The sequence below is a fragment of the Nyctereutes procyonoides genome, unplaced genomic scaffold (assembly GCF_905146905.1).
Source record: "Nyctereutes procyonoides isolate TBG_1078 unplaced genomic scaffold, NYPRO_anot_genome, whole genome shotgun sequence".
Lineage (NCBI taxonomy): Eukaryota > Metazoa > Chordata > Mammalia > Carnivora > Canidae > Nyctereutes > Nyctereutes procyonoides.
In genome coordinates this window covers 36,646,301-36,718,389 of record NW_026575126.1, presented here as the reverse complement: position 1 = coordinate 36,718,389, position 72,089 = coordinate 36,646,301, and the positions used below count along the sequence as shown (strand labels likewise).

Here is a 72,089-nt window from a genome sequence, read left to right as displayed (position 1 = left end):
CTCAGTGAAATGTGTTTTTCACTCTGCATCCAAAGCACCATATTCTTGTTTTCCTACTACCTTACTGGATGCTCCTGTCTCTTTGGCTGATTCCTTACTTTCTCCATAATTTCTTATTGTTGGAGTTACTTATATGGCTTAGTGCTTGTATGTCTTTTATGTCTATACTTGTATTGATCTCATCTAATTCTTATGCATCAGTACTTCTGCATAGTATCTTCAGGAACTCTCCTTTGAACTTCAACACTATATATCCAATTGTCTTCTTGCATTACCACTTAGAAGTTGGGCATCTCAAAATTAACTAATGGATCAGACCCAGCTTTTGATTATCATCCACACCCAAAATTTGCCTCAACCAAGATTTTCTCTAAGTTAATGAATCACCATTGCAAATGCCCCAATAACTATTGCAGACAAAATTCACCAATGGATGCTAAAATGAGTGGGTAAAAGTTTGAGAAGAAACAGGATTTGGAGTCTCTCTCCAAAGATGTTTATTATTAACTGTAAATTTAAGATAGTAACTATTCATGGTGAAACCTAGAAGACCCCAACCCATGCAAATGATCAAGGTAAATATCACCAGTAATAAGACATACTGATACCACAAATCCATTGCATGATGCATAAAGTGTGTGTGGTAGTCTTTCCAAAAATATAAGACCTTTCTGCTAAGAGTGTTTGTTTCCCCCTAAAATTCATACATATGAAGCCCTCACCCTCAGTTTGGCTGTATTGGATATGGGGGCTTTAAGGAGGTAATTAAGGTTATGTGAGATAAGGATAGGGCCCTAATCCAATAGAATTAGTGCCTTTTTTTTTTTTTTTTTTAGAGATTTTATTTACTTATTCGAGAGAGGCAGAGACACAGGCAGAGGGAGAAGCAGGCTCCATGTAAGGGGCCTGATGTGGGACTCGATCCCTGGACTCCAGGATCACACTCTGGGCTGAAGGCAGACATTCAACTGCTGAGCCACCCAGGCGTCCCAGGATGAGTGTCCTTATAAGAGGAGACATCAGAGTGCAACCCTCCTCTTGATACGCTCACCCCAGCACAAATGCACTAAGCCAGTATGCTGAAACTGAGGAAATGTTATATGAGGACACTGAGAATGCTGCCATCCACAAACCAGGAAGAGGACTCTTACCAGAAACTGAATTGGCTGGAACATTGATCTTGGACTTCTTGAACTGTGAGAAATATTTTTGTTGCCTAAACCACCTAGTCTGTGGTATTTTGTTATGGTAGCCTTAGCAGACTAATACACTTCAAGGACGAGAAATTGTCAGATAAACTCATTTTCTGGGGCATTCTTCAAAATTACTGATTAGTATTCTTCCAAAGTGTCAAGATCCAAAGACAAAAGAGTGAAGAACTGTGACAGACTGGAAGAGACTAAGGATGGGGGGGGGGGGGGACAACTACATGCAATATGGGACCTAGGATAGGATTGTGGAACAGAAAGTTGACATAAGTGGAAAAAGTATGTGAAATTTGATTAAGGCCTGTAGTTTAGCTAATAATATTGCACCAATGTTAATTTCTTGTTCTTGTTGCAAGGTGTTAAATTGAGAAGTGGGGTAAGGGATATAAGGGAAATTTTTGTACTAGCTTTGCATTTTTTTCTATAAGTCTAAAAACAAAAAGTTTAAAAACAAAATCTTTTAAAAATGTAAATCAGAACATTTCCTGCCCTGTTCAAAATCCTCTAGTGGCTTTCTATCTCACTCAAAATTAGATGCCAAATTCTACACAATGGCCTAATAACTTTGTCTCTCTGTTTTCTCTATGACCTCATATCCTGCTAGTACCCCTATCCCTATGGAACTTTGGCCAAACCAGCTTCTTGCTGTTCCTTAAATATAGCAGGCACCTTTCTGGCTCAAGTCCTTGCATTGGTTTTTCCCAACCCCATTGGCTGTTTCTCCTCTAGCTAACTGCATGACCTGCACCCTCACTTTTTTTGACTTTACTCAAGTATCAACTCATCAGTGAGGCATTCTTCATCACCCTGTTTAATGTTGCACCAACCGCCTCCTGCGAATCCAAACTCTGATATTTTTTCCCATAACCCTTATCAGTATTCTGCATATTTCATTTATTTAATTCTATTATATGTTGATATACTGCACCTAAGTTTAGGGAAGAGGCTTTTGACTGTTTTGTTCACTGATGTGTTGCCAGTAAACCTGAATGAAGAATGGTTACATGGAAGCTGCTTTATTTCCAATGTCTCATTCCAGTTTCAAGAGCAGGAAGAAAGAAGCAATAAGGAAGAGATATATGAAGAAAATAAAACCCTCCTTCATGTGTTATTAGATCACTGGCCAAATTGTGTTACATGGCCTCCTTTAACTACCATGAAGGTTGAGAATATTACTGTTCAAAACAAAATTCACCTTCTGTTGATAAAGAAGACAGAGAATGACTGCTGGGTAGATTGCTGATAATGCCTGCCGCAAGAACCGTATCTACCACATTTCCACCAAAAGTTTGGGTGATAAGAAAAAAAAAGTTTAGGTGATAAGGACAATAAAAACTGTAACTCTTAAGACAAAAGAATTATCCCAAAACTTTCATAATTTCTACTTTCGTTTCAGAGATACTAAGGGTTAAAAAACAGCCTTTAGGGATCCCTTGGTGGCGCAGCGGTTTGGTGCCTGCCTTTGGCCCAGGGCGCGATCCTGGAGACCCGGGATCGAATCCCACATCGGGCTCCCAGTGCATGGAGCCTGCTTCTCCCTCTGCCTGTGTCTCTGCCTCTCTCTCTCTCTCTCTCTCTCTCTCTCTCTCTGTGACTATCATAAATAAATAAATAAAAAACAGCCTTTAGAGTTCTGAGGAGAAAAGAAATGTAAATCAAGATTTTTCTACATATCCAAGTTAAAAAAAGAAAATATTTATTAGAGAAAGAGCTGAGTGGGAGGAGCAGAGGGAGAGGAGAGAGAATCTCAAACAGACTGCACTGAGTGTGGAGCCCAACGCAAGCTTGATCTCATGACCTGTGTAGAAACCAAGCCTCCAGAGCTTAACTGACTACACCACACAGACACCCATGCACATCTAAGTTTTGAATGATGTATGATATCAACAAAAATGTATTCTCATATATTCGAGAGCCCAGAATATATACACTTCATCTTTTCTTCTTGAATAAAATTACTTAAACATGTACTATTACAACTGCTCATTGTGTCATCTTTAAGAAAAATATTCCTACTTTTGGTAGCTTTGCAGTATGTCAATTTGGCTAGGCTGAACTACATTTCCCAGAATTTCTTTTGGTGTCCATTTCCAGTTAGGGTTACAAAGAGACTCTTTTTTTTTAATAAATTAATTTTTATTGGTGTTCAATTTACCAACATACAGAATAACACCCAGTGCTCATCCCGACAAGTGTCCCCCTCAGTGCCCGTCACCCATTCACCCCCACCCCCCACCCTCCGCCCCCTCTACCACCCCTAGTTCGTTTCCCAGAGTTAGGAGTCTTTATGTTCTGTCTCCCTTTCTGATATTTCCCACACATTTCTTCTCCCTTCCCTTATATTCCCCTTCACTATTATTCATATTCCCCAAATGAATGAGAACATACACTGTTTGTCTTTCTCCGATTGACTTACTTCACTCAGCATAATACCCTCCAGTTCCATCCACGTTGAAGCAAATGGTGGGTATTTGTCGTTTCTAATGGCTGAGTAATATTCCATTGTATACATAAACCACATCTTCTTTATCCATTCATCTTTCGATGGACACCGAGGCTCCTTCCACAGTTTGGCTATTGTGGACATGGCTGCTAGAAACATCGGGGTGCAGGTGTCCCGGCGTTTCATTGCATCTGAATCTTTGGGGTAAATCCCTAACAGTGCAATTGCTGGGTCATAGGGCAGGTCTATTTTTAACTCTTTGAGGAACCTCCACACAGTTTTCCAGAGTGGCTGCACCAGTTCACATTCCCACCAACAGTGTAAGAGGGTTCCCTTTTCTCCGCATCCTCTCCAACATTTGTTGTTTCCTGCTTTGTTAATTTTCCCCATTCTCACTGGTGTGAGGTGGTATCTCATTGTGGTTTTGATGTGTATTTCCCTGATGGCAAGTGATGCAGAGCTTTTTCTCATGTGCATGTTGGCCATGTCTATGTCTTCCTCTGTGAGATTTCTCTTCATGTCCTTTGCCCATTTCATGATTGGATTGTTTGTTTCTTTGCTGTTGAGTTTAATAAGTTCTTTATAGATTTTGGAAACTAGCCCTTTATCTGATATGTTATTTGCAAATATCTTCTCCCATTCTGTAGGTTGTCTTTTAGTTCTGTTGACTGTATCCTTTGCTGTGCAAAAGCTTCTTATCTTGATGAAGTCCCAATAGTTCATTTTTGCTTTTGTTTCTTTTGCTTTCGTGGATGTATCTTGCAAGAAGTTACTGTGGCCAAGTTCAAAAAGGGTGTTGCCTGTGTTCTCCTCTAGGATTTTGATGGAATCTTGTCTCACATTTAGATCTTTCATCCATTTTGAGTTTATCTTTGTGTATGGTGTAAGAGAGTGGTCTAGTTTCATTCTTCTGCATGTGGATGTCCAATTTTCCCAGCACCATTTATTGAAGAGACTGTCTTTCTTCCAGTGGATAGTCTTTCCTCCTTTATCGAATATTAGTTGACCATAAAGTTGAGGGTCCACTTCTGGATTCTCTATTCTGTTCCATTGATCTATGTGTCTGTTTTTTTTTTAATTTTATAAATTAATTTTTATTGGTGTTCAATTTACCAACATACAGAATAACACCCAGTGCTCATCCCGTCAAGTGTCCCCCTCAGTGCCCGTCACCCATTCACCCCCACCCCCCGCCCTCCTCCCCCTCCACCACCCCTAGTTCATTTCCCAGAGTTAGAAGTCTTTATGTTCTGTCTCCCTTTCTGATATTTCCCATACATTTCTTCTCCCTTCCCTTATATTCCCTTTCACTATTATTCATATTCCCCAAATGAATGAGAACATACACTGTCCTTCTCCGGTTACTGTGGCCAAGTTCAAAAAGGGTGTTGCCTGAGTTCTCCTCTGGGATTTTGATGGAATCTTGTCTCACATTTAGATCTTTCATCCATTTTGAGTTTATCTTTGTGTATGGTGCAAGAGAGTGGTCCAGTTTCATTCTTCTGCATGTGGATGTCCAATTTTCCCAGCACCATTTATTGAAGAGACTGTCTTTCTTCCAGTGGATCGTCTTTCCTCCTTTATCGTATATTAGTTGACCATAAAGTTCAGGGTCCACTTCTGGGTTCTCTGTTCTGTTCCATTGATCCATATGTCTGTTTTTGTGCCAGTACCACACTGTCTTGATGAACACAGCTTTGTAGTACAACCTGAAATCTGGCATTGTGATGCCCCCAGATATGGTTTTCTTTTTTAAAATTCCCCTGGCTGTTTGGGGTCTTTTCTGATTCCACACAAATCTTAAAATAATTTGTTCTAAGTCTCTGAAGAAAGTCCATGGTATTTTGATAGGGATTGCATTATACGTGTAAATTGCCCTGGGTAACATTGACATTTTCACAATATTAATTCTGCCAATCCATGAGCATGGAATATTTTTCCATCTCTTTGTGTCTTCCTCAATTTCTTTCAGAAGTGTTCTATAGTTTTTAGGGTATAGATCCTTTACCTCTTTGGTTAGGTTTATTCCTAGGTATCTTATGCTTTTGGGTGCAATTGTAAATGGGATTGACTCCTTAATTTCTCTTTCTTCAGTCTCATTGTTAGTGTATAGAAATGCCATTGATTTCTGGGCATTGATTTTGTATCCTGCCACGCTACCAAATTGCTGTATGAGTTCTAGCAATCTTGGGGTGGAGGCTTTTGGGTTTTCTATGTAGAGTATCATGTCATCGGCGAAGAGGGAGAGTTTGACTTCTTCTTTGCCAATTTGAATGCCTTTGATGTCTTTTTGTTGTCTGATTGCTGAGGCTAGGATTTCCAATACTATGTTGAATAGCAGTGGTGAGAGTGGACATCCCTGTCTTGTTCCTGATCTTAGGGGAAAGGCTCCCAGTGCTTCCCCATTGAGAATGATATTTGCTGTGGGCCTTTCGTAGATGGCTTTTAAGATGTCGAGGAAAGTTCCCTCTATCCCTACACTCTGAAGAGTTTTGATCAGGAATGGATGCTGTATTTTGTCAAATGCTTTCTCTGCATCTAATGAGAGGATCATATGGTTCTTGGTTTTTCTCTTGCTGATATGATGAATCACATTGATTGTTTTACGAGTGTTGAACCAGCCTTGCGTCCCGGGGATAAATCCTACTTGGTCGTGGTGAATAATTTTCTGAATGTGTTGTTGGATCCTATTGGCTAGTATCTTGTTGAGAATTTTTGCATCCATGTTCATCAGGGATATTGGTCTGTAATTCTCCTTTTTGGTGGGGTCTTTGTCTGGTTTTGGAATTAAGGTGATGCTGGCCTCATAGAATGAATTTGGAAGTACTCCATCTCTTTCTATCTTTCCAAACAGCTTTAGTAGAATAGGTATGATTTCTTCTTTAAACATTTGATAGAATTCCCCTGGAAGCCATCTGGCCCTGGACTCTTGTGTCTTGGGAGATTTTTGATGACTTCTTCAATTTCCTCCCTGGTTATTGGCCTGTTCAGGTTTTCTGTTTCTTCCTGTTCCAGTTTTGGTAGTTTGTGGCTTTCCAGGAATGCGTCCATTTCTTCTAGATTGCCTAATTTATTGGCGTAGAGCTGTTCATAATATGTTTTTAAAATCGTTTGTATTTCCTTGGTGTTGGTAGTGATCTCTCCTTTCTCATTCATGATTTTATTAATTTGAGTCTTCTCTCTCTTCTTTTTAATAAGGTTGGCTAATGGTTTATCTATCTTATTAATTCTTTCAAAGAACCAACTCCTGGTTCTATTGATCTGTTCCACAGTTCTTCTGGTCTCAATTTTGTTGAGTTCTGCTTGAATTTTAATTAACTCTCTTCTTCTGCTGGGGGTCGGGTCGATTTGCTGTTTTTTCTCTAGCTCCTTTATGTGTAAGGTTAGCTTTTGTGTTTGAGTTCTTTCCCGTTTTTGAATGGATGCTTGTATTGCAATGTATTTCCCCCTCAGGACTGCTTTTGCTGCATCCCAAAGATTTTGAACGGTTGTATCTTCATTCTCATTAGTTTCCATGAATCTTTTTAATTCTTCCTTAATTTCCTGGTTGACCCTTTTATCTTTTAGCAGGATGGTCCTTAACCTCCACGTGTTTGATGTCCTTCCAAACTTCTTCTTGTGATTGAGTTCTAATTTCAAGGCGTTATGGTCTGAGAATATGCAGGGGACGATCCCAATCTTTTGGTATCGGTTCAGACCCGATTTGTGACCCAGTATGTGGTCTATTCTGGAGAAAGTTCCATGTGCACTTGAGAAGAATGTGTATTCAGTTGAGTTGAGTTGACCTTGATAGAAGCGCTAACTCTTCTCACTGTAGCATTCCAGCTGTTCTCTCTTTAAATCTCAGGCCGAATTCGTAGATTTTCAGGATGATTTGATGGTTATCTAGTTAATTTGTTGGGGACAGGTGATTTGGGGACCCTACTCTTCCGCCATCTTGCCCCTCCTCTCCCACAAAGAGATTCTTGTGGGAGAATTGCTTCTTTGAGCTCTGACTGATACACTACTCTGAAGTTTATAAAGAAATTCTCCAATAATTTCTTCTAACGGTTTTAGAATTTTATTATTTTTTTAATAAATTAATTTTTATTGGTGTTCAATTTACCAACATACAGAATAACACCCAGTGCTCATCCCGTCATGCCCCCTCAGTGCCCGTCACCATTCACCCCCACCCCCGCCCTCCTCCCCTTCCACTACCCCTAGTTCATTTCCCAGAGTTAGGAGTCTTTATGTTCTGTCTCCCTTTCTGATATTTCCCACACATTTCTTCTCCCTTCCCTTATATTTCCTTTCACTATTATTTATATTCCCCAAATGAATGAGAACATACACTGTTTGTCCTTCTCCGATTGACTTACTTCACTCAGCATAATACCCTCCAGTTCTACCCACGTTGAAGCAAATGGTGGGTATTTGTCGTTTCTAATGGCTGAGTAATATTCCAGTGTATACATAGACCACATCTTCTTTATCCATTCATCTTTCGATGGACACCGAGGCTCCTTCCACAGTTTGGCTATTGTGGACATGGCTGCTATAAACATCCGGGTGCAGGTGTCCCGGCGTTTCATTGCATCTGTATCTTTGGGGTAAATCCCCAACAGTGTAATTGCTGGGTCTTCGGGCAGGTCTATTTTTAACTCTTTGAGGAACCTCCACACAGTTTTCCAGAGTGGCTGCACCAGTTCACATTCTTACCAACAGTGTAGGAGGGTTCCCTTTTCTCCGCATCCTCTCCAACATTTGTGGCTTCCTGCCTTGTTAATTTTCCCCATTCTCACTGTTGTGAGGTGGTATATCATTGTTCCAAATTCGTTCTATGAGGCCAGTGCTTTTTCACTCAGTATTATATTTTAAAGATTCAACCATTAGTTCATTCTTTTTCATTGCCATGTGATATTTCATTGTATCATTGCATGTATATACTACAACTTATCCATTCTTTTGTTGGTATGTGTATATATATTATATATATATAATATACCCTCTAGTTCCATCCATGTTGTTGCAAATGACAAAATATCATTCTTTTTTATGGCTGAATAACATTTCATTATATATACATATATATATATGTATATATATATTATTTCTTGGATTCCTAATGAGTTTGAGTAATTTATCATATGTTTAATGGTCATTTGAATTTCCTTTTTTGTGAAGTGCCATTTCAAGTCTTTTGCCTATTTTCTGTAGATAGATTTTATCAATTATATAGATTTTCTGTAGATTGTATTTTTTTAAAGATTTTTAAATTTATTTTATTCGTGAGAGACACAAAAAGAGGCAGAGACATAGGTAGAGGGAGTAGCACACTTCCTGTGAGGAGCCCAATATGGGACTCAATTCCAGGACCCTAGGACCATGCCCCAAGCCAAAGGCAGACATTCAACCACTGAGCCACACAGGTGTCTCAGATTGTAGTTTTGTATTTTTATTATCTATTTGTAGGAATTCTTTTTATACTCTGAATATGAGATTTTTGTTCACTGTGATGCAAATATTTTCTCTTCCTCTGTGGTTTGTGTATTCAATATCTGGAGACTTTTTTGATAGGTGGAATGTAATAAAATTAATCAGTCTTTTCCTTTTTCACTTATCAAGTCATATTTTTGAAAAGCCCTATTTCCTCCAAGATCATGAAAAAAATTTTCTATTATTTCTTTAAAAACCTTGTTGTTTTTCCTTTCATACTTAGGTATTTATTTAACCTTATCATGAAGTGATCTTCATAAGAGAACATATTTTCATATTGATACTAAAATGTCACAGCATTAGTAAGAAATAATTAGTAAGATAGTAAGAAATCCATCACTTCTCCAGTGTTCTCTAGTACCACATCGGTTATATATTAAGTTTCCATGTATGCATGAGTATTTCTGTATTTTGTGTTCTGTTCCATTAGTCTATTTAGCCCTATGCCAACATTGTGTTGTCTTCATTACCCTAACATTAGCCTTTTTTTCATATTTTATTTTTTTAAGTTCAATTAGCCAATATAAAGTACATACTTAGTTTCAGATGTAGTGTGCAATGATTTATCAGATGAATATAACACCCAGGGCTCATCACATCCACAATGTCTTTTTTTTACGGAAATACAGTTGGCCCATAATATACAGCATAGTGATCCAACAACTTAATATGTGATGCTACAATTACCAAAATGTAGTTACCATCTGTAATCATACAATGCTATTACAATGCCTTGACTATATCCACTATGCTGTATCCTTCATCCTCATAACTTATTTATTCCATAATTGGAAGCCTGTACCTCCCACTCTCCTTTGTTCATCTTGCCCATCCTCCCTCCAGCAAACACTAGACTGTTCTCTGTATTTATGGGTCTGTTTCTGCCTTTTTAATTTTTTGTTTTTTTTTTTGTTTTTTTTTTAGATTCCACATATGAGTGAAATCATATGGTATTTGTCTTTCTCTGACTTATTTCACTTAGTATAATACCCTCTGGTTCCATCCATGTTGTTGCAAGTGACAAAATCTCATTCTTTTTTATGACTGAATAACATTTCATTATATTTATATGTATGTTGAATGTGTGTGTGTATATATATATGAAAATTTCTTCATCTGATTTTTTTAAATTTTATTTATTTATGATAGTCACACGCAGAGAGAGAGAGAGAGAGAGAGAGAGGCAGAGACACAGGCAGAGGGAGAAGCAGGCTCCATGCACCGGGAGCCCGATGTGGGATTCGATCCCGGGTCTGCAGGATCGCGCCCTGGGCCAAAGGCAGGCGCCAAACCGCTGCACCACCCAGGGATCCCCATTCATCTGATTTTATGTTTTATTTAAATTTCAGTTAGCATGCAGTGTAATATTAGTTTCAGGTGTGCAATATAGTGACTCAACACTTCCATACAATACCTGGTGCTCATCAAAAGTGTACTCCTTAATCCTCATCTCCTATTTACTCATCCTCCATTCTGGTAACTATCAATTTGTTCTCTATAATTGAAACTGTTTCTTGGTTTGTCCTCTCTCCTTTCCCACCCTTAGCTCATTTGTTTTGTTTCTTAAATTCCACATATGAGTGAAACCATATGGTGTCTTTCTCTAACTGACTTATTTCACTTAGCATAATACTCTTTAGCTGCATTCATGTCATTGCAAATGGCAAGACTTCATTCTTTTTAAGGCTGAGTAATATTCATTTATTACTGTATATATATATATATATTACATGTATATATCACATTTTCTTTAGTCATTCATCTATTGGTATAGACACGTTGCTTTCATATCTTGGCTACTGTAAACAATGCTGCAATAAACATAAGCATGCCTATATATTTTCAAATTAGTGTTTTTGTTTTCTTTGGGTAAATACCTAGTAATAAAATTATTCGACCTTATGGTATTTCTATATCTAAATTCTTAAGGAACCTCCATACTGTTTTCCAGAGTGGCTGTACCAATTTGCATTTCCACCAACAGTGCATAAAGGTTCCTTTTTCTCCACATCCTCACCAACACTTGCAATTTTTAATCTTTTTGATTCTAGCTATTCTGAAGATATAAGGTGATGTCTCATTATGGTTTTGATTTGCATTTCCCTGATATTGACTGATGTCGAGCATCTTTTCATGTGCCTGTTGGTCATCTGTATGTCTTTGGAAAAATGACTATTCAGTTCTTTTGCTCATTTTTAATCAGATTATTTGGGTGGGGTTTTTTTGGTATTGGATTGTATAAGTTCTTTATATATTTTGGATATTAACCCATTATCAGATATATCATTTGCAAATATTTTCTCCCGTTCAATAGTTGCCTTTTTGTTTTATTGATGGTTTCCTTTACTGTGTAAAAGCTTTTTATTTTGATGAAGTCCAAATAGTTCATTTTTGGTTTTGTTTTCCTTACCTGAGGAGACATATCTAAAAAAATGTTGCTAAGGCCAATGTCCAAGAGATTACTGCCTATGTTTCCTTTAAGGAGCTTTATTGTTTCCAGTCTCACCTTTAGGTCTTTAATCCATTTTTAGTTTACTTTTGTGTATGATGTGAGAAAGTGTTCCAATTTCATTCTCTTGCATGGAGCCCTGCAGGTTTCTCAACACCATTTATTGAAGACACTGTCTTTTCTGCATTGTATATTCTTTCCTCCTTTGTCATATATTAATTGACCACATAAGTTTGGATTTATTTCTTTATTCTGTTATATTGATCTCTGTGTCTATCTTTGTGCCAGTACCATACTGTTTTTATTACAATACTTTTGTAGTTTGTCTTGAAAACTGGGATTCTCATACCTCCAGCTTTGTTCTTTCTCAAGGCTTCTTTGGCCATTTGAAGTCTTTTATATTTTCATACAAATTTTAGCATTATTTGTTCTAGCTCTGTAAAAATGGTATTTGGGGATTTTGATAAAGATTTCATTGAATCTGTAGATTGCTTTGAGTCATATGAACATTTTAGCACTAGTAATTCTTCCAATCCATGAGCATAGTATATCTTTCCATTTGTTTATGTCATCTTCAATTTCTTTCATTAATGTTTTATGGTTTTCAGACTATAGGTCTTTCATCTCCTTGTTTAAATTTATTCCTAGTCTTAGGTATTTTATTCTTGTTATATATGTATATGTATATGTATGTATATATATAATAGTATATATACTATATATTCTTGTTATTTATATATAATAGTATATATTATATATATATAATAGTATATGTATAGTAATAGTAATAGTACTTGCAATAGTAAATGGGATAGTTTTTACAATTTTTTTCTGCTACTTCACTATTATTGTGTAATAGCAATACACCAATAGATTTCTGTATATTTATTTTGTATCTTGCAACTTTACTGAATTCATTTATTACTTAAAATACTTATAATGTCTTTATATTTCATAAGTCAAAAAAAACAAAAAAAAATAAGTCAAGTCTTCTACAAGAATATCTTGGCTATTTCTGCTTTTTTGAATTTCTATATACATTTTGGAATAATTGTTAGCTGTTGACCTACACATACACAATATTGTGCTTTTGATTGTGATATTATTTAAACTATAAATCAATTTTGGGGAGAATTTACATTTTTATTAGTGTTTTTAATACATGAAATGGGTTATCAGTTTATTTAGGTCTACCTTAATTTCTCTAAATAAGGTTTTATAGTTTTCTCCAAATAGTTTCTCCCATTCACCGGTGTGTTTTTGTTTTGTTGATGGTTTCTTTTGCCATGCAAAAGCTTTTCATTTTGGGGTAATCCCAATAGTTTATTTTTGCTTTTATTTCCCTTGCCTGAGTATATATACTCAGAAGAATGTTGCTAAGGACAGTGTCCAAAGGATTACTGCATCAACACGTTCTATTTTCCATGCCTACTTTTCATGTATGGTTGTTTTCATTCACCTTTATTCTTTCTAGTGATTTTCATTACATGTATTAATTAGAATTCTTAATACTTAGAATCCATAATTCCTAGTGAAAACTAAGAAGTAAGCAATTGTGGACTGACAAATTTGTAAATACTTAGCATAATTTCTAGAATTATATGTTTCCTCATAGCAAATTTTTCAGGGTAGCACAAAACATGTTTATTAATAGACCCAAATATTTTTGTCTTTCCAAAAAATTAAAAGCCAAAACTAGACTTATGTTTAGCATTTGATATTTATCTTGTTTTGAAATGATTTAGATATTCAATGAATAATCATTGTTTAGTTTAACTTAGTATAAACTTTTATCTTATTTAAATTTCTTTAAATTACATGCTTCAAATCAAACTCCAACAAAAAATATGCAAAAAAAACAATTATGCTTGTATTAGACATTAAACAACTAATCATCATCTAAGTTATTTTTCTTGTTGACAAATTTTGAAGACATGACTGCTTTTATTAAACAAACTTTTATTTGTCAAAGATTACCCCAGGCCCATGAACATGAAACATATTTGAGTTAGTGTATATTTCTGATATTATACTTGATTTATAAAAATACTTAACTATTTTTAAGACAAATAGAGCTCTTTACAGATGAATTTTGGTAATACCATCTGGAAGTAGAAAAATATCACATGTCTATAACATACATGTGTAAATACACATAAATATACACACAGACACAGATATCTTTCCAAAAAATATATTTTTTTATTGGAGTTCAATTTGCCAACATATAGCATAACGCCTAGTGCTCATCCCACCAAGTGCCCCCCTCAGTGCCCGTCACCCAGTCACCCCAACCCCCGCCCACCTCCCTTTCCACTACCCCTTGTTCGCTTCCCAGAGTTAGGTGTCTCTCATGTTTTGTCACCCTCACTGATATTTTCACTCATTTTCTCTCCTTTCCCCTTTATTCCCTTTCACTATTTTTTATATTCCCCAAATGAATGAGACCATACAATGTTTGTCCTTCTCTGATTGACTTATTTCACTCAGCATAATACCCTCCAATTCCACCCACGTCGAAGCAAATGGTGGGTATTCGTCGTTTCTAATGGCTAATATTCCATTGTATACATAAACCACATTTTCTTTATCCATGCATCTGTCGATGGACACCGAGACTCCTTCCACAGTTTGGCTGTTGTGAACATTGCTGCTATAAACATCCGGGTGCAGGTGTCCCGGCATTTCACTGCATCTGTATCTTTGGGGTAAATCCCCAACAGTGCAATTGCTGGGTCATAGGGCAGGTCTATTTTTAACTCTTTGAGGTACCTCCACACAGTTTTCCAGAGTGGCTGGACCAGTTCACATTCCCACCAAGAGTGCAAGAGAGTTCCCCTTTCTCCACATCCTCTCCCACATGTATTGTTTCGGTCTTGTTAATTTTCACCATTCTCACTGGTGTGGTGGTATCTCATTGTGGTTTTGATGTGTTTTTCCCTGATGGCAAGTGATGTGGAACATTTTCTCATGTGCTTGTTGGCCATGTCTATGTCTTCCTCTGTGACATTTCTGTTCATGTCTTTTGCCCATTTCATGATTGGATTGTTTGTTTCTTTGCTGTTGAGTTTAATAAGTTCTTTATAGATCTTGGAAACTAGCCCTTTATCTGATACATCATTTGCAAACATCTTCTCCCATTCTGTAGGTTGTCTTTTAGTTTTGTTGACTGTTTATTTTGCTGTGCAGAAGTTTTATATTTTGATGAAGTCCAAATAATTCATTTTTGCTTTTGTTTCCCTTGCCTTCATCGATGTATCTTGCAAGAACACAAACAGATATCTTATAGCTGTTGCCTTAACAAACCACATCTCAGGTACAAAACTCAAAAGAACAGTTGCATCTGAATTGTATTTCAGATAGGTAGATTAAGTTAAGTTAACCAGCTCAGATGGCCAAAGTTTTTTACTAAAGATTATGTATTTGTGTGCTGTAGGAATCCTTTTAGAGCTGTTTTTTTTTTGTAGTTATTTTGTCCTTTATAAGTTTCTACAGAATACCCAAAGAAAGCATTCCATTGCTTCTGAAAGGTTTAAAATCCTGTTTTAAGTGTGCCCCTTTGGAGGATTTATATAAGTTAAAATTCCCCAAAATGGACATTACAATTCCAAAAGTTCACCCATTTTCCAAAAAAAAAAAAACCAAAAAAACAAAAAACAAAATCTTTGTCCATCAACCATGTGGAACCAATCTTTACATTTCCTAAGACATCTTAACTATGAAAGCCTCTGTTTTCCATCAGCTATCCAAGACACAACGAATCTACATGATGCCTCCTCCACCCCAACAGAATAGGGTGACCTACCAAAAAATCTTTAACAAACAAAATACAGATATCCACAATAAAATTGGAGAGCTCAAAATGCAGAGAGCAGAGCTCAGAACCTAATGCACATCAAAACCACAATGATATCACCTTACATTTGTCACAATGGATAGTATCAAAGAAGGATCATAGCACCTAGATGAAGGCTGATTAGTAGCTGAGCCCTCAGGTAACAGCAGGCAAAGTATGTTTTAAGCCTATTCAAGTGTTACTAAGGTTTACCCCATCCCACTGAGCAGAAGCTAGCTCTATCTCTTTTCTTCTCCTCAGTTACAGACAAAACAAGAACCAGCCATAACCAGTTGGATCCAAGATGGTGGCAGGAAACTGCAAAGGACCAACCATGGCAAGTTACATCCAAGATGATGACCGATTCAACTGAATAAATAACCCCAAACCTAATTATATGCTGTTATAATACATTATATGCTAGATGACACATCTACCAGTGCTATGGCAGTTCTGATCAAAACTATATAAAGAGAAAAAAGAGGTGGAATAGAGATTCTGAGAAAAGCCTGCCTCTTTCCAGGAATGCTTTTGCATACATAATCTTCCCCTGTTATCCAGACCACATAAAACTCTACCTCAATTGCACCCTTGTTGAGAAGCTGATTTGTGAACTTACTTTCCATTTCTTTATTCTTGGCCATTGAGTAAAGCTTGTGCTGTCAAAAGCTCAGCTTCTGTTTCATATTTTACCTGAGATACCATATGGTGAAGACTCTCAAGGAGAGGCAGTGGGCTTCTCCAGGGATCCCAAGCCCTTTTTGGGGAAAGGGAAATCAGATGGTAACACAAAAACAAACTGGGAGAGGGCAGGTGGCCATTTTGCCTACTCCCCTTCTGCTGATCCAATGTGCATAGCCATGAAGAAGGGGGTGCTCCTGTGCTTACCTCGTGTTTCTTTGTTTGCTATGATATTGTGGGACTCATGAATGCAACTCCTATTGGCTATCAGAGCCTGGGGATCCAGTGACTTGTCCCTCAGGTGGAAGCCACAAAAACTGGGACATCTGATATGTATGTAACTCCTTCCAGTGAGATATTGTTGATTTAGTTTTATGATTGGAGCAGGCTGGAGGGAGAACATGGAAGAGGGATCCACTGGCTTTCTCAGTCTCTGGGGAAGACTGCAGCCAGCCCCTACTGCCTGCTGAATTAGAAAGGTGGCCCTCAGGCAGTAGTTTTTAAAGTATACAGATGAACCCTTTCCGGGCAAAGACTGGGAGATGGGCAATTTTGCCGGCTCCCTCTGCTGTAAACCCTGTGGAATAGCTTCTTTAAATTTTTTTTTGTTTGTTTGCTAGTCACGTGGGACTCGGGAATGATGGCCCTTGGCTATCAGAGCCAGGCTATTTGAGGACACATTCTTTGGGCAGAAGCTGTAAAAACCAGAGAGTACCGTGTGTGCAAGCTCCTTGCAGTCAGATACTGGTAAGTTGCAATGATCTGGAGTGAGGAGAGATAGGTGACTGCCACCTTCCCTGGGCTTTGGGAATGAGTGCAGCCAGACCTTAGTACCCACTAAATTGGAATCCTGGCCCTCAGACAGTAGCTATTAAAGCATGAAGACAACCTTCCTTCTGGGAAAGATGGAGAGATGGGCAATTTCACCTGCTCCTTTTGTGCTCAGCTCCGGGGTGAGTGTTTGCATACCTGTTAAGAATTGCTTTTTGTTTGCTATAGTCTTATGGGTTCCCTGGACACAAGACTCGTCGTCGGGTTTCAGAGCTAAAATTTTGGGAGTCTGTCCTTCTGGTGGGAGTACTAAAGGTTGGGACCTAAACTTTTGCAGGGTCTAAATCCTTTGCTTTTTAAGAACAAGCTGAAAGTTGAGGGTTCCCTTCCAATTGTAAGACACTGTGCCAGGGGTGGGGCTTATGATGAGAGTGTGTCTCAGCCTTTCCCATCCATTATGATGTGGGTATTTTCTTGTTGTAGATGTATAGGAATCACTCATCTTGCTTCTGTATCCTTTTCTCAGGGAACTTTTCTGTGTGTAGTTGTGCATTTAGTGTATCTGTGGGGAGAGGGAAACTCAGGAGCCTCTTATGTCACCATTAGTGGTGGACTCCCAATCTAGAATTTCTTTTAATGAGGTTTTTTTAAAAAAGATTTTATTTATTTATTCATGAGAAACATAGAGAGAGACAGAGAGAGAGGCAGAGACACAGGCAGAGGGAGAAGCAGGCTCCATGCAGGGAGCCCAATGTGGGACTCGATCCTGGGTCTCCAGGATCACGCCCTGGGCTGAAGGTGGCAACTAAACCACTGAACCACTGGGGCTGGTGATAAGTGCTCCTCTTATCTTTGTCTCAAACTGCCTTTATTTCACTTATTTTTTAAAATTACAAACATTATTGTTTTGGATTTTAGATTCATAGCAAAATTGAGAAGAAGGTACAGAGAGTTCCCATATACCCTGTGTCCCCATCCACACATATCCTCTCTTGCTATTGAGATTTTTCACTACAGTGATATTTGATGAACCTACACTGACAACATCATAATTACCCAAAGTCCATAGCTGACAAGAGTTCACTTGGTGTTGTGCATTTTATGCGTTTTGACAAATGTATAATTTACCATCACAATATCATACAGAATAGTTTTACTGTCCTAAAACTAGCCTGTGCTCTATTTATTCCTTCTTCCTTCCTAACTCCCAGAAATCACTGATCTTTTTACCATGCCCATAGTTTTACTTTTTCCAGAATGTCATAACATTATATAGCTGGAATCATACAGTATATATCCTTTTTTGGATTGGCTACTTTTACTTAGTCATATGCATTTAAGTTTTGTCCATGTCTTTTCATGGTTTAATGGCTCACTTCTTTTTAGAACTGAATAATATTCTATTGTCTGAATATATGGTAGTTTGTTCACTCACCTATTGAGTGACATCTTGGTTGCTTCCAACTTTTGGCAATTCTGAGTAAAGTTACTATAAACATTTATGTGCAGATTTTTAAGTGAACATTGTAAGTTTCAACTCCTCTGGATCAATACTAAAGAGAATGATTGCTGGATCATATAGTAAGAGTATGTTTAGTTTTACAAGAAATTGCCAGTTGTCTTCCAAAATTGTTATAATATTTTGCACTCCTATCAGTAATAAATGAGACTCCTTATTGTCCCACATTTTAAAAAAGATTTTATTTATTTATTCATGAGAGACAGAGAGGCAGAAACATAGGCAGAGGGAGAAGCAGGCTCCCTGTAGAGAGCCTGATGCAGATCACACCCTGAGCCAAAGGCAGACGCTCAACCTCTGAGTCACCCAGGTGCCCCTTGTTCCACTTTTTCATCAGCATTTGGTATTAGCAGGTATTTTGGATTTTGACCATTCTATAGATGTGTGGTAGTATCTTGTTGTTGGGTGTTTTTTAAAAGATATATTTATTTATTTACTTGAGGGGGGAGGCAGAGAGAGGGAAAGAAAGCGAATCCTCAAGCAGACTCCTTGCTGAGCTCAGAGCCTGAAGATGTGAGGCTCAATCCCAGGACCCTGAGATCATGACCTGAGCTGAAATCAGGAGTTGGCCAATTAACAACTTAACCAACTGAGCCACCCGTGTGCCCTTTATTGTTGTTTTAATTTGCAATTTCCTGATGTTGAAAATCTTTTCATATGCTTATTTGCCATCTGTATGCATTCTCCTCCTCCCTCCTTTTTCCCATCCCTCCCCCTCCTCCTCCTCCTCCTCCTTCTTCTTCCTCTTCTTCTTCTTCTTTGCCACCTGTGTGTCTTCTTTAGTGAGATGTCTGCTCAGATCTTTTGCCCATTTTTAGATCAGGTTCTCATTTTCATATTGCTGAGTTTTAAGAGATTTTAAAAATATTTTGTATAATAATCCTTTGTCAGATGTATCTTTGCAAATATTTTCTTCCAGTCTGTGGCTTGTTATTCTTTTGGTCACTTTCAACTGGGTGACAGGCCTTAAGGAGGGTATATGATGTGATGAGCACTGGTTATTATGTGATGAATTATTGAAAACTACATCTGAAACTAATAATGTACTATACAAATGTACTACAAATTGAATTTAAATAAAAAGATAAAAGAACATTTTTCATTTGACATAGAATTTTGTCTAGGAGTTCTCTTCAGATTTTTTTTTTAAGGTTTCATTATTTATTCATGAGAGACACAGAGTGAAAGGCAGAGACACAGGCAGAGGGAGAAGCAGGTTCCCTGTGGGAAGCCTGATATGGGACTCGATCCCAGGACCTTGAGATCACCACCTGAACTGAAGGCAGATGCTCAACCACTGAGTGCCTAGGCATCCCATTTTCTTTACTATTACTTTTACTATTTTTGCTGTTATCTCCTACAATTTTGATTAAACATTTGCTAAATCTTTTTTTGCTGAATCCTTCATATTAAAAATATCTTTTATATGTCTAGCTTTGATAGAGACTACAATGCAATTTCTGAATAATAAATCCTATTCTATTTTCTAGTTCACCTGTTTTCCAGTCTATTGTATCCAGTCTGCTATAATCAATCTGCTTCAAAGTAAATCCACTGAGATTTACACTTTATTTATTGTATTTTTAACTTAAAAAGTTATACTCCTCCTGTTTCATATATTCTGTTATATTTTCCCATATTCTGTAGGCATTTTATTTTATTTTTTTTCTGTAGGCATTTTAAAGTTTATAATTTATGTTTTGAATGTGGTAAGCAGTTATTTTAAAATCTGTAACTGGCAACTTCAATATCTGAAATTTGTGCTATTTATTGTTTTTGCTGTTTCTCACTCATATTGCCATGTTTATTGTGTGTCTTTTTATCTTTGGCTAATAACTGGTAAATAACCTTGAAAAAATTAGCTTTGAGATATACTTAAGATCTGAGATATAAGTTCCGTCCACTTTGCTTTATTACTTACTATCTCCTGGTCCTTGTAGTTATCACTAGTCAGGAACCACCCCAAAGTAGCTCTACAGCCTGGATCTAAGCTATGGTTCACTCAGGTGTAAACTTGAGTGAGGCCCAACTGTGGGCCCTACTTCTTATGCCCAATTTTGTTTACCTAATTCTTATACTCTGCTTTTGCCATAGAAAAAGTTTAATAAATTACCTTTCTGTTGTAGTTTTGTTAGAAGTTTTTATTAGAAGTGTGTTTTGTTCTTTGGTGTTTTTTTTTTTATGTGAGATGATGGATGTGTCAATTTTTTTATCTTAGTAACTATTCCATAATGTATATGTATATCAAATTATAATGTACACCTCAAATATATACAATTATATCTGCCAACTATTCTCCAATAAAAGGTATCAGTAGGAATTTTACCAGTAGCAATTTAGATAATTTCACTGCTTAATTTTTATTAGGAGTATTTTTTAATTTTTTCAAACACTTTTTTACTTTGAAATAACTATATATTTTCTTTTTAATATTTCTTTTTTAAATATGAAGTAAATTATATTTATTGATTTTTTAAATGACATGCATTTATTTAATTCCTGAGATAAAATTATTTGAGCACAAAATATCTTTTCTATATGTTGCTGGATTGTTAGTATTTTGTTTAGGATTTTTGCATCTATGTTCATGAATAAGATTGAGCTCTAATTTTTCTCTCTCATATTGTTCCTGTCAAGTATATGTATCAAAGTAATTCTACTCTCTTATTTTCATTGCCCCTTAGCCAATCTAATTTTTTTCACAGCACATGTCACTTCATAATATGCTATGGAGCTTAATTGTATACTACATCTATTTTTAATGTTAACCTCTTTCCAGAAAAATGTAAGCTATTTGAATGCAGGGATTTTTTAAGGATTTTATTTATTTATTCATGAGACACACACAGAGAGAGGTAGAGACATAGGCAGAGAGAGAAGCAGGCTTGCAGGAAGCCTAATGTGGGATTTGATCCTGGAGTCCCGAGATCATGCCCTGGGCTGGAAGCAGGCACTCAACCGCTGAGCTACCCAAGTGTCCCTGAATGCAGGAATTTTTGTTACATGCATATATCTCAAGCACCCAAGTTCCTAGCATATCATATGCTTTCAATAATATTTTATGTGGTGATCTTTTCACAATATATACATATATCAAACCAGTACTTTGTATACCTTAAACTTATATAATATCATATGTCAATATAGCTCAATAAAATTGGAAAAATATCTTAAATAAATGATATTATTTGGTCAATTTTCACAAGTGTCCCATGACCACTTGAAATGTGTGTGTATGTATGTATCAATTTGTTACAGGGATTTCACTTTCACAATCTGGTTAAACAATCTCTGAAAGGATGTTTCCTTCTCATCTGATGTTAGAGCTTGAAGTCTGCAGGGCAGACAGTTGGGAAGGAAAGATGGAAGTAAAGTGGGAGGTAGCAGGGACAAGCTAAACATGAGCTGGAACTTACATGGACAGACTGGAACCCATGTCAGTTCTCACTACTCCAGGCATAATACTGTAGTGTCCTGTAGGAAAAACTAGTGCCGTTTGTCCTGAAGCTTAACATTTACCTGGCTCAAGAGTTGAAGAAGCTGAAGGAGGATCCAGTGGAAGGTGAGAGCTGCTGGACTGGCTGCTGTCAATACCAATAATGAGGTGAACTAGCAAATGTGTAACATTTAGTGAGTCTGCTCTGAACTTTTCAGTGTAAAAACAATATGACTGCTGCTTCTCCATCATCTTCCAAACCTCATGCAAAAATGTCTCTTGTGGGGACATCTGGGTGGCTTAGTGGTTGAGCATCTGCCTTTGGCTCAGGTCATGATTCAGGGGTCCTGGGATCCAGTCCTGCACTGGGCTCCCCACAGGGAGCCTGCTTCTCTCTCTGCCTATGTCTCTGCCTCTCTCTTTGTGTGTCTCATGAATAAATAAATAAATCTTTAAAAAAAATTTCTCTTGTGTCCCACTCTAACCAGAAACACACAGGACCAGAACTGTAGGATGTAGTTTAGCTTAGACTGTTTTGAACACAATTTTAGCAGGATTATACAAATTCAAAGTTTTATATTTTCATGTGTTGAAAGTTTTATCATTATAAAGTAACTGTCTTCATTTCTATAAATGGCTGTTTGCCTTGAGGTATATTTAATCTAGTCTGACCAGCTTTCTCTTGGTTAGTGCTTACCAGATACAAGATCAAGAATAAAAGATTGCTGCCATCCCAGGAACCCCTGTGTATTCCTTCACAATCAAAACTGGCTCCCTTCATCCACAGGCATCCACTACCTTGACTTTATAAGAGTCATTTTTTCCTCTCGTTTTCTCTTAAATCTTATAATGTGTTTACTTTCATTGATTTTTAATGTTAAACAATCCATATTCCTACGATAAATTCATTTTGGTTATGATATATTTTCATTTTTTCAGTAGTCAATTATCTACTTGCTTCCTTAATAATATTTTATGAAGAGTCATAGCACTATGTTTTTTTTTAAATCACACCTTTTAAAAAATGTTATATTAATTTCTGGTGTAAACCATAGTGATTTGGCAATTCTATGAATCACAAAAGCTCACCGCAATAAGTGTGGTTACCATCTGTCATTATGCAATGTTATTACAATGAACGGATAAAGAAGATATGGTATATACCTACACTGGAATATTACTCAACCATAAAAAATAATGAGATTTTGCCACTTGCAACAACATGGTTGGATCTAGAGAGTATGATGCTAAGCAAATTAAGTCAGAGAAAAAAAATACCAGTATTATTTCAGTCATATGTGGAATTTAAGAAACAAAACAAAGGAACAAAGGAAAAAAAAGAGGCAAACCAAAAAACAGACTGTTAATTATAGGGAACAAACTAATGGTTACCAGAGGGGAAGTGGGTGGGGAAATGTGTTAAACAGGGGATGGAGATTAAGAAGGGCACTTGTGATGAGCGCTGGGTATTGTATGGAATTATAGAATCACTATATTGCACACCTGAAAATAATATTATGCTATGTTAACTAATTGGAATTTAAATAAAAACTTTAAAAAATGGGTAAGTCACAAGGATCAAAAGTATAGCATGGGGAATATAGTCAATAATATTATAATAACATATATGTTCATTTTTATATACTTCTCAATTTTGTCATCTTTTATAGGATTTTTGTATCTATTTTTGTAAGATTGACCTAAAATTTTCTTCTGTAAACTTTTCTTTGTTCAGTTTTAGTATCAAATTTATGCTAATCTCACAATTGAGTTGTCCTATTTTATCTTCTATTGTTTATTTTATTTGGATTTTTATTTATTTATGCATTAGAGACCCACAGAAAGAGGCAGAGACCTAGGCAGAGGGAGAAGCAGGCTAGGGAGAAGCAGGATCCACAGGCATCCACTACCTTGGAGCTCGATGTGGGACTCAATTCTGGACTCAGGATCACACTGTGAGGCAAAGGGATATGCTTTACCACTAAGCTACCCAGGTGTCCCTCCTCTACTATTCTTTAGAAGAGTTTGTATAAAATTGGAATAATTTCTTCCTTGAATGTTTGGTGAAACTTAACAGGGAAGTCGTTTTTGCCTGATTTATTCAAGATAGATTTTTGAGTGCTGACTCAATTATAAGTGAATTTATAAATTATAAGATTATATGATTATGTGTCTGGGTTTTCAAATGCTTTTTGAAAAGATTTTATTTCTTTATTCATGAGAGACACACAGAGAGAGGCAGAGACACAGGCAGAGGGAGAAGCAGGCTCCATGCAGGGAGCCTGGTGGGGGACTCGATCCCGGGACTCCAGAATTACACCCTGGGCTGAAGGCAGATGCTCAACCACTGAGCCACCAGGTGTCCCTCTTGAATACATTTTTTTAAAAAATGTATTAATTAATCTTACCTAGATATTCAGACTAATTGGTATAATTTGGTCATAACATTTTTCTATAGTAGTCATTAGAATTGTTTGCCAAATTTATCTTCTTTAATCTGCTTGACACATGGTACAATTGTATTTCCTGACTCTTTTGTGGTTGGATGGGGCCATGTGACTAGTTTAATTCAATGAGTTATGAGTTAAAGTGATATCTATTGATTATAGGCTAGAGCATATAATTACTGCAAGAGCCTTCAGAGATCCCCCTTTTCTCTGGTACTATCTTTTCTATTAGCCAGGGTATCTGAGTGACTTCATTGAGGAAAGGCCCTCTCCAAATAATAGACATGTAACAAAAGTAAAAATATATCTTTGTTGTTTTCTGTTACTGCATCATTTTCTAGGTTACTCTGATAGATGATGCTCTTATTATCTGTTTAATGTCATTGTAGCATCTGCAATGATGTCCCTGTTTCAATTCCTTCATTCTCTCACTCTTCCACCTCCCAGTCTCACCGCCAGAGGCTTGTCAATTTTAGAGAGGTAAACACCCACTGCTTGTCACAGTTGACCTGATATTATCATGGGTTCATTCAGAAAGTGTGCATTTTGCTTCTGCCAAAGCCTGAAATAACTTCTTGTTTGGGACTACTTAAAGCTAAATTTTAGTTTGAGAGTTTGCTGATGACTCAGACAGTATAAATTTGTACTTTACATCAACATAATGACCAAATTATGGATTCAAGGACATTGCCTTCCTCAGCTAAATTGCCAAGTTGCAGACAGATTTTCATGTAATCTTTGGAGAAAGTGATTGGCATTTCTAATTTACTCTTCTACTAAGGTATAGCACTTTGGTGCCTCTGACTTCGAAGAGGTAAGATCTCTGCTTAGACTCTCTGCCTTAGGCCTTGAAATTTGCTATGTATCCCATGTGCCATGAAAACTGAAATTCAAGTTCACCTACTTTGGCAAATGCCCTCAAATTCCTCTTGTCTCTCTGGTTCCTATCATCACAAAGTCTCTGGCTTGAGTATTCCTTGCTTTCATTCCAGTTCAACAACGTTCTTAATAAAATGTTTTAAAACTTTTATCTAGCACTTTTAGTTGTCTATAGTGAAAGTTTAGTCTGATAATACTATCTTATCAGAATTAGAAATTTCCTTTTTCTATGTGAGTCAATTTGGATGGTTCCTATTATTTTAGAAAAATGTTTATAGCAACTACATTTTCTTTTCAAAATGATTGACCTAGAGTTTTTTTATCATATAAGTTTCATGGATCTTAAAATCTGAACTGTATTGTGGCCATGGCACAATCTTTATAGTTATTTTTTTTAACATCAGTATTGTTATTAATGAGTTTTAGTCCAGAATACAAAGGAAGGCACTAGTTGTTGCCCCAACTTGTTAGTACAAGGATAAACAATAGCTTTTTGTTCCCCCACAAGGGAAAGTTACAGAAGAATACCAGATGGACAAGATAAGACATTTGAATCTAGTTTCGAAAAATCAGCCTGAAACCTAGCAGTAGTACCGTTGCAGGGTAAAAGGCTCTCTCCATACTCTTTGCTCCGCACCCACCCCCATTTACCAATTCAAAATCTGGGACTTTTTTTTTTTAATTTTATTTATTTATTTATGTTAGTCACAGAGAGAGAGAGAGAGACAGAGACACAGGCAGAGGGAGAAGCAGGCTCCACGCACCGGGAGCCCGACATGGGACCCGATCCCGGGTCTCCAGGATCGCGCCCCGGGCCAAAGGCAGGCGCCAAACCGCTGTGCCACCCAGGGATCCCAAAATCTGGGACTTTCTTGATCAAGAGATTCTATGAGTGAATTTCTCTCTTGAGACTTTTCGTGTGCAAACGTCATTTTTCTTGGTTTTGCTGCTGATGTCCTTGACCTCAGTCGCTGGATGAGTGAGGGAGCTGGTGGAGTTCTTTAGGAGTTCTTCTGAGGCACTTTGATCATGACAGTTTTCACTTCTGTGTATGCCTGCAACCATATTCTCCCAGCTCCTGGCCACTCCCAGACATCTTGTAGCCACCGAATGGTGACTGGGCCCCAAATACATCATAGCAGTTGATCCACACAGTGCCAGCCTGGAGGGCTTGGGACAGATAATTGGCTTTGTCCAAGTCCTTGGTGAAGACAGCTGCAGCCAGCCCATACTTGGAATTATTGGCTCTCCCAATAACTTACTCTATGGTCTTGAACTTCAGGATCTGCATCACTGGCCCAAATATCTCCTCCTTGGTGATAGTCATGCTATCTTGCACATCTCCAAACACGGTGGGCTGGATAAAGTAGCCTCGGTCAGCAGCTGCCCCTCCACCACATAATAGTTTCGCCCCCTCCTCCTTCCCAGATTTGATATAACCAAGGATCTTCTTAAACTGAGTTTCATCCACCTGTGGCCCCTGCTCAGTCTGGTTGTCAAAGGGGTTCCCAACTACATGCGACTTGGCCCTGGCAACACTCGGCTCCACAAGCTCAGCATAAACATCTTCTTGCACAAAGGTCCGGGAGCTGGCACAGCAGCACTGGCCCTGGTTGAAGAACAGGGCAAAGTGGGCCTGCTCCACTGCCCAGTTCATGTTTGTATCTGACATGATGATATTGGGGGCTCTTTCCTCCCAGCTCCAGGGTCACTCTCTTGAGGTTACTGTTCCCTGCAGCAACCTGGACTAGGTGGCCAACCTCGATGGAGCCTGTGAAGGCCACTTTGTCCACATCCCCATGGGAGGCGATGGCAGCCCAAGCTGTGGGGCCAAATGCAGGAATGCTATTGACCACGCCAGGAGGAAAGCCAGCCTCCTTAATCAGGTTGGCCACATAGAGGGTTGTGAGTGGAGTCTGCTCAGCTACCTTCATCACAATCACATTTCTGTCACCAGGGTTGGGCCCAGTTTCCAGGCTTGCATCAGGAGGGGGAAGTTCCATGGAATGATCTGCCCGCACACCCTGACAGGTTTGTGGCGGGTATAACTGGAAAAGTGCCCATCGATAGGAATGGTTTTCCATGGTACTTATCAGCCCAGCCAGCATAGTGACGAGGCATCTGAGGACGGTGTCCAGATCCACCAGGTAGGAGGTGACAGGGCTGGCCGTTACCCAGGGTCTCTGAAGCTGCCAGGTAGGTCCAGTCTCGCTCAGTAAGATCCGCCAGGCGGTTCAGATGCGTCCATGCGGCGCCGGGTGACCCCGCAGGAAGGCAGCCCGGGCAGCCTCTACTGCCTTGTCCACATCTTCCTTGTATCCTTCAGCTACCTGACAGAGGACTTCTCTGGTGGATGGATTGATGGTGGGGAATGTTTTCTTGCTGACAGCATCGTGCCACTCATTGTCTATGAAGATCTGGTTGTAGAAGACTTCAGGCTGCTGGTGGGGGCCCAGGCGGGGCAAGCCTGCAGAACCCAGCGCCAACGCCATGTGCTGGGCCTATTGTTATTTTTTACCTTTTCTTTTTGTTTTTCTAACTTGATCAGGCCAATGAGTAATAGAGACAAATAAATAGCAATTAAAATAAAGTGTAATAAGACCTGTAAAAGTTTCTATGAGCGTATTATGGAGGTACTCACAAAAGACATTTTGTCAAGATTTAAATGGGGAGATGTGTGTAAATTTCTTAGCACACTATCTCATACTTGTAAAGACTTCAATAGATGTTAAACTTAGTAGTACTAAGGAAACCTTCCTTACGGCAAAGGTAAGAATTATCAGACAAAGGGATCATTCGATGAATGGGAAAAATAAGTTCGTATAGATAAAGCTTAGAGCAACTAAATAAACTTAAATAAAACTGAGGGATAGAATAAAAGAATAGGAACAGCAAAAGGTGAAGCTGGAGAGCTAAGAGTGGGACATATCTTGTAGGTCCTGAGAGACATAATAAGGAATCTGAATTTTATCTGAAGAGAAATACAGTATCAAAAGATTTCAAGCAGGAAAATATTTATATTTATGTTTTAGAAATATTATTTTGGCTGCTATATGGAGAATGTCTTAGATAGGGCCAGTGATGGATACTAGGAGAACAGATAGTGGATTATTGAAGGAATACAGGCAAGAAATGAAATGGGAAGAATGGGTGAATTTAACATCTGGTATGTGAATCCTTAGAACTTTATAACTGACTGGATGTTGGGAGTGAAGGACAGACTAGAGTTAAGGACAAAGCTCAGGCTTCTGGCTAGGACACCTAGGTGGATGGTAGGATCATCTACTGATATGAGGATCAAAGAAAAGGAACAGGTTTGGAAGATACAATAAGTTTTTTTTTTTTTTTGTTCACGTTGAATGTGGGATACTTTTGATACTTATATGCAAAAAAAAAAATGTATCCTCTGTTCCTTGTTTCCCTCAGGAAAGTGCAAAATATGTAGGTTTCCCTATAACTACCACTAAAATGACCGATTTTCCTTAAAGTGAGGTGGGAGATCCTACACAAAATTTCAAGAACAAAATCCAATTCTTCTGTCCTTTTCTCTGCCTTCTCTACATTTGGCTCTGTATTAGATATGTTCTGATTTTATCCCTTATAACATATGGTTATCAGATGATGTAATTTAGCTTATAGACAATCCAATTAAGCTTTCCGTGGCCCAAAAGACATGTGGTTGGCAACCTCTAAGATCGGCCCCCAATGATATTCACTCCCTGGTATTCACACATAGTATAGTCCTTTGTCCTCGATTGTGGGCTGAACTTTTTGACTTCCTTCTAGGGAACACAATATGGCAGAATTGATGAGATGGCACTTCTGAGTCAGATTATAAAAGGATTGTGGCTTGTTTGGGGTGCTGTGTTTCATGTTCTCTCTTGGGTGTTTTGTAATGGGCGAAACCAACTAATATCATAATAGGGCAGCCCTGTGGAAAGTTGCATGTGGCAAAGAACTGAGGCCTACCAAGAGCTATGTGAAAGATCTTTAAAGTAGATCCTTTTCCATTTGAGCCTTCAGATAAATGCAGCCCTGGCTGACATATTGATTGTTGTCATATGAGAGACTATGAACCAGAATCACTCAGCTAAGCTGCTCCCAGATTCATCACTCAGAGAAAATATGAGATAATAAATGTATGTTCTTAGCCACTAAGTTTTGGAATTATTTGTTATGCAACAATGTATAATTAATATACCTGCCTTGCTGGCAGGGCAACCAGTTTGAGTCACAGACAATATATTTGAGATATAGAAATGAAAATGTAATGACTAAGATCATAAACTATTTTATTTATTGAAGAATTAAAATAGTACATTAACAAACCTTATTTGATAGAGAAATAATACCAGAATTCTTCTAAATGTGATTATCAGCTAAACCACCAGAAATACTGGTTTTGCTGAGTTCTTCCATAGCTGTAAAACTCAAAGGCTAAGAAATTGGCTGAAGGCAGGATATGAATCACTGGACAGTTTCTTCTGGAAAGACAGAATGAATCAATAAGGCCCTTTAATAAGGAAGTTGCAAGAAACCTTACCATTTGGAGAAAGAGTACTCTGTCATTCCTGTACCCAAGGCCTAGGCCCAGCCAAAAGGAAGCAGAGGGTTGGAACTGTGATCTAATGAGTCTGGCTCCAGAGCTCCCTTCAGCTTGCCTTTTGCTTGGTGGTGGAGAGTGTACTGGGCATGATTTAAACTAGAGTCCTATTTGACAACAAGAAGATGCAAAAATTAAAGTCCCAGACCCATCCTTTGATCTTGACTTATTAGTGCCACAAGTTCTCTTGGCCTCTCATGTCCAAAACTGCTCAGGTATTAGTGTCACCACCTTGAGGGACACAGTTGCCCCCAGGAGTGGGTAGATGGTTGTTCTGGTGCCTGAGATGAGAAATGCCTGGCCAACACCCTCTTCTCTGGTTCTATGAGACAGGGACCAAAACAGGGAAAAGATGAGAGGGGGACAAAGACACTAGGCCAGGAGGTGATCATTTAGGGCTTTGTGCTATAAGTGATTTTGCATTTCCCGAGATGAAATAAGCCTCTCCAGCACAAGGCAGTAGGATGTCACAGCCCTAAGGTCTGGCTGGTTTTATCTATCTGGCAGTTCAAGGTCAGCGCAAAGGACATCCCCAACACCTGAGAAAAGAGATGGGAAAATGTGAGGTCTTCATAGGAGGAAGCATCTCTTCCACAACCGCTGAGATTAGCCCCAGACAAAAAGAAAGTATCTATCACACTGGAACCACCCTTCCTGCCATTACTTCCAATTCCTTCTCTGTTCTCTCCTTTAGCTTTAGAATGGTAGTGGGGGTGATGGTGTCAGGAGGGTAGAGGATAGAGTGTTGGGACATCTATGTATCATTAAGAAGTCACTTGTATAGTCAAGTTCTGCACAAGTCAACACTTTGTGCAATGAATCATCTCTACCCATGCCTTGAGAATGACTGATAAATATCAGAGATTTATCAGAGATAAATTATTTCCTTCTGAGCTTCTTGATTAAATCTTAGCTATTCTGTGATATACCCAAAACACTTGGGTGTAAAAATAGTAGAGATGTCACCTAATAAAAAAGAACACAAAGCTATCCCAAATTCACCCCTGACTTACCATACTAAGCAGAGAAACAAGGAGGAAATTGATTATAATTTTTATCAACAGCTCCTGCTTGGCGTACAAGGCCAATTATTCACATAGAATGTTTATCCTCACAAGCTTTTCTTTACCAGCTGAGTGAATGACCAAAGTAGGGGTCTGCTTGATGACTACTAATTTGACTATGAAGCACTCATATATCTTAGGGATAAGTTGACCGTGTAGATCTCGCAGCATATTTTCTGTATGCCTTAAATTGGTAATGTCATCATTTGCTACATGACTAGGGAAGCTCATATTATTGAGCATGTACTATGTAACTGGTACTGTTCTAAAACTTTATGTGACTTAACTAATTTAATCTTCACAAAAGTCCCATGATTAAGTTCTTACCTGGATCACACATACACAGATAGTGATGATCCCAATATGAAGGAAATTGGAGTGAAACCACAGTTTTACTTTTGCATAGCAACCCTAAAAAAAAAATTACAAGTACAAATGACACCACTGTATTATTCAACTTTATCAGGAAGATAATTTCAGAAGATAGTTTATATTTTGCCTTATGCCAAGAGTCTTAGGCCATTTTTATTTTCTTCCTATGGATGAAGAAATAGGCATAAAGTAGAGAATATTAAACCAGAGACTTTTCTGGTGTTGTTATTATCACAGTGGTACCTAATGCAAAAGTCCGAGATTTCTACAAACTGAGTTAAACTAGCTCCTCAGAGGCCTTTCAGCAATAGATGTCCTTATGTTCTTTGAATATCCTCTGATGACTTGGGACAAATAAATGGGGATATGGCCTACACAATTCTAGGATTGGCTGCATTTCAGCTTCTGCTAAAACCTAAACCTATCATGGCCCTTCCAAACTCCAGGGCAGTGCTAGTTAGTGAGTGTCTTAGTCTTTCTTCATAGAACTAAAAATTTTTGGAGATTTTCCAACAATCCCAAGGTGGATAACATGGGGTAACAGGAATTTAGGAACTTCATGTTGTTGAAATATAATCTTGGCTTCTTCTCTGGGCCTAGTCTGAAGGTCTGAATTAAGTGGGCAGGTTGTTTCAACAGTTCTACCAACTGTCTCTCCCCTAACTCCAGTCTCCTTCACTTATGGTTCATTTCACCAAGGTGCTGGATGCTGCCATTTCAAGGAAGAAAAGCAGAGAAACAGAAAGAAGGGAAGCTTTTCTACCACAACTTTATAACTTTTACTTTCAATCATAAGGCCAACTTCTTTTTTTTTAAAGATTTTATTTATTTATTCATGAGAGAGAGAGAGAGAGGCAGAGACACAGGCAGAGGGAGAAGCAGGCTCCATGCAGGGAGCCTGAAGTGGGACTTGTTCCCGGGATCTCCAGGATCAGGCCCTGGGCTGAAGGCGGCGCTAAACCACTGAGCCACCCAGGCTGCCCCAAGACCAACTTCTTGCTCAAGAAAAATATTGATATAATTCTCTGTCACTATCACATAAACTTTCTACTCTAATGTAATAGTGTAGGGTAGCAAGATTTGTGATGCCATCTCTAGTCTAAATGAGCTTGTTCCTTTTTTAAATTTTATCTAGTGGTCTGGACAACTTTTGTCTAATTTGTCTAGTTACCTAGGTTGTCCTCCTGGCTTCTATTTTGTCCAATGTTCCTTGTTTTTGGTTGGGAGGACTAAGTCCTATATGACTGGAGTTTCTAAGATAATTGAAAGTTTAACCAAAGAGATTAATAACAGAAAAGTTGACAAAAAATTACCTGAACTTGTGGATCTGAGGGGCAAGATTTTGGTGGGTGACCATTCCAATCACTTGTGCCATTTACACCGCAACATTGCAGCTAAAAGCCAAATCCCCCCAAAATTTGATGGTTAGAAAGTCAACAGAAAGAAAACTGGAACTTGGCGAAAAGGTGGTCCCTTCAGATCTGACTCTAGCAGAAAATACAGAATTGACTTGACTACTATGGTCCCTTAGAACAAAATACTTTCAAATCTATTATACCATTTCATTCACATAAGACTCCTTGAGGTAGAAAGGGCGGCTTTAACTTATTTGCATTTTACAGCATTCAGGGGATTCAGTCTGACATGTTTGGGTCTTCCTTAGATCTAAGTAGGGCTTAGATAATGAGCCTATCTGGAAATAAGAGAAGGGTAAGAGAGTGTAGACAACTTTGTACCAATCAGATCGATTCCTGTGCTTTCCCCTTTGTGACTGCTAAACATTATTTTGGACCTAAGAGTTGTAGACCTTAGATTCTAAACATTTCAAGAAAGTAAGTTCCATTAACCCCCAGGCACTGAGGTTGGAAAATTAAGTCTGGGCTGAGCTGAGGAGGAGTCCATCTGTACTCACAACTGACTGGATGGAATCCCACGTTGCTCTGGTGCTGTTGTCCAAGTGGTATTGCTTGATGCTCTCAGTCAGGCTCTCAGACACATAATCATTCAGCTAGGTAGGGCATATGCCAGCAGAGAAGACATTATAAAAAGCAGGTAAGTTCAAGGAATAAGCAATTTCTAATATAGATTGGTGGTTCCATTTGCTCCTCCCTTTCAAATGATCTCCTCAGAGCTAAGGATGTGCAGAGAGGGAGTTTATATTCAGGGAGAAGTGCTGAGACTGAGATGGCATTGTAGGAAGGAGTACATAGTAGTCTCTCATCCTTCCAGAACTCTGTTTTTTCACAAGAGGACAGATCATCAAAACATGGGCTCCTTAAGGCATGGAAGCAGACATTTTCTACTTCCAAACACATGGAGAAAAAGAAGTCGGAGGAAAATAAGCTTGTTTTTACCTCTCTTTCTATTTTTCCTTCAAAGCATGACTCAATTACAATTTCTTTGATGATATTTTTTTCCTCTCTCCATTTACAATTTATTTTTCTTCCATCCTTCCAGTTTGCCTGTATCTCTATTACAGGACTTATTTTGTGCCAGCTTCTCCATAGTCAGAAATACAACAAGGAATTCTGTTCTTTATAACTTACCTTCTGTTCATACACGAAGAGCAGGATAGCCAAGGTCACCTCAGCAAGGAGGATAATCAGCAGCAGGATAAAGAACTGAGGCAAAGCAGAGACATGCTCACAGCACTGATTCTAGTTCTTCCCTCATTCCCACTCTACCCTGGCAGTATCCAGGTGTGTCTCTGCACATGTGCAGAGGTTCCTACTCCTGCTTGCCCAGATCTTCATAAGCCTCTTGTTTTGTGAGGAATATATGTGATGTTTTTCTACAACTGCATTCCAAATCTCTAGAGGGCAGATCAGCTGTCTTCTAACTTTGTGTTTCCCTTCCCATTGTGCCTATCCAGCTCTATGCACATAATGAGTATGCAACATTATTTGTTAAATCAGTGAAGCAATTTTGGCATCAGCTTTTTGAAACAGTTGAGCAAAAGAGCATTAAACTAAACTATGTGTCTTTAGAGTTTGGGGCCTGGTTGTTTCAGCAAGATCAAGGCTAGTTTGGGGTGGGGGACAGGTGATGGTGGAAGTTGAAAGGAGCTCTTTATAGATGGGGAGAAGAGGTATTCTAATCACAGTCCTAACTTTTATTTATCTCCACCTGTAGATGCTTACTCCCTTTATGCTAATCACATACTACAGAAAACACATTTTCACTGATTCCCTCTCCTTCATTTTTTTTATCCCAACACTAATTTTGACTGCTTAAATCTGTTTAACACTTTCCCTATGTCTAACATCCCCCATATTTTGCCATTAATCCAGGAACTGAGAATGGGAATGTTTTTGCTCTATCTCTTGGCTCCAGTTTAAGGGTTTAAGGGTTGATCCATAAGGGAAAGAAGATTAATCAAATGACTTAAGGAAGAACCAAAGCAACTGGGAATCCTTATTTATGGATGGGTGACACATATCAAGCAGTGTTCTGGGTACACTTAGAGATACAAGGAGCTCTTCTTTCATAGAGTTTACAGGCAAAACCTAAGCCTAAATGTGTTCTTCAGGACACTTAACTGACAGGGAACAACTGAAAAGCTCTAGCATCTCTCATGTTACATAATAGCTGCCACCTAAGACCTCGCTTAAGTTGAGTCATCATTCTGTCATGTATCTTGTGCAGATTTGAGATAGAGAAATATCTTCTGCCATTTTAGAAGGGTCACAGTACAAAGAAGAATCTAGAGACTAGATTTTCCATCAGTTGGTGATTCTGACACAGATCCTAAAAATACATACTAATGTGAAAAGCATTTAGGCAGATGAATGACATTTGATTTCAACCAAATATGAAGAAATGAAATGCCATAAAGGGAAATTATGACAAGGGTCATTATTAACACTGTAAAATGAATCTCAAGGAAGATAGCAATGTCCTCTTCTACCTATCCTGTGACCCAAGTCAGAAACAAAATACTATTGATCTAGATAGACTTGGCTGGCCTGAGGTGTCAAACCTATGATCCTATGATTTCCTTGTGCCCATAGGTTAGCCACCAAGAAACATCTTGCCTGGGGCTTCAGGCATCATGTTCCTCTACTTAGGGTACCACAACTGCTGCAAGAGACTCACCGACATAAGCAGGCACTTATTCTCCTTGATGGAACCCATACAACCCAGGAATGCAACCACCATGATAATGGAGCCCACGATGACAAGCACATTGCCCAGTGTGAGGGAGAGGAGCAGCCTGAAGTTGTTGTGAATCAGGAAATAGATCCCAAAGCCCAAAATGCAGCAGCCACAGAACTGAAAGAAAGAATCCCACAATACTCTTGAATATCTGTTCACATTCTCACTTGAAAATAGAATCACATCTTTCCTTAGCTCTATCAAGACTGTCATGATGTCCCACTCATGCTTCGTCCTACCCATATCAGATACCAGAGGAAGCTCACTGTGAGTAATATAGTATCTTCATGCTTCAGATCCCATTCTCCTTGTTCCCACAATAGCTTACAAATCGTCTTCCCTTTGGAAACCACAATCATGTACAGGGGATGATGCCCTGTTTGAGAAGTTTATCCTGCTAGGAAGAAAACTAGAGAAGCCAAACTTTTAAGGATCTTCTCATAGACACATGAGTACAAACATCCTATATTTGAAATTCAGTTGCTGAATTTGGCATAGTGAAACCTTCCCAGAAAAGGCGACTTCCCTTTCAATCAGCTATTCATCCAACGGATTCGGAGGAGGAGGGAAGTAAGAAAGTGTCATTTATGCACAGAATTTAGAGTCTCAGGTTTCTCACCAATAGATGTCAGCAGTGAGCCTTAGTAGCCTAAAGTTCCCAGAGAGAGAAATAGCATGCCTATAAATAACTGCACTAGTACTTTTCAACTTTACAGGCTTATACTATGGTGGGATGAGAAGAGGGGAGGAAATTATTATTCTCTTGTAAGCGGGGTATGCCATTCAGACATGCATGGGTTGCTCTCCATAGCAGGCTCTTCAGCAGAGGAGAGAGAAATAGAGTGTAGCTTGGATTTGATGAGCTCAGCCATGTTCAGAAGAGGCACACTTACCCAAAAAAGCAAGTTGAAGAAAAACAGAACGTACTTCAGCAACTTCAAGCCACTCATGCCCATGCCGGGAAATCCTTGCTCTAAAAAGTAAAAGGAAGAAAAGAGTAAGTAAGTGACCTGGCTCTGCAAGGTGGCACCAGTGAACAGAGGACAGATATATTCAGGATTCAAGAGCTCCAGCACCACCTCAGGTTTGAGCTGTAGCTCTCCTCTAGGAAATTTCTCCAAACTCCCTGTTCTCTCAGTTTCTGAACTAAGGTATAATTGGTTTATCTTGGACACTCACTTTCATTCCAATTCAGCAAGCCAAGAATGCTTATCACTGAATTAAGCACTGTAGAGGAGAATGAATCACAGTCTCTATCACATTTGGTCTCTAGGCCAATGCTCAGAGACTAATGCTTGGGCATTTATTCAAGAAGGCAGCCCAGGGGTCAGGAATTCATCAGTTGTGGAGAACTCAGTGATTTGATCAGCCAATTCCTGATCATGTACATACTACATTTGGTCTATAAATCTCTCCAGATGAAAATGGGGGAGCATACCTATGTATGATTCATTCTTTTACTGAAGAAACATTTATGATGTTTTCTGTGGAAGATATAACTGTGACTAAGCAGTAGCTATCTTCCAGAAGATATCAATCTGATAGCAGAGATAAAACTAGCTATCTAATATTCAATGAAGAAAGAAAAGAGATAGCAATGGAATTTTGATATATATAATTATATATATATTTTATATATAAAATTATATATATAATATATAATTTTATATATATATAATTTCATTTTCTCAGCAAAGACACTAGAAATTGAGGCTTTTCCTCCATTCTAGAGATCTGGATACAAATTTTGAATTTTCTCTCAGACACAATTAGGTTCTATAGAGTCACTCATTTTAAAACTGCACATAAGACTGCTATATAAAGCAGAACGTCAATTTATTGTTTTTTCCCTATTAGAACTATGCCTTTTCTAGTGTATAGATTGCTTACACAATCCATCGCCTGTACCCTCTTAACAGTATCAAGATATCCAAAAATCAGATGGTCTTGAGGGATAGGTTATGTAGGCTGTTGTGTGATGAGCTATTTGTGTTCCACAATACAATAATCTCTGTTGAATAGACCAAATATGTATATTTATCTCATACTATTTTCCCTTTCCTTTACTATGTCCTTCTCTATCCCTTTCTCCTTCTTGTCTTGACCCTCAGGATTATTCTTAATTCTTCATCAATATTTTAGCTAAGTTAAAATAAAATTCATTTGATTATAAGTGTGTGTATATACTTGCGAAGTTAAAAAACAGTATGATGGGGCACCTGGGTGGCTCAGTGGTTAAGCATCTGCCTTTAGCTCTGGTCATGGTCCCAGGGTCCTGGGATTGAGTCCCTCCTCAGATCCCCACGGGAAGCCTGTGTCTCCCTCTGCCTATGTCTCTGCCTCTCTCTCTCTATGTGCCTCATGAATGAATGAATGAATGAATGAATAAAAATAAATAAATAAATAAATAAATAAAGTTTTGAAAAGTATGATGATTTACTACATAGGCTTTGAAGTCAAACTTGAATTCAACTCTCTCATATGTCATTAAACAGATACACTAGATTTGGAAGCTTACTTAACATTTCTAGTCACAATTTATTCCTATGTAAAATGGGAGTAGTACTTATATCTCCTCGGATGGATGCGAAGATTAAATGATCTTACAACAGAGATATAGCTATCAATGGTGTACTACTCAGGAATAAAAGGAAGTGAACTGTTGCTACACAACACAGCATAGATGAATCTCAAAATAATTATGGTGGATACACAAAGCTAGACCAAAAATATTAGTACATAGTGTATGATTCCAGTTATATAAAATTTTAGAAATGAAAACTAACATATAGCAACGGAAAGCAGATCAATGATTGGAGATAGAGTTAGAGGAAAGTGGTTGTGGTGGCGGGGGGTTAGATAAAGAAAAGGAGAGTAGGGAGAGGTGGGAGAAAGGGATGATGAAAGACCATGAATCTTTTGGAAGTGATGAATGTGTATTATCTTGACTGTAGTGATGGTTTTATATATGTATGTGTATGTCATAAAGCCCTTCCTAATTTGCCCTATCTCTCCAAATTCATGGCAACATTCTGTGTCTTATATTTTATTTTTTTAATTTTTATTTATTTATTTATTTAATTTATAAAATCACTTTATTTTAGATATTCATGACATGTAAAAATGATGTACATACCAACATACACAATTTGATGAGTTTGGGGTAAGTGTACAGTTATGAAACCATCACCACCATCAAGACCATAGACATATCCATCATTTCCTGAAGGTTCCTCCCATCCCCATTCTTATTATTTTTATTTTTTGTGATAGTAACACTTAATATAGGATCCACCCTCTTAAGAAGTTCTGAATGTACAATATTATATTGTTAGCTATAGTCACTATGCTGTATAGTAGATTTCCAGAATTTATTTATTTTGCACAACTGAAACTTTGTATCCTTTGACCATCATCTCCCTACTTACCTTTCTTCTAAGCCAGTAGCAACCACCATTTGACCCCATGCTTCCGTGAGTTTGACATCTTAGATTCCACATATAAGTCATACAATACAGTATTTGTCTTTCTCTGCTGTGCTTATTTCACTTAGCATAATGTCCTCCAGGTTAATCCATGTTGTCACAAATGGCAAGATTTCCTTCTTTTCTTTTTCTTTTTTTTCCTTGTTTTTTAAGGTCAAATAATATTCCATTGTGCATATGTACCACATTTCCTTCATTCATTCATGTATTGATAAACATTTAGATTGGTTTCATATCTTGGCTATTGTGAATAATGCTACAATAAACATGGAATGAAGGTATCTCTTTGAAATCCTGATTTCAGTTCACTCCAGTTTATTCCAGAAGTGAGATTGCTGGATCATATGGTAGTTCTATATTGAACTTTTTGAGTGTTTTCCATAAGGGCTGTACCAACTTATATTTCTACCAACAGTGCACCAAGCTTCATTTTCTCCACATCCTTGCCAACACTTTTTTCCCCAAATATTCATTTATTTTTTTTTATGGTAGAAGAAGAACAATATTCATTTCTGTTTGTTTCAAGCTTTTATTTAAATTCTAGTTAGTTAACATATGTATAATATTGGTTTCAGGAGTAGAGCTCAGTGATTCATCACTTATATAGACACCCAGGGCTCATCACAGGTTCCTCCTTGATAGCCATCACCCATCTATCCCATGCCTCACACACCTCCCCTCCATCAACCTTCAGTTTGTTCTCTGTCATTAAGAATCTCTTATCGTTTGCCTCGCTCTCTTTTTTTTTCCTTCTTTCCCCTGTTTATCTGTTTTGTTTCTTAAATTCCACGTGAGTGAAATCATATATTCTAGCTCCATCCAAGTCATTGCAAATGGCAAGATCTCATTCTTTTTGATGCCTGAGTAATATTCCGTTGATATATATACCACCTCTTCTTTATCCATTTGTCAGTTGGGTTCTTTCTATAAGTTGGCTATTGTTGATAATGCTGCTATTTTAAAATCTAGGAAGCAACATTGACCACTTGTCTCAGTGCCTCCTTTTTTTTACCTGTGGTTATGGGATTCTTCGTTGGAATTTACCATTTTTCTACCCCTCTGACACCTTAATTTGGTTAGCCACTATTTATCCTGACACTCAGCTCCAGTGTCACTCTTCCAGTAAGCCCTCATTGATTGGGTCTATTTCTCCACACCCAACCCCACTCCCCACAAGGAGTACCTGGTATACCTGCACATCTCTGTTATTGCACTAGCCTCTTTATTTTGTAATTATCTCTTTCCTTTCTAGAATGTGAACTCCTTGAGGGTAGGAATTGGTTTATTCATCTTTGAATCCTCGAGATCCAACACAGTCCCCTGATTACACTAAAAAAGTAAGATTATTCAATAAGCTTTTGTCAATTAATTCTACATAATCTGGTATAGTGGAATGAACATTACACTGTGTTGGGCTTGAGTTTATCCTGCCAATAAACTAATCTTTTGGATGTGGACAGATAACTTACACAGAAGATTGGACTAGATGCCTCCTAGGGTCACCTCATCCCCCCAAATCCTAGGATTCTATGATCACTGCTTTAGGCTCCTGTAATCAAATGGTCCATCCACAGAACACCAACTAATGAAGTGCCCACAGACATGTGGATATCCTTATTGAGTTTTTTCCTTTCACAGATGGGAAGAAGAGCCTCTTCTTTCTCCTTCATTGACTTTTCATTTGCTCAGACTCCCCCAAATCCCCAGATTTTTGAAGGAGAAAATCTGCCCATTTGGTAAAGATTGTCACTACTTTTACCATGTGTATGTCCCAGTTTTCCTATTAACCAGACTGAATGGCACTGTTTCCTCTTCCTTTCTTCATTTTAACTTCGTCAGTTATTGGGCTCCTGCCCCTTTCAACCCCCCTGTCTGGAAGAAATGACACCTCTTTGCAGTCAAAATCTGCTGCATGATTCATGGCTCTGTGAAGAAAGTCCCTGACGTCAGCTTCCAGGAAACCTCTGTGACCAAACTCCAGTTAGCTGTGGCCACCTCCCACAGCTCCTCGTGCAGGCCAGCAATAAAGTTCACTTTTTAGTTCCTTCCAAGCAAAGATCTTGGGCTAATAAATTGTCTTGTGGATTTCTAGTTCAATCCTTCCTTTTTATTTGGCCTGTTCTTTCAGAGCCATCAAATCTAGTCTTGAATGCAATCGAGTTTAGAAGTAGCTAAAGTCGGGATAGAAGCTTCAAGAAGCTACCAATTCAATCCAGCCTTATGTGATCCCAATCTTGGTGCCACAGCAAGACAGCTTTGGTGTTACATATACTATTATATTTATGAGATATTAATCTGTGTTCCCCAAACAAAAACAAGCAACCAAACAGAACCATAGGGAATGAAAGGAATCCATGATCAAATAATTTTGGAAGTAAATAGGATTAAATAAAAATAAAAGAAAAAAGCAATAAATGGTTCTTTTAATGAATGACTTCTGAGAAGCTCATTATATACTAATGTACATTGTCACTATAAACCTGTTTTTATATTGAAGGCTAAACAGCTCAGAGAACACATTGTTCTACAAAACACAATTTGATAAACACTAGTAATGGAATCAGACAGATCTAGTTTTGAATTCAAACCATGCCACATGCCAGAAATGTGGCCTTGGGCAATTTGTGTAACCTCTCTTTCACAATTTCCCTCATCTTTAAAATGATATTTACATGCAGTTCACATGTTGTTCGGGGGTTAAACGAGATGACATTTCCTGGGTGGCTCAGGATGAGTGCCTGGCTCAATGAACACTGACTAAAAGATCATGTTTGGTGGGGGATCCCTGGGTGGCTCGGCGGTTAGCGCCTGCCTTTGGCCCAGGGCGTGATCCTGGAGTCCCGGGATCAAGTCCCGCGTCGGGCTCCCGGCATGGAGCTTGCTTGTCCCTCCTCCGGTGTTTCTGACCCTCTCTCTCTCTCTCTGTCTATCATAAATAAATAAATCTTAGGGGATCCCTGGGTGGCGCAGCGGTTTGGCGCCTGCCTTTGGCCCAGGGAGCGATCCTGGAGACCCGGGATCGAATTCCACGTCGGGCTCCCGGTGCATGGAGCCTGCTTCTCCCTCTGCTTGTGTCTCTGCCTCTCTCTCTCTCTCTGTGACTATCATAAATAAATAAAAATTTAAAAAAATAATAAAATAAAATAAATAAATCTTAAAAAAGAAAAAAAAGATCATGTTAGAGCTTTCCTACCAGTCCATTCATACGGGCAACCCTGGGCTTTCTGCTAGATTTTCAGGAATAAAATACATCAGGGGCCAGAAGGCCTTTAATAATTTTTTGCTTGTTTCATTTTTTGGTAAATACTTAAAAAAAAGTTTTATTGCACTGTTTATAAAAAATTCAAACAATAAAGAAAATACAAAGTCAAAAGCATAAAATCTTCTGAAATCCACTTCCCAGAGATAATCACCATTGACATTTTTGGTGAACACCTTTCTAGACATTTCTATATATATGGATCTATTTGCCAACTTACACAGATGAACGAAGTATTCAGTAAGGTGACTATTGGCTTCCTATCCACTTCTACAGAGCCTGTGAAGGTGTTTGGTTCGTCAGTGAAGAACAGTGGGACCTTGATTTACAAAAGATTTTTTTTTAAGATTTTATTTATTTATTCATGAGAGACACAGAGAGGGGCAGAGACACAGACAGAGGGAGAAGCAGGTTCCTTGCAGGGAGCCCAAAGCAGGACTCCATCCCAGGACCTCAGGATCATATCCTGAGCCAAAGGCAGGCACTCAACCACTGAGTCATGCAAGCATCGCACAAAAGAGTTTTTCTAAAATAGGAAAGAAAATCTGTTCTCTACAAGGGTCCCCTATATAAAGGCAAAATAAATTTAAACAGATGATAGAGTTCATTGAACCCTGCAAAATCCTGAATTCTTCATGAATATGTCTTATTTATAATCCTCTCATCAACCCTGTAGCTTAGATGTCAACAGCCTCAGTTTGCAAACAGGAAATCCAAGGCTCAAACAGCCTGTGTAACTGGCACTGTTCACCCAGCTAATGAACAGCAAAGCACACGGCACAAGACAAAGTCTCTCAGCCTCCCAGCCGACCATTCTTCCGCTTCCCCGGGCTCCATTTTGTGCCTCCCACTTCCCAACCCAACGCACCCCCTGCAGTGTGAGCCTTAGGAGGATTCCATCCAGTTTTCAGTGTGAATCCCTGTGAACAGTGGCTGAGGAGAAATGGGGGTTATGCAAATACATCTCTCTCAGAGGGAGTAATAATCGCCAGGGAAAGGTGGCACAAAAATAAAACAAAACCAAACTGTCAACATTTATGCATTAATTTTGTCTCTCTCTCTCCATCACTTTGTCAAAGTAACGTGTTTGTCATCTTAGTCCTCCCTGAAATTGTGGTCTGGTGAAAACTTTTTCCTTTTCAAAGCTGCTATCAGGGAGAGAAATTGGTGATTTTTAGAAGAGAGAAAGGAAGAAGTGAAGAGGAGAGAAAAAATGAAGAAAGACAAATCCAGATAATCTTGGAGGCTCATTTTCTAGAGGTTCTCTTTCCTTACTCCCAAAATATGTAGAATTTGGGGTATATGGGTGTCTCAGCTGGTTAAGTGTCTGTCTTCGATTCAGGTCATGATCTCAGGGTCCTGGGATCAAGCCCTGCATTCAGCTCCCTGCTCAGTGGTGAGTCTGCTTCTCCCTCTGCCCCTTGCTGCCCTGGCTCGTGCTCTCTCTCTCTCTCTCTTAAATAAATAAATGAAAGCTTTAAGAAAATTTAAAAAAAAAATACATAGAATCTTGCTGTGGATGGTCCCTGTCCTGGAGACCCATCTATGGTGCATTCAAGCAAGCTATATCTATCATGAGCAAGGCTCTGTGTGGGCTAATCAAAGCCATTTCTGTGGCATTCCCATCAAAAGTCTGAATACTCTGAATCTAGTCATGAAGAAATATGAGACAAAACAAACTGAGAGACATTCTAGAAAATAGCTTGTCTGTATGCTTCAAGGATATCAATATCATGAAACACAAGAAAAATTCAGGAACTGCTCCAGGTAGAAAGTGACTAAAGAAATAAGGCAGTTAAAAGCAAGGTGTGGTCAGAGATTTCCAGTCACTATGAGGATATCAATCAGCAACCGATGGGATCTGAATAAAATCTATAGATTGATAACAGTATTGTAATTGTATCAATTTCCTGATGTTGATTATTATACAGTGGTATGTAAGAGAATGTTTGTGTTCTTAGAAAATACGTAGTAGGGGCACCTAGGTGGCTCAGCGGTTGAGCATCTGCCTTTGGCTCAGGTCGCAATCCCAGGGTCCTGGGATCAAGTCCCGCATCAGGGTCCCCGCAGGGAGCCTGCTTCTCCCTCTGCCTATGTCTCTGCCTCTCTGTGTCTCTCATGAATAAATAAATAAAATCTTTAAAAAAAAAAGAAAATACGTAGTAAACCACTCTGTGGAAAAGGATATCATACCAGCAGTTACTCCCAAATAAGAAACTCAAGGAAGGATAAAGAAAATGTGACAAAATGGTCATATTTGGGACATCTAGGTGAAGAGGGTTCAGAAATTCTTGGTACTAGTTTTGCAAGTTTTCTGTAAGTCTGAATTTAAAGAGAGACAGAGAGAGAACATTGAATATAAGTAAATGATCTAAGGAATTCTGATCTTTAAGTCATTACATCATAATTCCCTGATGGCATAAATTATGAGATTCCACAAGAGTTGTTTTTAGAAGAGTCATGGGATAATTCCTTAAGGCCTCTAGTTGCTCCTAATAGAGTGAGTATTAACCCATGAGTTCAAATTTAAAAGATGTGAGGTATCAAAATATCCTATGCCTCAATCTAGTTCTCCAGAAATATAAAATGTCAAATGAAAGTGTGACAAATTAAATATATTTCAAATATTTCATTTGCTAGCATATTGACTTCAGATCAATTAGATTTATGACTAAGTTGCATTTTTAAATGTTTGCATATGTTAAAATGCACTGAAAATTTATGGACAAAGAACAGTCTGATGATGCTCTTTTAATAGGAAGTTTATAAGAAAAGAGAGTATAGTATAATGGAGAGAAAAGAGCATTCCATAGGGAATCAGGAATTACTATTTAACTAGTTTTATGACTTTGGACAAGTTTCACCTTACCTGGAAATAAGCAGTTTGGAATATTCTATGAAGAGCTGATATTTTCTGGGCTCTCACCACAAGTTGAACATTTTATTTGAACCTAAATAATCCCAAATTCTATTTAAGTAACAACATTCTAACACTTGGAAAATAGTGCTCTTATTTTAAATGATTGTAGAAATGTGTCCTTACGGCACTTTTTCCTTTACAACAGTTCATGGCTGAAGCTATGATGTATTGAGGTTCCTGCTTGGGCAGGAAGAGTCTTGTGTGCTGGTGATGTGGGGAATGCATAGAGGACTTGCCTCTGTATCCCAACACAGAGATCCATGGTCTCTACTCTGAGTGCTCACCCAATGCCTTTGGAAATGGCTTCCTTCTTCCCAAAGCCTATGTCCAGACAGCCTTCCCACAGTCACACTCTAGCTGCAATCCTTGCCTCCTCTAGTCCAACAGCCACCCGGGGAGGCCTGCTCTGTGTAGTGGTCTTGTTTCTCGGTTAATTTGCTTCAGTGCTCTGTACCTGCAGTGGCAGCTCAGTCCCAGAGCTTCCTGAGGGCAGATACCCAGTCTGTGGGCCCAGGGTGATCTGCACACACTGGATGCTCATTCAGTACAGGAGGTACTGGGGGAGGACTAATGTAGGAACACAAACCAAACCACTGTAACTAAATCAATACAGTGTTTCCTGGAACAGAAGCTGAGAGACAGTGATCATAACCTCACAGAGAGCTCCAATCTTTACCCTAATCTGGGGGAAATTGAGATTAAGGAGTAAGAAATCTGCCCCTTCACTCTCATTTCAAGTCACACCCCATCAGTTCTGATGTCTCAGGCATAGCCACAGCCAGGGCTAGACCTTGGACCCGCCTGGTTGTTTGATCTTTCCTCTCACTTTCAGGTGCTGGTTCTAGAACCAAGCAGGAGAAAGAGATTTCTGCCTCCTGTGCTCCTGCAGCCAAAGCCTGTACTATGGTCTTTGCTTGCTTATTCTCATTTCAAAGGAGTCTAGGGGGCAACTCACACTCTTTGAATGTGTATGTACAGTGCCCCATCTGGAATGCTGTTACTTCCAGTCTCTATAGCAAACTTGTACTTTGTAAATGAATGAAAGCAGTCACTTCCTCTCCAAGGCACACTCCTACACATCTCCGACATTTTGTGCACATCCTACCTCCATTATAGAAAAGATCGCATTGTGCTGTATTTGTGTGTTGTGTCTGTACTCCACACCAGAATCCACAAATGCTTTGAGATTGATAAGCACATCGGTTATCCCTGTTTCTCTGGGACACAGCACAATGCCTACCTGTTCAAATGCTGTGGGTTGGGACTGAGGAAGGGCTTCAGATCTGGAGTCTGAAGCCCTCTGGGTGGTCACAAGGCAACCTGAGGACACCAGAAACCAAAGACCATTGGAGTTTGACTTTGCTGGTTTATGCTGGAAAATTATCAAAGGTGAAGTGGCTTAGGCAGCACTAGCTGTGACAGAATGGGCTTTGAATCATTCCCTGTGGGTATAAAGGTGTCCAATCCTTTCATTTATAAGCTAAGTACTCTTTCTGTGGCCCACACAGAAAACACAGGAAATCAATCTTCAGTTCAGTCTCTGTTCCAAACCAACCACAATTTCAAAACAGTGCAGATTCCGGTGGAGATTGAGAAAGCAAAACTTTTGTTTAGCCAGCAGCTAAGAATGCTTTTGCTCAATCCTCTTCCAAAACACCAATACCTCTTATCTTTCACAGGAGTTCCTTAAGGGCAGGACTATTTTCAGGACAAATCTCTACCTTGCTATTTTGTCTCTCCACCAGAATCTTCCAAAGCACAGTGCCTGGCCCCAGGAGGCACTTAACATAGGATTAGTAAATGAATTCATTAAAAAGTCTGGTCTTTGGGTGCCTGTCTGGTTCAGCTGGTTGAGCATAGGACTCTTGATTGGGAGGTTGTAAATTTGAACCCCCATTGGGTGTAGAGATTACTTAAAAATATAATCTTAAGGGGCACCTGGGTGGCTCAGTTGGTTAAGCATCTGACTCTTGGTTTCAGCTCAGGTCATGATCTTGGGGTTTTGAGATAGAGCCCCACATCCGGCTCTGTGCTCAACCCCTGCTTAAAATTCTCTCTATCTGCTCCTTCCCCCTCCCCGTGCTCCTTCTTGCTCTCTCAAATAAATTTAAAAAAATCTTTTCAAAGATCTTTTAAAAATAAAATAAAAAGTCTGGTCTTTATTTTTAAATTTATGTCTCAATGGTCCCTGAGATACTTTGGGAATCTAGAGCCCCCAGTGGCATTGCCATCCTCCATTGTTAGATGTGTAAGTATTTTTCTGGAGGATTTTCCTCTCCTCCAGGGCATAATCAGTTGAGATGCTTGCAAGTCTTGGAAGGAGAAAGCTCTGATTTAGTGTTTCCGTGGCCTCCTGACCTCCAGTAATGACTATGGTGGTCACAGAAAGTCAAGACCAAAAGCTTGACTATGACCTTCTGAGTCCATAAGACCCCAGTCACTAGTTACAGGGCATGAATTAGAACTCATTACAATATCAAATTTTGTTGGTTGGTGCATGCCATAATACATTTATCAATATTTATGTTTTGTATACCAAGAACAAGCTTATTCAGCAGAACCATTAGGACCACAATGTTCTTTCTGTCTGAAAACAATCTACGCATCTCTTTAGGGGTGTTCAGCTTTTACTTCTTGATATACAGGCAGTGGGCATGCCCTATGTTCCTGACTCTGAACTCGGTGTTGTCATTTGCAGCTGTCCTATTTTAGTGGCTCTGAGGAATCACAGTGAGGAATTCAACATGAAAACTTGTTGAATTAAGAACTGCCATCTCCCAGCTGCCTTTCTAAATGGCTCTGGCTATTGGTTCTCTCCTCACTTTAAAATCACAAAATCAGGCTTCTAAGAGACCTGAGCATGTATGAAATCTCCCCAATATCATATCACACAGAAGGCTCCAGGCATCAAAAATGACAACTCAGAGAAATTCAAGTTCTGAGGCAATTAAGCAATTAGGTTCTAAAGCACGAATGCCTTGGCCCAGTGAGGTATCAGACAACAGGAACCTGGTTGATGAAAAGTCTTTATGGCTTGCTTGTCTTTTGAAGGGTTCTAGGATCTTGATCTTTTTACTTTCCTGCATTAAATATTTGAAAAATAGAAGTTGCAGGAGATTTTAGGCCTACTAAGAGGTATGCAGACAATTCTAAAATACTCTATCTTACATAATATGGTTCAGATCTTTGCTCTCAAGCCAGATTAAAATGTCACCAATCTTACCTTTTGCAGGCACTTTTCTTCAGTTCCTTAGGCAGGCTTGGTGATTATTCTTGAGGAGGTCACAATAAGGCTGGTAACACGGATGTCAGGGGCTATTTGTGTAAAAGGAGAAGTGAAGGGAAAATAAATGTGCTCACACTGTGACAACAGGAAACCCAGTTGAAGAGAGGGAGGAAGTGAGGCTTGGCCTGCCCTCTTTAGCCTTAGAGGTGCAATCCTTCCCCTGTGGCTTTTTAAACATCTACTCCCACGACCCACCCAAATACATAAACTTGCTTCTATGAAACATAGGAAAAGTCAAAGACCAAAGTGGTTCAGGTACTAATCAGTGAGCACTGGTAGGTTCTGGGGTGATTTCAGCCTTGATTTCTGTCTAGAAAAAGGCGGTGCTTCTCAATCAAAGTGGTGCCTCAGAATTACCCGTGGGTCTTTTCAAGAATAAGTATGCCTGGCCCCCCATTTGGTAGCTGGAAACTGGAGTAGAACCCAAAATAATTATTTTTAAAGGTTTTCTAGGACTAAGACAGGAATGTCTTTTAAGCCTAATTTGACCTTCTCCCCACCCTCCCTCCAGCTGCCTTCCAGAAGATCTCTAGTTTCCTGTTGGATTGGGATACCATTTTCAGACTTCTGTCTCCAAAGTTGGATTTTACTTATGTAAGGATATTGTCAAGGATAAACCCCAAGGTACAATCCAAGGGACACTGGTAAAAATGATTTATTTAGTAAAGAGAGCCCCAAAGTTCTGAGTTTCAACTCCAGCTTCATCTCTGTTAGCTGTGTGATACTGAGCAAATCTCAACCTCTCAGCTTCAGTTTGTTAATAGTAACATCTAATAATAATCCTGATAGTTACTGTTATATCCCCATTAATAGATGAGAAAACAGAGCTCAAATAGGTTAGATATTTAGCCCAAGATTATACAGCTAAGAGATAGCAGTTGGGGGTGCCTGGGTGGCTCCATCAGTTGAGCAACCCACTCTTGATTTTGACTCAGTTCATGATATTAGCATCATGGAATGGAGTGCATGTCAGCTCCATGCTCAGTGCAGAGTCTGCTTATCCCTCTCCCTCTGCTCCTCCCCCACTTGTGGGTTCTCTCTCTAAATAAATAAATAAATACAATATTTTTAAAAGTTTAAATAAATAAACAAATAAATGAAAAAAACAGCAGTTGGGACCCAAATTCAAAGTCACAGAGAATGGGGCAGCCCAGTTGGCTCAGCGGTTTAGTGCTGCCTTCAGCTCAGGGCGTGATCTTGGAGACCAAGGATTGAGTCCCACGTCAGGCTCCTTGTATGGATACTGCTTCTCCCTCTGCCTGTGTCTCTGCCTCTCTCTTTCTCTCACTGTGTGCCTATCATAAATAAATAAAAATTAAAAAAAAAATTAAAAAAAAAACCTATGACCAGTAGATTTTGAAAATTATATATCCAGTTTTCTCTCTGCTGTGCCTACTGGGATTTTCTTAGATTGAAATGGTAAAGGGCTAAGTGATAACCGCAACAAATCCCTAGCTAGCTGTGAGATGTGGAACCTACCAATGAGTCACAATTTTTTTATCTGATAAATGAAGAACTAGGCATTCTCCCCAATCCTCAACTTAGAAACATGCATTGGGGGGGGGGGGCGCTTGGGTGGCTCAGTCAGTTAAGTGGCTGCCTTTGACTCAGGGCACAATCCCAGGGTCCTGAGATGGAGCCCCACGTCAGGCTCCCAGCTCAGTGAGGGGTCTGCTTCTCCCTCTCCCTCTTTCCCTCCTCACCTCTCATGCGCTCTCTCTCTGCTCTTTCTCAAACAAATAAAATCTTAGAAAGAAAGAAAGAAAGAAAGAAAGAAAGAAAGAAAGAAAGAAAAAGAAGAGGAAGAGGAAGAAGAAGAAGAAGAAGAAGAAGAAGAAGAAGAAGAAGAAGAAGACAACAGTGAAAAGAAACATGTATCTGGAAAAGCTAGCTTTCTCTGTCTTCCTTCAACTTGACACACTCAGATTCTGGAATCACCTGTGACCAGGGCTGGCTTATGGAAAATGCTAAATTAAAGGGGAAATGGATCTTTACTGCAGAACTTGTCAGTCATTAATATTCTCTAAGTGCACAGATTTTTCCAAATTTATTTGATCATTGAACAACGTGTGTGTGTGTGTGTGTGTGTGTGTGTGTGTGTGTATGATTTTTTTTCGGGGAACAGTTTTTCAGCCTAACTACACCTTAGGCAATGCTCTTGTAAATTCTCCTATCTTCGTGTGGCATCAGTTTGAGGAGTCAGGGCCCCTCACTCAGGCTGTTATCACAATGACAGGTCCCTGATATAGAGGAACTGAGGAAAGACTTCTTGCTTGGCTCACATTTTCTGTGGCTTCCATTAGTATCTCTTTGTGCCAAAGATTCACAAATCTATATACATAATTCGAGTTCTCATTGAGCTCCATGCAGTTACCTTAAATCCGGTACACAATATTCAACTGAGGAAACTGGGCATTCTTCTGCTGAAACCTGCTCTTCTCCCATGTTCACCATCACAGGGAAAGGCCCCACTACTTCCCTGTTGTGTCCTCTTGGGCTACTCTCTTAGGCTACCCACATCATGGAATGTTATCAACCACCAAGTCCTATAGATTGTAATTTTGCCTAAATATTTCTCAAATCGGGCAACTTCTTTCTAACTTGAAAGCCACACACTAATCCTTATTTCTCACCTGTTTCACTGCACCCCAGCCTTTTTCAAGATCAGCTTGGATATTTTTTCACTCAGCTCAGACAAGGAAAGCCTTTTAAAAGTGATGATTTAATCAGTCATTCCCCAGCTTACAACTCTTCAATGGTTTCCCTTTAGGTTTTTGGTTTTGTTTTGTTTTTGTTAAGTAAGCTCTGCACCCAGCGAGGTGCTCAAACTAATGATTCTGAGATCAAGAGTCTCATGCTCCACTAACCGAGCCAGCCAGGAGCTGCCTTAGGCTTTAAGCAGCCCCATTAATACCTAGTACTCATAGCTGGCCTCTCCTTGCCCACTCCCAACACCAAGGCCCTGCCACACTAGATACTGAATTACTTTGAGTTGCTTGAACAAATCAGTATCTCTCTCTCTCTACCTCTCTCTCTGCCTCTCTCTCTCTCCCTCCCTCCCTCTCTCTCTCTCTCTACCTCTCTCTCTCTCTCTGGAATATCTTCTCAACTCTTCAATTGACTAATTCCTCCACATTCTCCACATCTCAGTTCCTTTGGGAAGCCCTCCAAACAGGACTAGATACTCCTACTACATGCTCTCATACCCATATACACCCTTTTATCATTCATTGTTTTCCTACTTGTCTCTTTTCCATATTGACACAAAGTTCCAAAGGTAGGTTCTCTGTTGCTCTGTGGATGTTGGGTGATGGTGTCTGGTCCATCAGAGGTGCATTATACATATTTGAATAGCTTCTGGTAGTGTAAGGTCTGAAAATTAGGGGAACTGGAGACTTGGATGGGAGGAGAGAGTACCAGAAAGAGAGACGTAGTAGAGTGAACATCTGAGGGAGAAGAGGGCATTTTAGGATTATCAGGAAGAATATCTCAAGATAAGAGTTGCTCACAGAACTGGATGACTGTTTTAACGGAGAAAACTTTTTCCTTTAACGTACTCCTCTCTGCATCCCAATGAAGGGCTGGTCCAAGTGCCTGACAACCAGAAGTGGCTGTGCCTGGGTATCAGGTAAGAGTAGAGAATTGCATATCTGCTTAGACTCAAATCTACAAGATTCTATTGGGAACCAACGCTATTTCTGACCATCAGGTGTTTTCAATCCATTTGGGGAGACAAGGGGGAAAAAAACAAGAATAAGGTAATGTCAGGGCCGACTGTGTTGTTGAATAGTCCTAGAGAATGCTCCAACACTTTGAAAAATGAAATCAGGGAAGGGATTTGCAGAAGCCTAGACTCATGTTTTGGTCTTCTTGATGCATGGTATATTGGATCAAGTGTCGGAGTAACAGTGGTGCCTGGGAGTTTAGGAGACCTGCATTCAGCCAGCCAATGAGTGGGAATACAAATTATGAATGTTCCATTATCACACAATAGTACCTGCCAAAATGTATGCTGAATCTCATATAGACAGAGAGAAATACTGGTTCTCTTTTGGGCTTTTTTTTTTTTTCTTAACTTTCTAGCAGAGTAAGTTTGCTATTATTGAAAAAAGTCACTATTAAAATAGAAGAGGAAAACGAAAGTCCTAAGTTTTTCTCCTCAAGTTACTCAGATATGCAAGAATATTAGAGTTTGGGAGGGATAGATGCTTGGGAATTATAAGATTAATCCTCCTTCAAATGGACGATTAAACTAGTGGCACAGTGGATTTGCTTATGAACTCAGGTTAGAGTTTTGAAGACAGTACAACAGAATATCACTTGTAGAAAGAGAATTCTTCATACAATTTGATTGCTATTATAGCTTAGAAGTGAATATAAACACTCAAAATTCTAACATTTGGCTTCATATATTTTGGATATCATACTGAGAAGCAAATTCAAAATCTGGGTTTCAGCAATTGGATATATATTATCGGTGCCCATATCATTCCTAGGGTTTAAATTAAGTAGCTATATCACAGACATTATGTAACCGTTTGGCAGTATGGCTTGTGGGACAATGATATCAGTGGAGGGCTACCCTGCATGCAAGCTTGCCAATCTATGTGGTATTACATTAAGCTCCAAGAGCAAGGCAATATCATGATTGGTATTATAACTATAATAAAATAACATACTGTCTTAGTCCATTCTGGCTGCTATAACAAAAATACCACATAGATTGGGTAGTTTATAAGCAACATAAATATTTTTCTTACAGTTCTGGAGACTGTAAAGTCCAAAATCAAGGCACCAGAAGACTTGGTGTCTGGTGAGAGTCTGTTTCCTGTCCCAGTTCTGCCAGTGGGAAAGTTCCTTAGATAGGAACTAAGCAGATATCACAACTGTTAGCTCACTCTGAGGTTGGGCTCCAGGAGGATGCATCAGAAGTGGCACCTTTTGCTGAAGACTCATAATTTCCACATGAAAGGACTCTCTTGCTAAGGTTCTATCTTCTTTGAGTTCAAGTGAGTATGGATAAATGAGAACCTACCAAGATTGTATGACACTGTAGCACAGACAAAATGGGCTTTCTTGCCCTCCTGCCTGACCTCAGAGAAAGCAGGGTGACAGGTCTCTCTGAAAACATAGCTACTCTCTGTGTTGTCAGAAGTGGCTATGAATTCCTCTCCTGACCCCTCATCCAACCCTGACTGTACGTCTATATCTCTTCCCATCCATCAGCAAAGGACTGCACTGCCCTAGGCCAAGAATCAGCTCATTGTGCAGCATTCCCTTCCCTTCTCCTCCAAAAGGGTCTAAATCAGAGTGAAAAGAGACTTCTTTTGCAGGTCAATTCACTCCTGAGGCTAGAAGGACAAATGTGTCAGGGTGTCAGCATGCTAACTTGGGGTATCCAGGGCCCTACAAGGACAGGCATCCCTTGATAAGCCTGGAGGTGTCACTGGCAAGTGTTGCTTTGAGACCTGACTTGTAGATGACAAGTCAGTTACAGATATTTAGAGGCTTAAAAAATGCAGGGCCAGTAACAATGACACAAAATCATCTATAGAAGTTGGTTACCTCAGAAGCTGTGGCTGTCTCTAAATACTCTCCCCATATTCTCCTCTCAGGGTACACCAACTGCCCTTGGCTTTACAGGGAATAAATTATTCCAACTGTGAGCTCCTTCTTTTTGTGTATCTTTCCAGTAGGAAAAGTAAGGGAAGCTAAAATGAAAAGATCTAGCCAAAAAAAAGTTGTGTGTATATGTATGTGTATGTAGGGTATACATATATAGCAGCAAAACTCTTTATTCAAATAAAGCTGAAAATGGAACAGCAATAACTCAGAGAGATGAAAGCAGAACTGCTTGGAGAACACAGGGGTGGGGGCTCATCCTTCTCCCCCTTTGGTGGCTTCTTGGCTTCTTTGACCAACTCTAAGGATAGAAAAACACCGGTCCCCGGTTCTCTTGCCAGTGTTGGGGTTTGTTTTCAGTTGTGGGACCAGGGCTGTTGTTCCTGCAGCCCTGCTGGACCTCACTAGCTTGGAGAAAGTTCCATTGCCATGGTTCAACGCAAATAGGAGGCCAGTTCTAACCCTACAGCTCTTCTTCCCATGGGAAGGCTGGGAGTTGTGGCTGCCTGCAGAAAGGATAATACGGACATGTTTCTCTCAGCTGACAGCAATTGTACTGGCCACAAACACCCTGAGGCCTCCTCACCTGTTCTGAGGCCATGAACTTGTAGCAGACACAAGGTGGGGCTTGGGGCTGCTATGGGATGTCAACAGCTATGTGCACTGTGATACACCACACTCTCTCCTCACCAAGTATAGCAAAATGGTATTCCTACAGGCAATTCTGGCGTACAGCAGGGGGCTCCTTCTGGTCTAGGGCAAGGAGAAAAGCCAGAGTTGGTAGGTGTTGTGGTACAGGGGAGAGAGGCCTGGACTCAGAAACAGAAGTGCTGGATTCTAGTCTTTGTTCTATAATTACTCAGGGAAAGTCCACTTAATCCCCTAAGGGATCACTTCCCTGTCTGTGAAAGGAAATAGAGTAGGTAATCCACACATTCTCTCTGGGCCTTAAAATTTCTGCACATTTATTACTTTATAATATCGAATATGAATACCTAAAATATAGTGGTTTGGTTAGCATTTGGTGCAGAGAGTGGAGCCTAGAAGCAGGGTTAGAAGAGCTACCATTTACGGAGCTGTTCCTGTGGGTCAGACAGTGTGCTCTACATGTTCCTATTTAGCAGTAGCGGGGAATAAACATGGCATTTCCTCCTTTACTAGAGAAAGGTTAGGATCAGAGAGTCCCCCTAACCTGTCCAAAGCACACTGCTATAAAATGGCAAAGCCCGAATGAAAAGCATGCCCATGACACAAAAGCCTGCTCACCTCTCCAGCAACCCAGCTTCCGCCAGAGCTAATCAGTGTAACCCTTGTTGCACCTGTGGATAATTGCAAGCTTACAATGTTTACTTTCACCAGGAACACCCGGTAAGGCGATCTCTCAGTATTTCCCAGGTTTATAAGAGGAGCAAGAAGAGGGCAATTCTCTCTTCATAAAGCAGTTCATAAAGCAAAGCCTGAGGATGTTTTCAGACACCCAGCACAGACTCCTCTGTGTTATTTCCTAGCCAGGGCTTTGACTAAACTCCATGAATGAATAGTGAGCATAATCTTTTTGCTCACGTCAGAAAGAAACCCCAAAATGCTTCAAAAGAAAGATTCAGGCAAGACATATTTGTATCCTCAGCACCGGGGAAGCATAATCTGAGGAGCCAGAGGCAGGCAGCATCTGAGTGTGCTGCTGACTTCAGTTTTTCTACTCTGAAGTCAACTCAGCTCTTTAGAGCTGCATAGACCGAAGGAAAAACACATGCCCACCACACCCTATGTTCTAAGTACTCAGAGCACATGCCAGCAGAAAGGGGAGTGTGGGCCAGAGCCTGGCAGAGGGCCTGGCAGGGGAGGCGGCACTCAAGAAAAGCCCCAGCTTTCCCCTAAACCTGCCACTAGAGCGCCACGGAGAGACGCTTCGCTGCGGATGGTGCTGTGGATCCTCTGCGTAGCCGCATCTCCCCAAACCTTCACTTCCCACCGTGAAGTTCTAGAGTGCAAGGGATTAGAAAATGCTCTGCATCCACCAAATCTACTCCAGAGAAAGAAATTGAAGTTCCACATTCTTGATGAATAATTGATTTCTTATAATTATTGCTATTATTATTTTAAAGTAAGTTGATTTTTGGAGGAGTTTTAGGTTCTCAGCAAAATTGCGCGGAAAGTTCAGAAAGCTCTATCTCCTGGCCCCTGTGACAATTAGGAAAAGGAAACCTTGTTTGGAACGGAGTCGGGGACCAGCAGGAGGAGCTCTCACACCCTACCTCTGTCCACTGCTGCCCCCACAGGAAGACTTGGATACTTGCACTTGGATACTTTACCATTCCAGCAGTAAGAAAAAAGGCTCTCCCCTCGCCTGGCAACAGCCCACCCAGTGACAGACTATGCTAAGGCAGCCAATGAAAAGTCACTACACTTCCAACTCCGAGTTTACCCTAAATGAGTCTTTTGTTTAGAAGGGCCTTCCCAACTTCCCACTTTCCTCTATAGTAGAGGCTGCCTCTGCCTTGTTCTCTGGACTTGCCCATGCATGGTTGTGTCGTATCTGGCTCGTAGGGGATGTCAATTCTGCACGTCTCAAACCCATGTTTACTGGCAAGATAACTGGAAGTTTTATATTTAAGGTTCACATTACTTGTTGATCTGAAGCAGGATCCAGGGAGACCCCCAACTCGGAGGCAGTGTGGCAGGATATAAAATCAATGCTCAGAAATCAGTGGCATTTGTATACACCAATAATGAGACGCATAAGATACCTAGGACTAAACCTAACCAAAGAGGTAAAGGATCTATACCCTAAAAATCACAGAACACTTCTGAAAGTAATTGAGGAAGACACAAAGAGATGGAAAAATATTCCATGCTCATGGATTGGAAGAATTAATATGAAGAAAATGTCTATGCTACCCAGGGCCATGTATACATTCAAGGCAATTCCTATCAAAATACCATGGACTTTCTTCAAAGAGTTGGAACAAATTATCTTAAGGTTTGTGTGGAACCAGGAAAGACCCAGAATAGCCAGGGGAATATTGAAAAAGAAAACCAGAGCTGGGGGCATCACAATGCCGGATGTCAAGTTGTACTACAAAGCTATGATCATCAAGACAGTGTGGTACTGGCACAAAAACAGACACATAGATCCATGGAACAGAATAGAGAACCCAGAATTGGACCCTCAACTCTATGTTCAACTAATATTCGACAAAGCAGGAAAGACTATCCACTGGAGAAAAGACAGTCTCTTCAATAAATGGTGCTGGGAAAATTGGACATCCACATGCAGAAGAAGAATGAAACTAGACCCTTCTCTTACACCAGACACAAAGATAAACTCAAAATGGATGAAAGATCTAAATGTGAGACAAGAATCCATCCAAGTCCTAGAGGAGAACACAGGCAACACCCTTTTTGAACTTGGCCACAGCAACTTCTTGCAAGATGCATCTATGAAGGCAAGGGAAACAAAAACAAAAATGAACTATTGGGACTTAATCAAAATAAAAAGCTTCTGCACAACAAAAATAACAGTCAACAAAACTAAAAGACAACCTACAGAATGGGAGAAGATATTTGCAAATGACATCTCAGATAAAGGACTAGTATCTAAGATCTATAAAGAACTTATTAAACTCAACAGCAAAGAAACAATCCAATCCTGAAAAGGGCAAAAGACATGAACAGAAATTTCACAGAGGAAGACATAGACATGGCCAACAAGCACATGAGAAAATGCTCTGCATCACTTGCCATCAGGGAAATACAAATCAAAACCACAATGAGATACCACCTCACACCAGTGAGAATGGGGAAAATTAACAAGATACGAAACCACAAATGTTGGAGAGGACGTGGGGGAAGGGGAACCCTCTTGCACTCTTGGAGGGTATGTGAAGTGGTGCAGCCACTCTGGAAACTGTGTGGGGGTTCTTCAAAGAGTTAAAAATAGATCTGCCCTAGACCCAGCAATTGCACTGCTGGGGATTTACCCCAAAGATACAGATGCAGTGAAAAGCCAAGACACCTGCACCCCGATGTTTCTAGCAGCAATGTCCACAGTAGCCAAACTGGAAGAAGCCTCAGTGTCCACTGAAAGATGAATGGATAAAGAAGATGTGGTTTATGTATACAATGGAATATTCCTCAGCCATTAGAAATGACTAATACCCACCATTTGCTTCAACATGGTTGGAACTGGAGGGTATTATGCTGAATGAAGTAAGTCAATTGGAGAAGGACAAACATTATATGGTTTCACTCATACGGGGAAATAGTGAAAGGGATTCAAAGGGAAAGGAGACAAAATGAGTGGGAAATATCAGAGAGGGTGTCAAAGCATGAGAGACTCCTACCTCTGGGAAATGAACAAGTGGTGGTGGAAGGAGAGGTGGGCGGGGGGATGGGGTGACTGGGTGACAGGCACTGAGGGGGGCACTTGATGGGATGAGCACTGGGTGTTATACTATATGTTGGCAAATCAAACTCTAATAAAAAAAACATACAAAAAAAAAGAATCAAAACTCAAACCCAAAGTCACATTTAATAAGAAGTCAAGTAAAAAAAGCCGAACTAAATCTGAACTTAATTATGGTAAGGTATCAACAAAGCAATCAAATCAAATGAGAATCATTATCAAGTACAGGCAGGTAGAAGTCCAAAAATTCATATGAAATCTTCAGCATAGGCTCTTAGTGCATACAGAAAACAATGGCAAGAGTGTGGTTAAAAATAGTTTTTTGGTTGTGTTTTTTTTTTTTTTGTAATTTTCCTTTCTTATCCTGAGGGTGCATTCTAATAGCATGTTTAATAATATATGGGGTATGAATAATAGCTAAAAGCAATAGAAGGATTTCCTTAATGGATTCCCAAACGTGAGCAGAGAAATAATTCCATCTCATATCTAAGTATTTTAGAAGATTCTAGTCGACCATCAGCCAGAACAAATCACATGTTAAAATGACAATTCTAGAAATGAACATTTCTTTTTTTGAAATGAACATTTCTTATGTAAATTTTGTATATCTCTGCTTCCTGCAGCTAGGTTGGTGTTGACGAGTGCCTAGGCCGCATGAGTAGCTTGTGCAGCCCTTTCAAAGTGGGTTAGCTTGCAGGTCAGGTTTCATGGGCCACTTTGAGCCCTTAGAAGCTTTCATCTGAAAGTTTATTCTGTCAGTTTTTACTCAAGGTAGTTCTGTTATTTAATTATGATAGGATGTTGGGAAATCTTTATATGAATATTCTGAGATAAAAGTACCCATCTTGGTAACATTAAATATCACCTTAATAGCATACAATATATTTATACACTCATGGTGATGGGCACTGCATGGTGAGGGACATCCTTCATCCTAATGTGATTAAAGTACATGACCTGTGAGAAGTTCTTAGCATACATTGTCCAGTTAAAATGTCCCATGTCTAAGAACAACTTTTCCATGGATGTTCTTGTTAAGAATATAGATTAGCATTGATTTCTAATTCATGACGGGCATAATACATGTCATTAGACTGTTGAAATATCATCTCTTTGTGTAGTAAATATCCATCAATTCATAAGGGTGTGTGGGTTGCCAAAAGAGCTGTGCTGGTATACTCATCCTATGTGTATGTGTCATATGCTAATAGACTTTGACTTCCTCCTAAATCTTAACAATTAAACTCCTGTATTATCACAACCGGATAGTCTGGAGGTGTCTGTCAGAGAGACCAGTCTAAAAAACACATTTTACCTGTCAAAATAATGTTTCTCATATCATTCCGTGTTCTTTCCAGTAGGTTATTGATTTTGTAGCAGTGATTTTTAAATTGTTTTCTTATGTAGAAATTTCTAAGGTAGAGTAAATTCTGTTGGAGGGCCTGAACCTTATGGTCAATGTTATAGTTAAACTCCAGTTGGTAGGCATAGTAACCATGCATAGTTGAGACAATGGGATGTAGTTCTCTGAGCGCTGGGGAGATTTTGAAACTCAAATTTCCTACTGCATTAAGTAGAGGGTTCGTATGTTTTTTTAAAAAATGCAAATAGCTCTTTTTTATTTTTATTTTTTAATTTTTTTAGCTCCTTTTTATAGCACCTTTTTAATGGCCTAAATTTTTGTTTCTTGAGTTCTAGAAATAATTTAGAGATGATGCCTTGTCTTACCAGGATTGTAGGGGTATTCTATTTTTTTTAATAAATTAATTTTTATTGGTGTTCAATTTACCAACGTACACAATAACACCCAGTGCTCATCCCGTCAAGTGTCCCCCTCCATGCCCGTCACCCATTCCCCCCACCCCCCGCCCTCCTCCCCTTCCACCACCCCTAGTTCATTTCCCAGAGTTAGAAGTCTTTATGTTCTGTCTCCCTTTCTGATATCTCCCACACATTTCTTCTTCCTTCCCTTATATTCCCCTTCACTATTATTCATATTCCCCAAATGAATGAGAACATACACTGTTTGTCCTTCTCCGATTGACTTACTTCACTCAGCATAATACCCTCCAGTTCCATCCACGTTGAAGCAAATGGTGGGTATTTGTCGTTTCTAATGGCTGAGTAATATTCCATTGTATACATAAACCGCATCTTCTTTATCCATTCATCTTTCGATGGGCACCGAGGCTCCTTCCACAGTTTGGCTATTGTGGACATGGCTGCTAGAAACATCGGGGTGCAGGTGTCCCAGCGTTTCATTGCATCTGTATCTTTGGGGTAAATCCCTAACACTGCAATTGCTGGGTCGTAGGGCAGGTCTATTTTTAATTCTTTGAGGAACCTCCACACAGTTTTCCAGAGTGGCTGCACCAGTTCACATTCCCACCAACAGTGTAAGAGGGTTCCCTTTTCTCCGCATCCTCTCCAACATTTGTTGTTTCCTGCCTTGTTAATTTTCCCCATTCTCACTGGTGTGAGGTGGTATCTCATTGTGGTTTTGATTTGTATTTCCCTGATGGCAAGTGATGCAGAGCATTTTCTCATGTGCATGTTGGCCATGTCTATGTCTTCCTCTGTGAGATTTCTCTTCATGTCTTTTGCCCATTTCATGATTGGATTGTTTGTTTCTTTGCTGTTGAGTTTAATAAGTTCTTTATAGATTTTGGAAACTAGCCCTTTATCTGATATGTTATTTGCAAATATCTTCTCCCATTCTGTAGGTTGTCTTTGAGTTTTGTTGACTGTATCCTTTGCTGTGCAAAAGCTCCTTATCTTGATGAAGTCCCAACAGCAATTTGGTAGCGTGGCAGGATACAAAATCAATGCCCAGAAATCAATGGCATTTCTATACACTAACAATGAGACTGAAGAAAGAGAAATTAAGGAGTCAATCCCATTTACAATTGCACCCAAAAGCATAAGATACCTAGGAATAAACCTAACCAAAGAGGTAAAGGATCTATACCCTAAAAACTATAGAACACTTCTGAAAGAAATTGAGGAAGACACAAAGAGATGGAAAAATATTCCATGCTCATGGATTGGCAGAATTAATATTGTGAAAATGTCAATGTTACCCAGGGCAATTTACACGTTCAATGCAATCCCTATCAAAATACCATGGACTTTCTTCAGAGACTTAGAACAAATTATTTTAAGATTTGTGTGGAATCAGAAAAGACCCCGAATAGCCAGGGGAATTTTAAAAAGGAAAACCATATCTGGGGGCATCACAATGCCAGATTTCAGGTTGTACTACAAAGCTGTGGTCATCAAGACAGTGTGGTACTGGCACAAAAACAGACACATAGACCAATGGAACAGAATAGAGAACCCAGAAATGGACCCTGAACTTTATGGTCAACTAATATTCGACAAAGGAGGAAAGACGATCCACTGGAAGAAAGACAGTCTCTTCAATAAATGGTGCTGGGAAAATTGTAGGGGTATTCTAAATCTAATCCTGTCAATGGGTGGTAAGTCGGGCAATTCCTGGGTGGCTGTTCCCACCTCTGTTGCACAAATCTTACATTCAGGTTGTATATAGAGCAAATTGAATTGTTCCTTTTGGAAGCTTATTTTAACTTTCTGTGGCATAGGTTTGTATGCAGTTCTCCTAGCATTAAGTAATATGGGTTCAAACATATTTGGTTGGAGAATTTTCGGTGGTGGGTTGCTAATGCTATGTGCCCATGGCCATTATGCTTTCCATTGAAAAGTTTTCATACAATGTGTAGTATTCCAACATCCCCTCTCAATAATGCATGGATGGGCCTGCACCATTGGGTGATACATCACAGTGGTCAAAGGTAACTCCTTTCACTATGTAGATTGGTATTGATGAGTCCTTTATGGTTATTTCTCATAGATAGGGTGCTGTGCCAGCCATGTGTATTCTACCCATTGTGCATCTGATGGTTGGATCAATGAAAAGTAATACTGTTGTATACCTGGATCGATCTGCGTCATTAGGTCTGCATTAAGATCAGTTCCTAATGTTTCCCACCATGCTTATGATCTTCCATGTATAATTGAGTTTAATAACCAAGGGATAATAAAAAATATATTGAATCAAATTGTTCTAATGGACATAAAAATATGATGACTTCCTTTCTTATATAGGTTGACTTTAGATTTTGATATTAAGATAGTATTATAGTGTTGGCAGTTGAGCTGTATCTTATACTACATAGGTGTGAAAGGACCTAAGATGACTGGACTCATAGGTACAAGGTTATTAAAATTATCTAGCCTATGATCACAGGTGAAAACTGTATTACCCCATTTACCTTTCTTGTACTGAAACTTATTTAGGTATGACTGTATAGGTGTCATAGACTGTTTTGGGAACTGTTTTGCCTTAATTACAGGGTGACCAGATTTCCAAAAATTAGTTATATCAACTGGTAGTTTGTAAGTTGTGATATTAGCTTGTAGTAGGGGTCTCCATAACAAGTAATCCCTAAAGCCATAAACATTATCTCTAGAAATATTCCACTATGTAATACTGCATTCAATTTTTGATAAGTTTGGATCATATCTAGAAGTGTTATCATTGGAAGAGATGTCAACTCCATGAGAGTGTGGTATAATAATGATATATCCTGTGAGGATGTCTTCAAGGATTGAGGTGTTGGGGCACCTCAGTGGCCCAGTCGGTTAAGTGTCTGCCTTCAGCTAGGATCGTGATTCCAGGCCCTGGTATCTAGCCCTGCATTAGGCTCCCTGCTCAGTGGAGAGCCTGCTTCTCTCTCTCTCTCTCTCTCTCTCTCTCTCTCTCTCTCCTATTCCCCCTGCTTATGTGTTGTTGCTCTCTCTCTTTAATAATTTAATTTAATTTATTAAAAAAGGATTGAGGTGTCATTTGGTATCCATGTATAACCTTTGTTTGTGTCATCATGCCATTGTGTACTATATTCCATGTTAATGAAGTGTAACTTAAATTCAGCTATCCCATTAAGCAGAAGTTGATCAATCATGGTATTGCTCAAGAGTTTTGATTCTGTCCCATTATGATTTGATATGCAGAAAGTTTCAAAGACTGACTTTGAGGTTATCTTTCTTACTTTAGGGCAGTTTATCCTTCAGGGTAATATCCATGCCCTGTAAACCAATGTTTTAAAGTGTGAATTGTTCCAAATGGTTAGCTTAGGTGCTGGTTCTGAATATTCTGCATAAAAATGTTCCATCATGTGCCCTGTTGTGAGGTTCAATAGAAAGCATACACAAATTGGTTTTTTAAAAGCATTGGTCTTGTAGCATTGTCCCTGTGTAAGTGGGTGGTAAAATTACCTTTAAAGCCCCTTAGGCAATGCCAATTATGGCATAATTGCTTCATCTAATAATGTGTGTTTTTTGGTACATGTAAATCAGGTCTAGCTTGATGTATGAAGTGGTGATCTGGCTGTGTAAGCAAGGTTGGTCCTATTTTTAATTTCCAATCTAATTCTGTAGGTACAAATGTTCCATTTCCTCTTTTCTAAAATTCTTCAGATGTTAAGTAGGTTGATTAAGCCTTGGGGTATCAAGTGCCATGTGTGTTGTTACATTGTGTATCTTTATGTCTCACACAAAAATTGCCAAAAGATGGAAAACCTGGAAAATGTGTTAAATAATAATCATAATATGTAATGTTTTCATTTGTGGATATGATGTTGTAATCCTTGGGTTTCCAGTTGGCATTGGAACCTTGTCTAGAGGTGGGTTAAAGTATGGTAAATGATATAATGAGGGTTTAGTAGTAATAGTACTTTCAAGATATTCATATGTATCATATTCATTAATACTAGGAGTATTTTCAGGATATTTATATTCATCATATATATCCTTTGTCCCATACCTGGTTAGTACCCAAATTCATACCATGTGTTGATGAAGATTTGTACAAGTGTATTATAAAGTTAATGCATGTGATGTCTGGACATCCTGCAGTGTATACACATACACATCCCTTTCATATAGCTCTATGTTGGGTACATATGCTTGTGTGGTGAAATTATGTAGGATGGTACTGTTTTAATTTTTTTCTGATTCTGAAAATTTTATTTTTTTCAAAGATAGATTATATATTCTCAAAATTATTTTTTGAAAGACAGTATTTCCATCCCTTTTTGTTTCCAGTAAGAATTTTCTTTTTTTTTAAGGTTTATTTAAATACCAATTAGTTAACATAGTATAATATTAGTTTCAGGTGTACAACTCAGTGATTCAGCACTTTAATATAATATGCAGTGCTCATCACAAGTGCACCCTTTAATCCCTATCACCTATTTAACCCAGCCCCCATCTACCTCCCCTCTGGTAGCCATCAGTTTGTTAAGAGTCTGTTTCTTGATTTGCCTCTCTCTCTCTCTCTCTTTTTTTTTTCCTTTGCTCATTTGTTTTGTTTCTTAAATTCCACATATGAATGAAATCATATGGTATTTGTCTTTCTCTGACTGGCTTATTTCACTTAGCATAATATTCTGTAGCTCCATCCATGTCCTTGCAAAAGGCAAGGTTTCATTCTTTTTTATGACTGAGTAGTCTATATACCAGTAATGAAGTGGCAGGAAGAGAAATTAAGGAATCAGTCCCATTTATAGTCGCATCAAAAACCATAAGATAGCTAGGAATAAACCTAACCAAAGAGGTGAAAGACCTGTGTTCTTAAAACTATAAAACTCTATGAAAGACAATAAACACAACACAAAGAAATAGAAAGACATTACATGTTCATGGATTGGAAGAATATTGTTAAAATGTATATACTACTCAAAGCCATCTACACATTTAATTCAATCCCTATCAAAATACCACCAATATTTTTTACAGAGCTAGAACAAATAATCCTACAGTTTCTATGGAACCAAGAAAGACCCCAAATAGCCAAAGCAAACTTGAAAAAGAAAACCATAGGGACGTTTGGGTGGCTCAGCAGTTTAGCGCCTGCCTTCGGCCCAGGGCGTGATCCTAAAGTCCTGGGATCGAGTCCCACATCGGGCTCACTGCATGGAACCTGCTTCTCCCTCTGCCTATGTCTCTGCCTTTCTCTCTCTCCCTGTGTGGATAAATAAATGAATAAATAAATAAATAAAACTTTTAAAAAAGAAGCACAGATGGAAGCATCAGAATTCCAGGCTTCAAGTTGTATTACAAAGCTGTAGTAATCAGAACAGTATGCTACTGGCACAAAACAGACACATAAATCAATGTAATGCCTTTTTAAAGGTAGCCTTGAGATTTCTGTGAACCACTTGTATAAGGCATATATTTCCATGAGATCTTTCTGTGTATGCATTACCACAATGATTTGTGGAGTTAATTGTACTTGTTTCCTTATTTATGTGATATTGGTCTCTTTTTTTTCTAGTTTTTTTTAACCTTTCACTTTTTTTAATTTAGATTTTGTGTATTTATTCATAAGAGACACACAGAGAGAGGCAGAGACATAGGCAGAGGGAGAAGCAGGCTCCCTGCAGGGAGCCTGATGGGACTCCATCCCAGGACCCCAGGATCAGGACCTGAGCCGAAGGCAGATGCTCAACCACTGAGCCACACAGGTGTCCCTCTTTCTAGTTTTAATAGTGATACTCTAGGTACTTCCCATTTTCCATCTTTATCCCCTTTCATAAAATTATAATTTAAATTCCAGTTAGTTAACTTACAGTATATTAGTTTCAGGGGTACAATATTGTGATTCAACACCTCCATGCAACATCCAATGCTCATCATAACAAGCACAACCCTTAATTCCCATCACCTATTTGACCCATTCATCCACTCACCTCCCCTCTGGTAACCACAAGTTTGTTCTCTACAGTTAAGAGTCTGTTTTTTTGGTTTGCCTGTCTCTTTTTTCCCCCTTTGCTCATTTGTTTTGTTTCTTAAACTCCACATAATGAAATCTTATGGTATTTGTCTTTCTCTGACTGATTTATCTTGCTTAGCATAATACTCTCTGGCTCCATCCATGTTGTTATAAATGGCAAGATTTCATTCTTTTTATGGCCAAATAATATCCCATTGTATGTATATACTACATCTTGTTTATCCAAAGAATACAAAAATACTAATTCAGAGGGATACATGCACCCCAAAGTTTATAGCAGCATTGTCTACAATAACCAAAGTATAGAGATAGCCCAATTGTCCATCAACTGATGAATGCATCCATGTCCCTTTTTAAGGTTATTGGTGGCAGTGTGTCTCCATTCTTTTTTATCCTTTTTAAACTTTAATTTTAATCCTCTTTGTTTCTGTTGCCTTAGTGATTCCTGTCAACGCATCAACCTCATTGTTATATTTCATTACCTCAATTGTCTTTTTTTGATGTGCTGATACACATGTGACATATATTTTAATATTCTCTGAGGCTTTATATAGTTCTTTCCAATATTTTCTTGACCATGAGTCTTTGCCATTTATTTTAAAGTCATTTCTTTTCCATTTTCCTGACCATTGGGGCTATTCCATTTGCTACTGCATATGAGTCAATAAATATGGTACTTTGATTTTCCTTTTGGATTTTCTTTCAGCCAATATTACGGCAGTTAATTCCACGTGTGGTGCCAAATATGTCTTTCCTTTCTTTTAAGGATCAGATTGTCCAAGGGTGTCAATGCCATGCCTGTCCATTCTGTTTTTCCAGAGACTAAGGAGGTTGATCTGTTAACCAGGTATTTGAAAAATCTTTATACCAGGATAGGCCCCATTTCCCTAAGTTCTGAGTATGGATTTGCCCTTCCCTCAGAATAAATTCTGGTTAAGTCTACTTCTATCGTATGTATTCCCTTGGTAACAAGTCCTGGTTGTCCCTGGAAAGAGGTATCTCTCTCTTGGATATACCGCTTCCAAGCAGGCAATTTGGGATCATGTTCAGGTAGCTGTTTGTTCTTCTGGGCTCAACTTTATCCAATGGAACAAAGGTTTATGACTCCATACTATTTTTTGGGTTCCCACTAGGGGTTCTGTATTCTTTAAAGCCTCATATATCAATCATATTTACTTCTCAAATATTAAATATTTATGTTCTGAATATGGGAATTTTATAACCAAAAACCCACTGTTGGAAAACTAGGCTTGTGTTCTTTTTTTGTCCAAAGGGACAATGAGCCATATTCTCTACTTATTAGTATTTATATCTGTAATGGCTCTCCTGGCACTGGATAGTGTATTGTTTGGAATGTTTTGATGAAATAATTTAATGTATCTAATGCCTTTTGTTTGTTCTATCCATTCAAAATCTTGTGCTTTCCTACTTACTTTGTATATGGGTTTTAGAATTATATTTAAGTATTGTATATGTTGCCTCCAATATCCAAATAAGCCTTATAAATTCTTCTGTCTGACCTCTAGATGATCCTATTGCTAATATTTTATCTATTACCTTATCTGGCACTTTCCTTTCTTCAGAAGACCATTGGATTCCTAGAAACTTGCAATGAGTGTCTGAATCTGATGTTTTTTCATTATTAATGGTCCATCCCTATTCCCTTAAATAGATTATCAGTCTTTACTCTTCCTGTTATAATTGCTCCTTATTATTACCATTATTATATTATCAGTATATCACTAGAGAATTGTACTGTGACTCATCTGTATGAGTGGATAATAGAGTATATGCTGTTATTGGACTATTTAAATAACCCTGAGGCAGCCTCACGGATTGGTATTTTTGCCTTCCCATGGGAATGCAATATATTCCTGGCTTTCTTCTGTAATAGGTATTGCAAAGAATGTATCTGACATATCTATGGTCACATGATATTTTCCATTATTACTAGTTATCTTGTTCATCTCTTCTTATGTGACAAGTAATGTACCCATTAATTTTGGTGTTGCTTTATTTATAATTTTATAATCTACCATTACCCTTTACTTTATTGTCTATTAGGTTTTTGTAAAAATGTTTTATTTAAATTCAATTTAGTTAACATATAGTATATTATTGGTTTCAGGCGTAGAATTGAGTGATTCATCAGTTGCATATAACACCCAGAGCTCATTACATCAAATGCTGTCCTAACTGACCATCACCAGCTCTACCCACCCCCCCTCCACCAACCTTGTTTGTTTTTTATAGTTAAGTGTCTCTTATGGTTTGCCTCACTCTTTTCGTCTTATTTTATTTTTCCTTCACTTCCCCTGTGTTCATTTGTTTTGTTTCTTATATTTCACATATGAGTGAGATCATATGGTATTTGTCTTTCTCTGACTGACTTATTTTGCTCAGCATAATATATTCCAGTTCCATCCACATCATTGCAAATGGCAAGATTTTCTTTTTTTGATGGTTGAATAATTATTATTATTCCATTTGTGTGTGTGTGTGTGTGTGTGTGTATAATCACCTCTTCTTTATCCATTCATCAGTTGATGGACATCTGGGTTTTTTTTTCCATATTATGGCTATTATGTACATTACTGCTATAAATATTGGAGTGCATGTGCCCCTTCGAATCACTGTGTTTGTATCATTTGCATAAATACCTAGTAGTGCAGTTGCTAGGTTGTAGGGTAGTTCTATTTTTAACTTTTTGAGGAACCCCCATATTGTTTTCCAGAGTGGCTGTACCAGTTTGCTTTCCCACCAACAGTGTAAGACGGTTCCCCTTTCTCTGCATCCTCACCAACATCTGTTGTTTCCTGACTTGTTAATGTTAGCCATTCTGACTGGTGTGAGGTGATATTTCATTATGGTTTTGATTTATATTTCCCTAATGATGAATGATATTGAACATTTTTTCATGTGTCTATTGACCATTTGTATGTCTTCCTTGGAGAAATGTCTATGTCTTCTGCTCATTTTTGACTGGATTTCTTGTTTTGGGGGTAATGAATTTCTTTAGAGATTTTGGATACCAGCCCCCATCCTTTTTAAGGATTTTATTTATTTATTCATGAGTGACATAGAGAGAGAGAGACAGACAGACAGGGAGAGAAAGAGAGAGGCAGAGACACAGGCAGAGGAAGAAGCAGGCTCCATGCAGGGAGCCCGACGTGGAACTTGATCCTAGGTCTCCAGGATCAAGCCCTGGGCCCAAGGCGGCGCTAAACCGCTGGGCCACCTGGGCTGCCTGGATACTAGCCCTTTATCTGATACATCATTTGTGAGTATCTTCTTCTTTTTAGTCTTGTTTCCATTGCTTTGCAAAAGCTTTTTATCCTGAGAAAGTCTCAATAGTTCATTTTTGCTTTTGTCTCCCTTGCCTCTGGAGATATGTCTAGCAAGAAGTTGCTTTGGCCAAGGTCAAAGAGGTTGGTGCCTGTGTTCTCCTCTAGGATTCTGATGGATTCTTCTCTTACATGTAAGTCTGTCATCCATTTTAAACTTATTTTTGTGTATGGTGTAAGAAATTGGTTCAATTTCATTCTTCTGCATGTGGCTGTCCAGTTTTCCCAACACCATTTGTTGAAGAGACTTTTTCCCATTGGATATTCTTTTATGCTTTGTCCAAGATTAGTTGACCATAGAGTGGAGATTCCATTTCTGGGTTCTTTATTCTGTTTCATTGATTTATGTGTCTGTTTTGTGCCAGGACCATCCAGTCTTGATGATCACAGCTTTGTAATACAGCTTTAAGTCTGGAATTGTGATGCCTACAGCTTTGGTTTTCACTTTCAACATTACTCTGGCTATTTGGGGTCTTTTCTGGTTCCATACAAATTTTAGGATTGTTTGTTCCAGCTCTGTGAAACATGCCGGTGGCATTTTTTTTTTTTTGCCGGTGGCATTTTGATAGGGATTGCACTGAATGTGTAGATTGCTTTGAGTAGCATATGTCCATTAGATTTTAATACTAGTCTTATGGACTATTAAAACTATCCCTGAAATGATTATTTCCTTTTTTAATAATTCCGTTATCTTTTCTGTTATTTCCTTATTGTTTAATGGATATTGTTTAGTAAATGATCTCTTCTTAGGTCTTGAGAGTTCGTTGGGATCTATTTTCACTTGTGCTAAGCATGACTTCTTATTTTTAATTTATTTTCAATGGTGCACATTCTTCATATAACTTTGGGATCAGATTCCTTCCTATAATGCTTTCCAGTAGCAGCACATTCACAAAGATGTGTTTTATGGCTTCCACATCATACATTAGCACTTCTCTTTCTATGGGTATTCCTTTGGTTATTTTTCCTCCTAATTCTCCAGTGTTAATAGTTTTTCCTTTATTGGGTCTTTCTTTCCTTAATAATGTTTGATATTTGAGATCTTGTATCTACTGAAAATGTATCTGTTCTTTTCCTAATCTCAATGTTAATTGTAAGCATGGCCTATTATCTCTGATTTTGGTGGCCTGCTGTTCCACCCTGGAACATCCTCTAGTGTTTGTTTTTACAAAAAAAAAAAAAAAAGGTTTTGGGAAAATTCTTCTTATTCCTTTTGTCAATAATTCTCCTCCTCTCTTGGTGGTTTAGATGAGACATTTCTTTTTTTTAATTTTTATTTATTTATGATAGTCACACACACACACACAGAGAGAAAGAGGCAGAGACACAGGCAGAGGGAGAAGCAGGCTCCATGCACCAGGAGCCCGACGTGGGACTCGATCCCGGGTCCCCAGGATCACGCCCTGGGCCAAAGGCAGGCACTAAACCGTTGCGCCACCCAGGGATCCCCAGATGAGATATTTCTTTTCTCTCTCTTCTGTCTTGATTTCTGCATGCATTTCTGGTAACTTTCTCATTTCTTTGTTTCCTGTTTCTATATTGATTTCTATTTCCTGTGCTTCTTTGTTGATTTCTCCCTGGATATCTTTGGTTATACTCTCTATTCCCTCTTCTTTGATTATTTTGATAATTCTGTGTTCTATATCTATCAAATGGTCTGTTTGTTTTGTTCCCATACACTTGCAAGTAGTGTTAAATGTAAATCTTCTGGTGTGGTCTTTCTCAGTGGATGATTGAGTATATGTTCATTTGTATGAGCAAGGCATGTAAGTATCAGTGACAGTCTGTATATGTTCTCATATCTCTTACAGTCCTCATCTGGTGGATTTGGGGTTTTCTGGGTCATAATGTTATCTTGAGTGTGCCTGATAGCTCAGCTGACAATCTAAATGTATCTATTACATCTTGCATGTTATGGCATCCTGTGGCATCTTGCATAAATGCATGTTATACATTCATAATTGAAATGTTTAATTCCCAAGGGCTCCTAACAGAAGAGCTCTTTTGATCTCATCAGTAACCGGCACCTCAAATAGTGTCGTCATCTTTTCTGAGTGTTCTGTATCTTTGCCAGAATAGCCAATTTCAGCAGTGTAACCAGGTCTGTTCTAGATGGTCCAATTTAATTTAGTTTATCTCCAGATTTGGTGGAATGTAGATAGGAGTTCACCCCTTTCTATGCCAAGGCAATCCAGTCCCAAAGAGATAGAATCTTTGTGATGTATTTCACTGTTATTTCCAGAACTGCATGGTTTAATGAGGGAGTTTCCACTAAAGAAGATACCTGATGCATTTCTTCTGTCCCTGATGGTGTTATAATTGCCACACACACTCAGGATTATCATCAGTCTCCTGGGTCCTCAGGATGGGGATCCTGTGATCCCTAGGGTGGTTTGTCCTTTAAACTGAAATTATTCATTGATTTGGCCTTCCTTATCACTTTGTTATTAGCTAGCTCTTTGCCCCTTTTTTGGTCCTAGTCTTGCTGCAAGATTTTCATCAGTAAGATGGGAACCTGTGAAGGGGGCACTCAGAACACTGAGTTTTAGATTTATGATTCCATCTCCTAGGGGTCCTATTTGTGAGCTTCTTTCTGACTTCCAACTCCATGGAGT

The 72,089-nt window shown here is 38.9% G+C and overlaps 1 protein-coding gene and 1 pseudogene across 1 annotated transcript; both read right to left on the bottom strand.

Annotated features, from left to right (window-relative positions):
- Positions 1-26,066: 26,066 nt before the first annotated feature.
- Positions 26,067-27,638, bottom strand: LOC129519816 (aldehyde dehydrogenase, mitochondrial-like; annotated as a pseudogene).
- A 1,783-nt stretch (positions 27,639-29,421) lies between these two features.
- On the bottom strand, positions 29,422-48,310 carry CD53 (CD53 molecule). The gene is made up of 8 exons (XM_055339322.1): positions 48,228-48,310; positions 36,234-36,313; positions 35,281-35,457; positions 33,732-33,806; positions 33,098-33,193; positions 32,499-32,579; positions 31,141-31,224; positions 29,422-30,288 (listed from the first exon to the last, which is right to left on the bottom strand). The coding sequence occupies exons 2-8, from the start codon at positions 36,294-36,296 to the stop codon at positions 30,217-30,219; spliced, it is 648 nt and encodes a 215-aa protein (XP_055195297.1). The 5' UTR covers positions 36,297-36,313; positions 48,228-48,310; the 3' UTR covers positions 29,422-30,216.
- Between the last annotated feature and the right edge of the window lie 23,779 nt (positions 48,311-72,089).

Bases quoted from the DNA above. Each gene is read 5' to 3' on its own strand.
- CD53 (XM_055339322.1), bottom strand. From the start codon at position 36,296: ATGGGCATGAGTGGCTTGAAGTTGCTGAAGTACGTTCTGTTTTTCTTC. The intron at 35,458-36,233 runs GTAAGTGTGCCT...TCTTTCTTTCAG, and splicing joins TCTTCAACTTGCTTTTTTGG to TTCTGTGGCTGCTGCATTTT. The intron at 31,225-32,498 runs GTAATTTTTTGT...TTTTTTTTTTAG, and splicing joins CCTCAGATCCACAAGTTCAG to GGTTGCTATGCAAAAGTAAA.